Source organism: Colius striatus, unplaced genomic scaffold, assembly GCF_028858725.1.
Source record: "Colius striatus isolate bColStr4 unplaced genomic scaffold, bColStr4.1.hap1 scaffold_48, whole genome shotgun sequence".
In the NCBI taxonomy this organism is placed as follows: Eukaryota; Metazoa; Chordata; class Aves; order Coliiformes; family Coliidae; genus Colius; species Colius striatus.
The window spans coordinates 623073-694436 of NW_026908529.1; the positions used below are offsets into that span (position 1 = coordinate 623073).

At 47.0% G+C, this 71364-nt stretch overlaps 1 protein-coding gene across 1 annotated transcript; it reads left to right on the plus strand.

The window, feature by feature from the left end:
• Window positions 1-16289: 16289 nt before the first annotated feature.
• Window positions 16290-60418, plus strand: LOC133629502 (protein lin-28 homolog B-like). The gene is given in 5 exon segments (XM_062020159.1): window positions 16290-16316; window positions 16318-16339; window positions 16559-16863; window positions 37791-37975; window positions 60061-60418. Coding segments are annotated over 5 exon segments (897 nt in total).
• The last annotated feature ends 10946 nt before the right edge of the window (window positions 60419-71364 follow it).

Sequence of the window (71364 nt, forward strand, 5' to 3'; positions counted from 1 at the left end):
AGAGGTGTTTCACTGAAACATGGGATGTGTCCTTCCTAACAGAATACAGCTTATGCTTTGATAATAGAAGTGGCTGCAGACCAGCATTTCTGTCAGCTTTTGGGATGCAGCTGTTTAGAGAACTGTTAAATACGGTTACAAATCAGATGTTCTCCCAACTAATAATTTAAAGTTGCTGCTAAGTTCAAGTCACTTTTTGAATCAACACCATCTCCATCTACTGCTGTGTGTTTCTAAAGAATAATTTCTTGTGAGGTCACCCACTGGTTCCCTGTTATGCCTGAACCATGTGAGACACGTTAGTAGTGCCTCTGCTCTCTGGTGCTGTGACTGCCATATATGTAGGTGATCTGCCACTCCCGTCCCTCCAAAAACAGTGATAAAGGTTTGAAATAGAAAATGTTAGACTCATAGAGTTGTTTTAGTTGGAAAATACTTTTGAGATCGTGGAGTCCAAGCCTTGCCTTCACCCTGCCACAGCCACCACTAACCCCTGGCCCTCAGCCCCACGGCTTTGGGATCCCTCCAGGGCTGGGCACTGCCCCAGCTCCCTGGGCAGCCTGGCACAGGGGCTGACAGCCCTCTCAGGGAAACAGTTCTGCCTCAGCTCCAACCTCAACATTCCATGGGGCAACTTGAAGCCATGTCATGTCATTGATTACTTGTTCAGGTAGTTGCAGAGAATGATCATGTCTCCCCTCAGCCTCCTCTTCTCCAGGCTGAACATCCCCAGCTCCCTCAGCCCCTCCCCATCAGACTCGTGCTGGAGACCCATAACCAGCTTTGTTGCCCATCTCTGGATCCTCTCCAGCATCTCAATGTCCTTCTTGCAGTGAGGAGCCCAGAACTGGACACAATATTCGAGGTGAGACCTCACCAGCACCGAGTACAGGGCAACAATCACCTCCTTGGTCCTGCTGGTCACACTTGGGCACGCTGCTGGCTGTCAACCAAAATAACGTTGTGTTCATTCTTCCTCTAAGACAAAACTGTTCTTTTATTCATAGGTCTAAATATCTAAGCCACCTTTCTAATTCTGGTAGAATTGTATGTAATTAAGGTGCAGATGACGACGTAAGTCGGCAGAACTGATGGGATATTAGGTTAGCTAGTTTAATAATCAGATTTAAATAATCAGAACCTTAGTAAATGTACCATCTGCTGTGCAAGAGTAGCTAAGAGGATTAACCATGATAAAAACCCATGGAAAGACTAGAAAACTTGAATTGTTAGTCAGGGATTGTTAGTACAGGATAAGTCTTGCTGTTTAACGTTTTTATGGTAAGGTATAGCAGACACCTTTATGGTGTTTTGGTCTTACAATGTGGGCAATGTTGTGAAAATAGCTACAACTCAAAAAAACCCCTCATCCTAAATGAAACTGTCAGCCTCTTTAACTCTTCTTTATGAGCAATGACACTGGAATCCCATCGGTTTTGTCAGATACCCTTGTCTTGCTGTTTGTGTGCACGGCGACTTTGGTTTTGGTAAACAAATATTTTAACCACATTTCCGTGTTTCACTTGTGTATTGGCATTTTAAATCAATTGAATTACAAAATAAACACTAAATGTAAGCTCTGACTTCCCAACAATCTGTCGGCGTTGGCGTGCTGCCTGTTGATAAACCATACCTTGGTGTGTCCTTTGTGCCTAGTCTCTTTTTAACTGTGTGTAGTCTCTTAGGATGGTAGGAGGTGGTGAGAGAGGTGGATGGGAAACCTTTATACAGCTAAAACATCTCCTGGCCTAGGGAATTGTCATTCCTGTGCTTGGGGGATGTGTAGAGGGGCACAGAGACCGAGCTTATCGGCGTTGTAGAGTACATGTGGGAAACGGAGGTGCTGCAGTTGCTACTGAAAATGTGGTTAGCGACGCCAGAGAGGTGTAGTAAATCTGGAGGAAGCTGTGGTTTAGTTGTAGTAACTCTGCCATTGAGTCTGTGCTTTACACCAGAGGACATTTCAGTACTTGAAAAACACAGGAAACTGTGTGGGTTGTACATTGTGCTTTTGCACTTCCACCTGTGTGCATGGGACAATCTACACTGGATCAGTTCCATGCTAGATCCCGTGTGCTCACTGTGCTTTTTAGAACGAGTCAGTCGTAGCCTTGTGTTCTGTCTTCACCATTAAACTCACAGAGAGACTCCAGCAGGAGACAGCTCAGCCATCTCTGAAACCATGCAGGTTTCAGCATGTTTGTCTCTCTTGTGGGAGTAACCAGAGACCTTGACTTGGTGGCACTGATGGATTTTATGGTGGGCCACCCTTCCTATCTTCCACCCCGAAAACTGCCTTACAGCAGCTGAGTATTTGGAACAGAACAGGAGGTGGTTTCAGTTGCATGAAGCGATGGGCTTGCCCAAGAGAGGAGTGGCTCAGTGGGAAGGGAAGGGAAGGGAAGGGAAGGGAAGGGAAGGGAAGGGAAGGGAAGGGAAGGGAAGGGAAGGGAAGGGAAGGGAAGGGAAGGGAAGGGAAGGGAAGGGAAGGGAAGGGAAGGGCCTTTGTCCTGGGGAGATCTGCAGGGCTCCAAATGCAGTGTGGGCAGCTGATAGCCAGGGAACACTTGTGAGGAGGGAGCTTGGTGTTTGGCAAGAGAAGATGCTTTTAAATGCATCAACTTCAGAGAGCATCATCATCTGGCTGGGATTCACAGTGGGGTTTCAGGTCACCGAGGCAATGTAAGTGGTAAATTGGCCCAGGACAGCTTTACCTGTCATGACTACAGACTTGTGTGACTTCTTTTGGGGTGTGTTGGTGGGTTTTTTGACTCTGCATAGGACTGATTCAGGGAGCAGCAGTGTAGCAGAAAACATGACACTACCAAGTGAGGTAAACAGTTTTCTTCCCGAGTCAATGTGAGAGTGAGGTAGAGCAGGAGGAACCATGCCTTTGAATTCACTGGACCGAATCCTGAAACTCTTTCTTGTGCCTACCATGACATGAGGAAATACTTAAAATAAGAAATGGGAGAAGAGGCCAGCTTGATTTTCATGCCTGGCATTAAAGCACAGGAGAAGGAAAACTGAGTAGAGAAAATTCCATATATGCAGAGAATGGAATAATAATGTTATGAGAGAGGAGTACTAGTAGGAATAGTAACGTTATAGGTAGTCTCTGCAGCAGGCTGGATCTATATTTAAGCACAAATTATATGATTAATAACATGATATTTTGGTGGCTTCTACAGAGGGATTGGTCTAGATGATCTCTAAAGATCCCTCCCAACCCCTACCATTCTATGATTCTACGACAGCACAAGTCCTTGCAGCATCTCTTGTGTGGTGTAACTGGTACCATTTTGTAGTGCTTGCCCCTGTGTGTGCAGCGTACAACACATTCTGGTTTTGACCTAATGCAGGAAAAGGCACTAGATATAGATCCAGTTCAAGGGATTTTGCTCTGTGTCCTCTTGCTCTCTGCTCTTGATGTATTCAAAGGTTGATGACTCTTGACAGAGCTGTACAAGGGTGTTTTGGAGACAGTTTATTAGGATTGTTGGTGTGCTTGGGCTTCAGGATATGCTTTCCTTCATGTCTGGATTTAATTGTAGGTAATTCTGGAGGAAAAAACTGTTTTCTTACCTTGGGAAATGCAGCATTCTTGTGGCATCTGGCCATTGTACCCAGCAATCAATCAGTCACTAGAGAAAGAAGGGGCAGAAATGAGAGATGCAGAAAATAAGTGATCTAAGCAAAATGCCACTGAATAGCTTCTTTCCTCCTCTAAAGGACTGGATGGCTGTGACAGCAGTTGTTCACAGCCCTGACTGGAAATAGCAAGACTATTGTGAGGAGGCACTTATGGGCAGCCTGTTGTCTGCTCCCCACATGTTAGTGATAGCAGTGTACTCTCATCAGGAGCTGTAATAAGCCTGAACTCCAAACTTCCATTCTTTCCTAGCGCTTGGTGGGAGTTGTGAGCGCTCTTACAAGGTGCCTTTCTTTGGGGCCACCTTGTCCACTCAGTTTCTATTTGTTGTGGTTTGATTTCTGTTTTCTCTTAGCAAACGCTTTCCAAGAACTTGGGATGGTGGGGTTTTTTTTCCCCACTTAGGTTGTGTTACTGGTGATACTCTCACAAAACAGCGTTGAACCAAGGTGTTGCTCACACCAGAGGTGCCTGAGGCTTTACCTTACGGGCTTCAAATAGCGAGAAGTAATGGGATACTGGAAGTGGCCCTGTCAAGTGAAAAAGGGAAAAAGCTCAAGCCTGAAATCACTGTATTGACTGCTGGTAAAAATAACAGCAAAGCCTCTGACAGCTGAAAGAGAGCGAAAGGAGGAAAAGCACGTTGCCTTCAGGTTTTTCCCTTTGTTCATTGGCGCCGTGCCCACACACCCCATTCAGGGCTCTAGAAATGGTTCACTGACTTGAAACTCTGTCTGCTTTTAATTGTCTGGGGTTTATTTGTTTAAGTAATGTGAGGAAAATACCGAGCTAGGTCTCTCAACATTGAATTGTCAACTCTACAGACATTTTTTGTCGTGGCGCTGCAGACAAGTTAAGGAGGATTCGGGTTTTACATTTGTTTTGCTGGATTCCAAATGCTGCTTTTCCACTGTGGCTTTGAATTGTTGTTGCAACCTCAGAGAATCTATTGAGCTGGCTAACAGCATTTACACAAGAAGTCAGCACCAAATCCGTCTGTAACGCTGGAAAGCTGTTGGTGTGTATTCAAGGAGGGTGCTGTGCGAGTCATTTGGAATGGGGTATTTGCAGCATTTTGTGGTGTTAGAAGTGCTGGGGGAAAAAACATACAAAAAAAGTACCCTGGCATAACAGAATTTGTGAAAGCAAAACTGTTCCATTCCTTTGGCTTTTAAAAATACTAAAAATCACCCGTGTAAAGATAATGTTTTGTTTGTAAACAAAGCTCCTGTTGTCAGAGGTAAAATGGGAAGAAGAAAAACATTTTTGAGCACTAATAATGCCCTGTACAACTCCCTGCACCAGCACAGGCTGGGGGTGACCTGCTGGAGAGCAGCTCTGCAGAGAGAGACCTGGGAGCCCGGATTGATAATAAACTGACCATGAGCCAGCAACGTGCCCTCGTGGGGGAGAAGCCAATGGCAGCCTGGGATGCATCAAGAAGAGTGTGGGCAGCAGGTCGAGGGAGGTTCTTATCCCCCTCTGCTCTGCCCTGCTGAGGCCTCATCTGGAGTCCTGTGTCCAGTTCTGGGCTCCTCAGCTCCAGAGGGACAGGGAAGTGCTGGAGAGAGGCCAGCACAGGGCCACCAAGATGATCAGGGGACTGGAGCATCTTTCATATGAGGAGAGGCTGCAGGACCTGGGGCTGTTTAGTCTGGAGAAGAGGAGACTGAGGGGGGATCTCATTAACATTTATAAATATCTAAAGGGTGGGTGTCAGGAGGTTGGGACATCCCTTTTTTCTATAGTATCTAGCAACAGGACAAGGGGTGATGGGATGAAGCTGGAACACAAAAAGTTCCACTTAAACATAAGAACAAACTGTGTCAGTGTTTCCGTGAGGGAGCCCTGGCCCAGGCTGCCCAGGGAGGGTGTGGAGGCTCCTTCCTTGGAGGGCTTCAAGACCTACCTGGACACGTTCTTGTGTGACCTGATCTAGGTGACCCTGCTTCTGCAGGGGGGTTGGACTGGATGATGTCTAAATGTCCCTTCCAACCTCTACCATTCTGTGATTCTATGGTTGAGATTGCATTTTAAACACTTTCCTTTGAAGCAAAGTAGAAGACATCATGTTTTGTGCCTGTCAAGTGTCAGAGAGACTGCAAAGTCTTGCTGAGGCTTAACTGTGTCTTTATTAAGGTGTAATTACGCAAAAAGACAAAAGCACATATGCCATGACTGGTGTTACTGAGAAAGAAAGGTTTGTCTGCTTGAGGTTCCCCTTGTGATTAGCACCCATCTGACTTGTCACCATTGTGGAACATTTAATGTACCTTTGAGTTTGGGACAAAGTACTTGTTCAGTAATTTCGTTTTAACAAGGTTTTCTCTGCTGAAGGACTGAAGAGGTATGGGTGGACCTAGAGATGGACCCACAGGACAGGCAGGATCTGCATTTTCAGTGGAGGAGTGGGGATGTGTTCTTTGGGCGTATTCCCAGCTGGGATGACAAAGATCCTCTTATTGCCACACAGACATTGCAAAGTGGAGGGCTTGCTTGAAGTAATCCTGCTTGCCTGGGTACTTGGTCTCATTGCTCTGTGAAGAATTACCATCCTTCAGTTGTATTAGGGACAAATTTTGCACATTTCCTTTTTCATACGTGATATTTTCACGTAGAAAACCAGCCAGGCTCATGATTGATGGAATAGACACCACACACTTCTGCTTTCATGGTTGTGTCCTCCCACGGACTCTCCCTTGCCTTTTAAATACCACTCAAAGAGAAGTCAGCTGTTTGTCTCATGCTTCACACTGTTGTGTTTGTTAGAAGAGCCACGTCCTAACCAGTGGACAAAACAGCCCTGGTCCTAACCAACAGAGCTGTGTTCTTGCTTGCTTTTTGGCTCAGTCAGAGCAGCATTGGTGGTGGTTGATGTGTTATGAATAGTGGCTGCTGGAGCAGTGAGAAGTCACCTGGTCTGGTACTCGGGGCTTTTGGAAGCAAAGGTGAACATGGTTTCATTAGAATGAATATTCCTGGTGGTTTTATCATTTTGAAGTCAGTCTTTGTGCTGTGGGAAGTGGACTTGGCAGTGTTGTCCATCTTCAGAAAGCCACGGGGGAGTTAAATGGCAGAGGTCCGCGGAGGTAACTCTGCTGTGGAAGTGGGGTCTGGAATCCTGCTTTCCCATTCCAGTTGAGAAACCTGACTCACAGAAAGTCTGGGTTGGAAGGGGCTTTTTGAGATTGCCTGCTCCAGCCTTTTACTGAAAGCAAGGAAGGGCCTTTAGGTTATTCAGTGCCCTGCCAAGCTGAATCTGAGCTATTTCCAGCAAAGGGAGCCACGCTCCTTCTCTGGGTTTAATTCCTCTCATAGTGAGCAACGTCTCCTCGTGTCTGGATAGAGTTTCCCCTGAATCAGCTCAAGCCTGTTGCCTCCTGGCCTGTTCTCTGTGCATCCTTGCGAAGAGACCAGCTCCCTCTTTGTGTGTGAGCTATGAATGCTGTAGCTGTTAGTTCTTGTGCTCCACTGAAACAACGTGAAACACTCACAACATGATTGCAGGGTGCGCATGTCAGGGATTGCCCTCTGGTTTGGATACAATCCCCGGTCGCATTTGTTGGGTGGTAGATGTTACTTAGAGCCAGGAGTGGGATGGCACATCCAGATAAGATTCCCTTGTTGAATGCTGGAAAATGGAGTGAGAGTTGGCCAGGACACATTTTTCTCTTTGCCACGGAGAGTTGTCGAGCAAAGAGAGAAAACATTTCACAGCTGTCCTGCACAAACTGCAAGTGTCTGGCAGTTGACACCCAAACCTAGCTCGTTTAACTCGGCGAGCCTTTTATGTGAGAGCTTGATTCGTCAGGTTTATGCTGGGATGCAGACTTGCTGCTGTATGTAATTTGTGAGGAACTGAGGCATCAGAATCAGTGGTGAGCTGCTGTGAACTTCAGCTTGCCCGAGGCTTTGCTGCTACGGTGTAATATCAGAAGAGTTACCAGTGTGTTTCACTTTCTCTGATGATAACAGTTTCCTTTTCTGTGGTTGAAAATGCAAATTCATAACTAAATCATGCTGACTTGGTAATTTTTGGAGGGTTCTGAACTAGCAGCTCACTAGGGATCTTTGACTTGCCCGTTCTGGTGGGCTTTGTTCTGAGTGCCTTCCTTCTGCTGCTCGTACTCACTGCATCCCTTATTCATTGGTAGAGCAGCACAGCCGTGTCCCAAATACAAGGAATACAAGCTGTGATCATTCTGATCATAAAGGAATGAGCTCTGACATGAACGTTTGCTCTCTTACCATACTGTTAGAAGCTCAGATCCTGGTGGCTGTCAGATGTGGGGGTTCCAGAACCTGGCATATTCTCTGCTCCTGACATCTACAGCCTTCACCACAGGACAGGAAAGTGGTGTTTCATTTTTGCTGAGACCGAAAATGGGTTCCTGCTACTTGTTTAGTGTTGAAGAGTGTTTTCAAGGCTGTAATTTGTAGTGTCACCCGCTCTAGTTCACACAGAGGAAGCTGTTACTCAGCCTGTGTGTGTTCTAGGAGCGCAGGCAGGGATAATTTGTCCTGTTGTTTATGAATGTAAATACTGTTTTAAGGCAATGGTAACCGAGAGTGTTTTTCCTATTCACAGAGCAAGCTTTACATGGAAGGATTTAGAAGCCTAAAAGAAGGAGAACCAGTGGAATTTACTTTTAAGAAATCTTCCAACGGCCTTGAATCAATACGGGTAACAGGCCCTGGAGGGAGCCCCTGCTTAGGAAGTGAAAGACGACCCAAAGGGAAGACAGTACAAAAAAGAAAACCATTGGGAGATAGGTAATTATGTTACTTTGCTATTCCTCCTTCCCCCCACCACCCCTTTTCCCTTTTTTTTTTCTTTGCAAGTGTTTATTGAAAGTCTGTTTTGATCATGTATCCATTTGTGAAGACAAACCCTCCTGTGTACGGGCTCTTACGTGGAACTCGGGCGTTCGGTTAAACCCCTGAAGCTGTTGTCTACGGGACTACATAAATCATCCCCTCCACTGGTTTTACTACAGAAGCTTTTATTGAATTAGAGGCAGCCTGCAAAGGAATGTAAAACTGATTTGCAAATATTGCTGTTAGAAGAGTGGTCAGGCTGAAAACAGGTGAAGTAACGTCCTGCTTAGGTGGGAGCTGTGCGTGCTAGAGGCTCGTGTGTGCAGGGGGCTTTTAAACTGTGCATCCGTGGTTTTAGACAGAGGAAAGGGTAAGTGGTGCACTCAGGGTTGAGATGTGTGTAATTGATTAATTATGTTTTGATGCCTGATGGGCTGAGGAATGGTAATAATCTTTTACACCTTTCAGGTTAGTCCTGAGAGCTGGGCTTTGTGTACCAATGCAGCAGTCCGGCTTGCACCGCCTGCTCTCTGCCTCTCATGGCTTGAAGAAGTTCTGTGATCCTCTGAAATAGTTTTTTCTTATGTTTAAATGGAACTTTTTGTGTTCCAGCCTCATCCCATCACCCCTTGTCCTATTGCTGCAGCAGCCCACGGACCATTCCCAGGGACGCAGACACCGCTTTGTTTCCTTCCTGCCCTTTGGCTGGTGTGGCTGGAGAAGGCCTGCTGGCCGTGAGGCTTGCCACGACGGCCATGACGGCTGCGGCCTGCATCTGCGGCGGCTCTGCCTCAACCCGCTGTGGCCCGTGGCCCCGGGACTGCCCCCGCTGTGGGGGAACGGGGAGTGTTCCGAGGGGCAGGGCTGGCCCTGAAGGCTGCTGTGTCTTGGAGAGTTGGTCCCCGCTTGAGTTGTGGCCATGAAGTGAGGCGGCTTCTGATCAGCCATTTTGTGATTCTCGCGTGTGGGCGCCCTCCGGGGTGAAAGAAATCGGTGGGGCCAGTTGACAGAAAGGCTTTGGCTTCCCCGCTTGTGGGAACAGTGAATCATTGTGGAGGAACACAGGGCTTGTTTATTAATGAAGGAAAAGAGTTAGGCAGCTACAACGATAGTGTGCCTGGCATGGCTTGAGATACCTCTCTTGTTTGCCTGAGCCCTTTCTCTGTGCCTTCCCTCTGCTCTATTTACACCGTAAACTCTTCAGTGCAGAATTAGGTTCCTTCTCAGTCCGTACAATACTCACAATCACTGCTGCTTGTAAGTGCAGTAGCGACTGTGATTCTCGGCTGTTGCAATTACTAGAGGGCAGTGATGCACACGTGCAGTTTTTAATCCGTAAGACCTGCTCCCCGGGATTTTTGTTGGATGTGTGTAGCCTCTTGTTTCGTGATGTTTGGTGATTCAAAATCCCTTCCACAAGGCTGTTTTTCTTAACTGTCTTTTTCCCACTCTTTAAAAGTAGCTTGTAAGATCTACAGGTAAAAAAACCACTCCAGTGGAGAGTAGGGTGCTGGAGGTTTTTCATCCCTTGGTCACTCTTGCACTAGTCCTAAATGCACAAAGAACTGCCTCCCCAAGTTTTGCATACAGTAGCTTGCAGGGCAGAGCCGACTGCTTGCTGAGTCTGTAGAAGGGCTAATTCAAAATTCAGAGCAGTTATAATACAAATTTTAAACACCTTAGAAATGACATTTGACTTTTTATGATGAAACCCTGTGTTTTTTGCTTGGTCGGTATGAGAAATAGGTAGAGAATATATCCTCACTTCCCTCACGTGTTCTTTTCACACCAAAAAATTGCTGCAAGGATAGACAGAACCTATAGGGTTACTGCAAATTATTATCTTGGTGCTTACGTGCTTGTGAAGGTTGAAATTTCTGGCGGTGCAGCTGCATCAGATTTCTGCCTGCAGCCCTTACTGCTCTCGGAATCAGTGTCTCCAAATGGGCTCTGCAGTTTTCCTTAGCTGAGTCACTCCCTCACCACGAACTGCCATAAAGGGATGATTTCTTCCGCTTTGCTTTCTAGGGTTTAGCCTGCACCGCCCCCCTTCTTTTCAGAACAAGAACTCCTCAGAAAATACCTCTTGTAGTAATGCAGTCGAGTTCAGAGGGTTTCAGAAATCTGGATTGTTGGTGGCCTTTTTTGTTGGAGGGACTCTTGGGGTTTGTGCTTCTCATCTGTTTCTAGTTGCTAATTTGAAAAAGAAGCCAGCAAAGCAGCATGTTGGTTTCCTTTGTAAGTGGTGATTGAAGTGGTTCCCAGCTGCCAGGTGAATGTGAATGTCTGTGAGACACTTCAGGTGATAAGTTACCCATAAAATCTTAAGTATATTGCAACATATCCAAGGTGTTTCATCTCATTTTTCTTAATGAACCACATTTCTTGCTTAATTCTTGCATAAAACACGGATGAGTCGAACTGGAAAGCTTTTGAATTTGGCAGAATAATAACAGTCTTTACACTGGTTAAGATGCATTTTGTAGAAGAGGGATTTTGATTATGAAGAGCTAAAAAAATGCATGAAATCTGTTGTATACATACATGTTTCTATGTGACCTACTCTAGGAGGTCCTGCTCTGGCAGGGGGTTGAACTGGATGAGCTTTCAAGGTCCCTTCCAGCCCCTGAGGTTCTGTGTTGTACACACATGTAGCATATGCAGAAATGTATACCCAGATTTATGAAAGTTTGCCTCAACTGTGTTGAAGAAAGTGGGTATCAAAAGGAAACTGACTTAGTGAGAGACCAATTCAGAATGAGGTGTGCACGTTGATTACCTCATTGGTGAAAAACAAAGGGATGGCAGCTGATTAGTGCTTCTTTCTTATGCTGGCAGTCATACTCCCTTTCTATTCCAGCCTTCCACCAGGCAAGCTCGGTACAGGTAGTCACATAACAAAGTGATGCTGTGCAATGTATTGAATCCTGGCTTTGTAACCCAATTCACTTCACTGCAGTCGCTGGTAGCTAAGGCACTACATGAGTGGCTTCTTCTGAAAGATGCTGCATGTACTGTGTTAGTAGGACAGCTTCCTCTACCCAGGCTGACCCACCACATGTCTGTGTAGTCAGCCTGGCCACAGCACACGCTCCTTTCTCCTGGTTCTCTCTGCTGATGCATCCCTGAGTGCCTTGTTTAACCTGATTTCCCTTTTGCAGCATGAGATGCTAGGCCAGATGAAGCTGTACCTGTAGAGCTGTGCTAGCCTGCTCTCAGCAGGCCAGGGAAGAACAGAAGTCGTGATGTTGCGACGTGCCCTTTTCACACGTGTGATCTTGCCCGTGTAACAGGGTCACGTGGGAGCTCTCACAGACCTGCAAGGTATTCTTGAATTACAGATGATGGCTGAGACTGTAAGTGGAAGAAGGGTACGAATTGAAGGTGGAGTTAGTACTGGAAATGAATTGTGAGGCTGTGTGCACACTAATGGCTGTGGTGGAAGCATCCGGCTGCTGCATTGGGAACAGAGTACCACCGTGTTCCCTTCTGTGGCAGCAGGTGGTGAGTTTGCTTAAGCTTGTGGATTTTCTTACACTGTCGAGGACTACAGTTTGTGTGAGGCATGTAAATCCATTTTCACTTAGCTTGGAATTGTTTTCCTAAAGTAGACTCTCATTGAGTTAAAGCAAAAACCGTTCCACAGGGACAGGTTTACACGTAAAGGCTTGAAACACACCTGGTTCAAGTTTATTGGTATAAAAATCCTTCTTTCCTTGAGTAGCCAGCTGTGACCTCTGAAGCAGTTCATGCATATCACCATGTGAAAGCTAAATGGGACTATCAGGAGCAAAATCAGGATGGAAGTGAAGGTTAAGGTGTGAAGAACTAAAGATGGGGAGGAAACGTGGTAAAAGGGGTCACTGGATATGAACTGGGGAGTTGGTGGGACTTGCACTGGCTGAATTAGAGGTGTGTGGGCAGTGCTTACCTCTCCACTGCAGAGACAGGGCTGCTGCTTCTGACCTGATGCTTTCTGCAGACTGATGACTTCCAGTGCCTGTAGACAGGTCTTTGGCATACTTCTGCCCCAACCTCAAGGGGGATTCTCCTTCCCCCCTCCTCTGCCCTGGTGAGGCCTCATTTAAGAGTCCTGTGTCCAGTTCTGGGCTCCTCAGCTCAAGAGGGACGGGGAACTACTGGAGAGAGGCCAGCATAGGGCCACCAAATGGTCAGGGGACTGGAGCATCTTCCTTCTGAGGAAAGGCTGTGGAACCTGGGGCTGTTCATCTTGGAGGAGACTCAGGGGGGATCTCATTAATACAAGTATTTGAAAGGTGGATGTCAAGGGGACGGGTGACACTTTTTTCTGTTGTATCCAGTGACAGGACAAGGGGAAATAGACAAAAGCTGGAACACAAAAACTTAAGGAAAAACTTCTTTACTGTAAGGATGAGGGAGCCCTGGCCCAGGCTGCCCAGGGAGGGTGTGGAGGCTCCTTCTCTGAAGGTTTCTCAACCCGCCTGGACACGTTCCTGTGTGACCTGATCTAGATGGGACCCGCTTTGGCAGAGGATTGGACAGGATAATCTCTAAAGGTCCCTTCCAGCCCCTACCATTCTGTGACCAGCACAGGTCACAGCTGTGTGCTTAGCACCCGTGGCCCAGCATGTGTGGCTGGCCAGGACTGGGCCCGGCTGGGACACAGCTCTGGGTGCCCAGGGTGCGGTGCCTGTGTGAGCCGGGCTGCAGGCAGAGCTGTGCCAGGCTGTGCTTGCGCTGGAGCCCACTGGGGAATGGCTGGGCACCAAGTGCCAGGCTCCCCAGAGGTGTGCTGTGTCTGCTCTGCAGCCCTGGGGAGCGGCAGGGCCGGGTTCCCTGACTCTATAAGGACTGTTTGAGGAAGGAGACCAAGTGTGTGGCTGCAAGGTTCTGCTGCTGCCACCGAGTGGGATGTGGGTGAGCTGTCTCAGGTGTCTCCCAGGGTGGCCCCTCCTGGGAGAAGACAGGCTGCACTGTGATGGCTGTCAAAAAAGCAGGTGCTTGTAAAATTCCCCTCTGGTATTTCAGACAGACAGCACTCCTGACACTGCCAAATGCAGCCGCAGGCTCATGCTGCTGAGAGATGGTCAGTGTAGCCAGGAGAGGTCTCCTGAGGATGCTGTAACAGATGCAGCCCCAAAGGCCCGTTTGGCAGAGCATGCCAGTTAATTCTGCCTGTGCTGCAGTCTCTTTCTACAAGAGGAAAAGAGCCTCTCTGGAAGAAGGCTGAAGTCTGCAGTCTGGTCAGGTCAGCATTCTCCTGCCAAATGCAATTGGATGTGTGTGTGTCCCCCAGCAGACTGAGAAGGTACAGAGATTCCCCCTGGGCCAGCTCCAGGGGGAATTCCTTCAGATTTGGAGGGTAAACTTAACATTTCCTCCATCAATAATGGTGTTTTCAAACGTGCAGTCAATGTGTACATTTAGGGTGTCCTTAATGTAGGCACTGAACATCCTGAGATGGTTTTTCCCCCTTTGTGTATGTTTGTCAGCCATATATGCTGAGATATCAAGAGCATAAACTCCCAGCTGATTCTGTATCTCGTGCTTGTGTCTGTTTATACATAGGCAGGTCTTTGGACTCTTCTTCACACCCCTGGGGACACACAGCTAGTGTTTAACTGCACCTAGCTGAAAGCAGCACGTCCATTAGAACACGGTTATATCTGGGGCCAGTATCTCCACTCTGCATGTCTCTTCTTTATGGCCTCGATACAGGTGAAGCCATCCAAGGGTGAATTGAAGCTGCCACAGGGTGAGGAGCAAGGCTGGCGCTGGCAATCGCCTCAGTGTGAGGAGGCTGGTGCTGGTGATTGCCTCAGGATGAGGAGGCTGGTGCTGGTGATCGCCTCAGGATGAGGAGGCTGGTACTGGGATCGCCTCAGGATGAGGAGGCTGGTACTGGAATTGCCTCAGGATGAGGAGGCTGGCGCTGGTGATCGCCTCAGGATGAGGAGGCTGGCGCTGGGATCGCCTCAGGATGAGGAGGCTGGTACTGGGATCGCCTCAGGATGAGGAGGCTGGTGACCTCCTCAGTGTGAGGAGGCTGGCGATCGCCTCAGGATGAGGAGGCTGGCGCTGGAATTGCCTCAGGATGAGGAGGCTGGCGCTGGGATCGCCTCAGTGTGAGGAGGCTGCTGATCACCTCAGTGTGAGGAGAGGCCGGCGCTGGCGATCGCCTCAGTGTGAGGAGAGGCCGGCGCTGGGAACCGCCTCAGTGTGAGGAGGCTGGCGCTGGCGATCGCCTCAGTGTGAGGAGAGGCCGGCGCTGGGATCACCTCGCCTGCTGCCGTGGCCCCGCGGCTGTGCGGCGCTGGGTGCCTCGCTGCGGCGGGATGGATGCCTGGCTGGCTGTCGCCCTCTGCCGGGGCGGCCCGTGCGGCTGTGAGGGGAGCTGGGATGGCGGCCCCGGGTACGGGCTCCCGGCCGCACGCACCGGGTGGGCTTTTGGCGCCGGGGCGGCAAGGGAGCACCTGCCGAGGGACTGGGAAAGAGATTCTCAAATGTAGCTCGGCCTTCATCAAGAAGGACGCAGGAGCCGCTGCTGTTTCACCAGCAGACACCGTGCCTGCTGGTTCTGAGCCTTCCTGACACAGAAAACCTGAGCTGTCAGCTCCCAGCTCCAGAGGGACAGGGAAGTGCTGGAGAGAGGCCGGCACAGGGCCACCAAGATGATCAGGGGACTGGAGCATCTTTCACACGAGGAAAGGCTGCGGGACCTGGGGCTGTTTAGTCTGGAGAAGAGGAGACTGAGGGGAGATCTCATTAATATTGACAAATATCTCAATGTCAGGAGGTTGGGGCAGCACTTTTTTCTGTTGTATCCACTGACAGGACAAGGGATGATGGGATGAAGCTGGAACACAAACAGTTCCATTGAAACATAAGCAAAAACTGTGTCAGTGCTGAGGTGAGGGAGCCCTGGCCCAGGCTGCCCAGGGAGGGTGTGGAGGCTCCTTCTCTGGAGGTTCCCAAACCCACCTGGACACATTCCTGTGTGACCTGATCTAGGTCTAGGGACCTGCTTTGTCAGGGGGTTGGACTGGATGGTCTCTAAAGGTCCCTTCCAGCACCTACCATGCTGTGATTCTGTGGTGCTGTATTTTATAACCAGTTGCCTGTCTGTCTTTGTTTTCAGTGAGATCCATGCAGAAGAGCACTTCGATCCGCAGGGAAAGTTTTCATCTCACGAGTTTGGAGCAGAGGGCCCGTGGGGCAACATGGCCGAAGGTTAATTTTCTTTTTTTCTATTGTTTTACTATGATTTTCACTCGCTCGTTCGTTCTCTCTAACCCCCCCCCCCCCTTTCCCCCCCTCCCCCTTTAACCCAACTATGCATTACCCTTTTTTAGCAGCTCGCACAAGGGGGCTTTCTCCTAACCCATTGTTACCCAGCTAAGAAACTGTTCCGTACCGCCCACACCGATTCACAACTTGAAAAGCTTTCAGGGGGCTATTGTTTGAATTGTTCCTGTTTGATTAAGCACAGTTGCCGTGGTGGGATGAGAGAAAACGGCCGTACACCTGTCCCAACTTTAATCGAAAGTTTATTCCAAGGAGAGATGGAGACACGGTGCAAAATAGTGGTTTCGGCACCGCATGTGCAGTAACTAGTTGTGCAATCTACCCAATTTGGCTTATTCTCTCTCCTGCACCCCTTCCCCGACCGGCCTCTCCCCCCTCCCTCGGGTCCTGCGCCTTGCGAGGAGAGACTAATTGGGCTGAGAGTTTTCTGTTGAGAAATGGGATCGGTCTTAAACCAGCAATATTCAAGTAAAGTATCGCGTTCCGGGCTGTAATGTGGCTGAAAGATGGAGTTAAATGGAAAAATGCACGTATGTACAGCAACGTGGGCTGCCCAGGCACAGAGGGCGGGGGAGAGGCTCCGTGCCGCGGTGCTTCCTCCCTCTAACCTCCGGGCATTTTCATTGCCCTTTTTTATTCACGCATTTTGGGGAGAAGTTGCTTGTTTTAGGGCTTAACGAAAAAAAAATATCTTTCGTCCGTTTGCGTTTGCATTCTTGTTCTGTTCGATTTTTTTTGTTGTCGTTTCCCCCTCGTTCCTTCTGTAGTGACCCCTTCATACAGTGCCAGTTCTGTTACCAGAATTTAACTCTATCCTTTGCATCTTGTCCCCCACCTTCCTTCTTTTTCCACCCCCCCTCTCCCCGCACCACTCCCAACCCCCCATCCCGCCCCCCCCCGCCTTTCCCTCTTCCTCAGCAGGGGCGAGCAAAGGTGGAGACGAGCCCGGGAAGTTGCCGGAGCAGGAGGAAGAGGAGGAATCCCAGGTTTTGCACGGAACCGGCCATTGCAAATGGTTTAATGGGAGAATGGGATTCGGGTATATCTCCATGAGCAACCGAGAGGGAAGCCCCTTGGAGTCTCCAGTTGATGTCTTTGTACACCGAGTAAGACTCATTTTTTTTCCCCTGCCTTCCATCTCAGGCAGCCACATTTGGCTGAGCTCAGTGGGGCTCCGGTTTCACGCGAAGAGAAGTAAGCTTGGGTTTTTTTTTCCTAGGTCTTTAGGTACATCTGTAATTAAAAGCGTTGCCTCGGATAGTGGTTTTGTTGGCGGTGTACGATTGGAGTAAATAAGGTCTTTAGATTGCGCTTAGTCTCTGTGGCTGGAGGTTTGAGCGAAGGACTGGTGGTGTTTCTTCACACGGTCCTGCTTGGTTAGGAATTGCTCCCGTGCTTTTTGTTTGTTTTCAAATGCCACGCTTTTGTTTTTAACAAGGTTTATCTTTTGTCACCAGACTGATTGTGAGCTGATGTGCCTTTCTTTTGGAAAAGGGGAGGGGAAAAAAAAGGTTTTCAATTAAACTGGATTAAGCTTGGAAAAGGATAAATAAATGTCGGGTTTCATCCAGATAACGTTTGAATACGACTCCAAACGTTTTTCTTGCTTTTTAAAAGCTCATCTGAGATTAGTTAGTGAAATGAAGACATAATTACAGAGTTATTCTGCAGTAATTGGGACCTGGGAGCATCCCTGTGGTGATACTCTGAAGCGTGTGTGTGGTTTGCTTGGTTGGTTTTAAAATACTCCTTCCTAGACAAAAAAAACAAACCCCAAACCTGGTAAAGGTGAAGGAACTGGGACCAATTCTGTTGTGCTGCTGGGGAGAGGAGGGCCGTGTGGCCCTCGGGTTTAGCTTTAAGCAGAGCAGCCTGGACGTGGGAGCTGGCATGAACGCCTTCACGCACGGGAGCCCCAGATGCCAGACACGGACAAAATGACAAAGCTGAGGGAGCTATTCCCAAGCTCTGTGGTGTGGTTTGTGAAGCAGGAGCCCTTCTGTTAGTCTGCAGTTGCAACGACGTCTTCTCTGGGATCAGAAGAGCGCTATCAGCTAGAGAGACCATTTTGGGTCTGGCTAGGGCCATGTTAGGAAGGCAGAAAGGCATCTTAACTTTTTACGTGGTTGGCCATTTTCTGTGACGTTGGCAGTGACGGGGCAGGGGGGTGTTCCACGATTATGCAGTGATTCCCTTTCACTGTTCCCTGTGATGGCTTGGCCATATCTGTGGTAATTCTCATCAGGCTTCTTTAAACAATACACCTTTCATTAGGTTAATTAGAAGGTGACCGAAACATGGGAGGAATGCTGCTGCTGTTGCCGTTGCTCCTTGCTGGGGTGCATTTCTGATCCTACTGTCTTACCCTGGCCCTCAGGGCCTGAATATCAGTCTTACCTGCTTGCATTTGGAATTATCCACAAAGCCTAGAATCCGACAGAGAATGTACCAAATTCTTACACTCACTGCTTTGTACTGGCACGGGAGGTGCTCTCTCCCCCTCCCCCATGCCCCTTGCTGCTGAATGAATGCAGTGCTTATCAAAGGAGGAGCACCCTTCCTCCTGGTTTCCCCTCTTTTCTTCCCTCCTTTCTACCTTTTCAGTTGGTGAAACTGCTCTTTACAGCTCTGTGAATTTACTTCAAGGATAAAATGCCTTTTTTTCCATCCGATTTTCTGTCATTCTGTGTCATTCTTTTTGCTTCCCAAATAATAGAAACTTATGAAGAATGGCAGCGTTGTTAATTAAAAAAACAAATGCATTTAGGAACAAAGATATCCTTAGAGCTGTGGAAATAAAATCCAAGTGCATCCAACTGCACAATAGTGCAATGCATTTAAATGTGAATAAGGTGTGCTGTTCCAAACATGGAAAGCAGTAATGGAGAATAATCAACAAGCATGTGGGAAGCATGAAGTTGTGAGCCCTAAAGGAGGGAACAAGAAGGAAATGTGAGACATCTTTGTTTATGCTTTAATCATCTACAGTTTATCAGTGTCTTTGGGTTTCTAAGACCTATCACAGTGTGAAATGCAGTGAAAAAGAGTGTGTGTCATCGCATGGGAACCCTGTGCCTGGGTCATTTGGAGTATTACTGAGAGATGTGTCTTTCTGAGTGAAGATATTACTTATATATGTATATATACGTGTGTGTGTGTGTGTATGCAATGCATGGCTCTTATGACAAAACACATTTGTCACCTTTTCCTTTCTGATGAAATCTAGGATATACATAAAGTAATGTGAAGCTTCTATCAGTCAAAAGCAGTTTGTCTCCGTTTCACGTGCAGCAGCAGCATCTGTTTTGTTTCAGAGTACATTTCAGGTCATTTCTATTGCTGTACACAGTGCTTCCATGTTAGCTGGCTAACTGACCCGTGGTAACAGTAGTAGCCAGCGCACAACAATGCCTTTAAATGAGTGATGTTGCTCAGCAGTGCTGCTTGTACAACAGAGCCCGTTGCCTGAAAGGTGGTTGAGCCCCTCTTCCTGTTAGTTTCATTAATCTGAGAAATTTAGTCACCAGAAAAGGCCTTTTCAAGGCAAAGGTGTTATCTTATGAATGTGTTGGAACAACATATTGCTGTTCAAAAATGCCTTGAACACGCTTCATCGTGGGTTTGTGTGTGCATAGTGTTGCATGAGTTCAGGCCTTCTGCAATCTGTGTAGCTACCAGTATCGTTTTGTACAGTCCAGGCAGAAGAAAGAAGCTTCTCTCTTACACAGTCCAGCTCCTGTCAATGCAAGCTTGAACCCTGCAACAACATCTTTCCTTCCTTTACCTTTTCATGGTGAGGTTGTGCTCAGTTGATGAGATCTGGCTGTGGGTAAAAAACTTACTGGATGTGGAGTCAAAATTCCTGTAATAGTTGAGGAAATTAACTGTTGAGTCTCATTACACCTAGAGTTCTGAGCTTGCAATAGATAATTTTACTCTCTTGTCAGAGTTCCCCCCTTGGTTGTGAGCAGATTACAGTCACAGATGGGTTTTTTCCTCCAGTCAGTCCTTTGCTAATTGTGCATATTGATGTACTTCTGATGGATGATGCTTTTGTTGGGACTTCTCTTCCCCTTCACCCAATGAAAGTTCCCTTCATGAAACAGCCACGCTATGGAGTTTTCAGCTCTGCCTTTCAAGTCCTTCCTTCAGCATTGATCATTTTGATTGATCTGCTCTGAACCACGCTCAGGTTGCTGTTACCCTTCTGGTGATAAGGTGCCTGGAGCTAGATGCATTATGTAAGGTCGGAGCACGTCAGCCACGTGTGTGTGTGTGTGCAGTGTAAATATGGTGCCCTTACAAACATCTACACTCTTGCTCTTTTTCAGCTTTGTCCTGATACACCTTCTAAGCTTGGGTCAAGTGTTTGAGTCAGTGTCGTATCAAAATGACAAGTCCTAAAGCCCGATTTTGCTTTCCAAAGACAAGCCATGCCCAGTGCAGCAACGTGCCTTGTCCACTGGGTTTCTTGTAGATGGGAAACAAAAAGAGGAAGAGTAGCAGTTGGTCCTTTGTAACACTGTTAAATCCAAGGAATGTTCACCTGGGTGAGTTTGTCTCAGTATGGTCATTTGGGCTTTCAGTAAGTCGGCATGGAATGAATAATAGAGTTTGCTTGTCTGTTAGGAGCTGAATTCTGCACATAGCTGCGTGTGAACAGCTCTCCCGAAGTTGTAGGAGGAGATCTGTTTGTCAAAGGGTAAAGCAGACTGGAGAGGTGAGGCGAGTGGAACCCTGTGTGGTGCACATGAGCTTTCCCCAGGTCAGAGAAAAGGATGAGGCTTGTGGATCTGTTTCTGTGCTGAAAAATGGTACTCGCAGCTTTTTTTGGATGCTGGCAGTGAGGCTGAATGCTGTGGCTTCTTTTTACTTGCATGTGCTGGAAACGTGTCTGTTCTCTTTTGCTTGGTGTAAGTCTCAGATGTTAAAGATGGTAACGGAGGGAAGGGTGCTGGAGGTAAACAGATGCAATGAAATAACGCAGTTGTGAGTATCAAGGGTTGTGATTTGCCAGTCTCTTCCTGAGCAGTGTGGTCTCTCAGGATGAGATGGGTTGTTCCATTTAGAAGATGTTTGTTAGGACCTGGCTCTCAAGTCCAGAGCTGTTGCCATGTTAAGGGACTGCGACAGGATTTCTGAACTGGGACCTTAAACCTGATCCTCCTTTGGGATCGTCTTTCATGAGGTGGTGAGAGGAAGGAAGGGAGGAGCAGCACGCAGGGGTTGGTGTGTTTTGTTTTCTCCTTGAAAGGAACATGGTTGGTTTGAAATTTTTCACTTTCATCTGAAAATTCTTAATGTTGCTGCAAGTTACTGCCAATATAAGGTTTGTAGAGATGGAAGAGAGCCTTTTTTCTTTCGTGGAGTCCTCCTGCACTGTGCTGTCCTATAGATGTTGTAATTTTTGCTCCTGTTGTTGTACCTGTAACAAAAGAAGGAGGGAAAATTACTGAGACTATTCAGGTATGATTGTGAACAGAGGAATGAATGGAAAACTAGACATGTAAGCAGCATCTGAAAAGAAACCTTTTCCCTTAATTTGACTGACCATCAAGTGTCTGTTCTTCAAATTCCTGGTATTTTAGCCACAGTTTAACTACTTTATCCTAAGATCGAGTTGGGCATGACATGACACGCTGAATGCTGACTGGCATATATTATTACACATGTGACCTCGTGCTTTTGCAAGGATGCATCCATTCATCTAGCACATCTTTGCCATTTCTGCATTGTTATGAGCCTGTAAAAAGCTTCTTAATTGCCTGGGGAAACTGGAAGTTCTGGGCAAGCAAGTGGGGTCAATATCACATTGCTTCTCATTGTTAAATAGTACATACCAGTGCTTGTTTGAAGTGCAGAAGTCTCCATGTAGAGCGTATTATTGCAGGCTTGTCGTCTTTGACTTCTACTGGGGACCAGGAAAGCTGAGTCCTAATCAAAACAGAAGTAGCTAGTGGCATTTGGAGAGGGAAGCTGAGGAAGGAAGCAAACGGGGAGTAAATGTGTGTCTGCAGTGAGCACGTGTATCAGGGATCTTGTAGAACCTGGGTGAGTGTTGGAAATCCAGAGCTGAGCTTTGGCACTCGCCGGCTGTGCTGGAGCATACAGAGAAAATTGGCTTGAGGTGATGAGGACAGTGGGTTTGTGGTGTGGGGCAGAACAGCCTGGTTTGGGATTGCTCCTTCCTTATTTGTTTATTTTTGCTACTAATTAGGCCCAGTCCTACATTTCAAATCCTAGGCAGATGGTGAAACACTTCACTGAGGGCTTGATGGTTTAAGGTGATTGTCTGAAGAAGCTTGAAATTCAGTACTAGAGTTAACAGAGCCACCACCATCTGTGGAAACACCCTCCAGATTTCATCTGTCTACATCAAAACCCTACGTTGCAGTGCATTTTGATGAATAGATGCATGTGGTATTGAAGTGCATGGAAAGTTCTGTTAAACCTGAATGCTGTTCAGTCAGATTTTGTTGAAGAGGTTGAAATGTTGACAAGCAAAAATCAGACAGAGGCCTGCAGTGGGGTTATTTTGTCTCGAGAGGTTTTCCTCTTTGGCAGAGTAGTAGGTATATACACTTTCCAGGGCATGCTATCCTCTCTTTCTCCAAGGCTGAGGAAGTTGTGCACAGGGGCTGGGATGCTGGAAGGAAGAGGATATTTTGTCTGAGGCACAAACATAAGATATCAAAGCAGATATATGAACCAAAGCTAAAAGGAAGTGAATTGGGGAAAAAATGTTATTGTTGCTCGTCCTGGTTTGCAACTACATTACTGAGGTAGTTAGTAAGTCTATCTGGAGCCATCCAGAGTTTTGATTTAGAGTCTTTACAAAGTATACTCTGGTGTAAATGTTGTTTAATCCATCTTCCTTATGTAACCTGGTAATTCCTGTCACTTTTCTCCACTAATTATCAACAGAAGCAAAATCAGGCCCATCAGTTTCTGCAAAAGTGTATAAAAGTGACCTTAAAGGTGTGATTTAAGAAAGTTCCTGTGAACCTATTAGTGTTTATAAATCCATCAAGGGTGGGTGTGAGGAGGCTGGAGCCAGGCTGTGCTCAGGGATGGCCAGTGATAGGACAAGGGGAAACAGGGACAAGCTGAAACAGAAGAGTTTCCAAAGAAACACAAGGAAGAATTTCTTCCCTGTTGAGGTGAGGGAGCCCTGGCAGGGGCTGCCCAGATGGGCTGTGGAGGCTCCTTCTCTGGAGACATTCCAACCCAGCTGGATGAGTTCCTGTGTGCCCTGCTCTAGGTGGTGCTGCTCTGGCAGGGGGGTTGCACTGGATGAGCTTTCCAGGTCCCTTCCAGCCCTTGAGATTCTGTGGTTCTGTGAACCTAGAAACAGAAGTTAAAGACCATTTATGATGTTTCTTAAACAAACACAGAGGAATACAGACATACCATATATACACTTTTCATTCCCTGTATTTAAGGGTGCTTTTCCCTCCCCTTTTGTTAAATCAGCTGCAAGTTATCGTAACTGGTAGAAAGGTTTTATGTGATACTTAGGGTTTTTTTAAGGGACAGTAACTCAGGACAGGTCTATGCTAGCTTTTGCTTGCTAGATACCACCAGTGAGAACTGCAAATCCTCGAATTGCTTTTACATCAGCAGAGTATCAGTGAACACCTCTGCATGCAAGGTGCAGAAGTGTCTCCTGAGACAGTTCTCGAGAGCGCATTTAGTTGGAGAAATGGATGTGCAGGCTATTCCTCAGCTTATTTGGGGAGTTGTAAAAGGGGAGGTGAGCTCCTTGGGAGATGGCTAGAGGGAATGCCAGACCCTCCCTCCAGAGATGGCTCAGCTGCTCACAGAGCAGCTGTGGAAGCTGCCACAGTCCGCTGCACTAGGGAGAATGGGCACTGACTAAGATGCAAAGCTGTAAGATGCAGCAGGTCAGCAGCTGCTCTGCAAGCAGCTGAGCTGGCTCTGCCGTAGCAGCGTGGTGAACAGGTGGAGGCTGGAACTCCTGCAGTCACCCTTCTCGGTGGGAGTCCTACAGCCGTCTTACTCTCACATTTGGCAGCGCTGCTGCTGCCTCAGTAAGCTTCAGGGGCTTTTATAGCACTCTCCTTGTTGGGCTAGCCTAAGTGCTTGTGAAGCTGCGTGGCAGACCCAGCTGGGGAAATTTGGTATCTGATTTTTGCCACTGTTCACATCAGAGAAGCTCCATGATCCCCACAAGTCAGAGTGGTCTGTGTCTGTGCCATAGAAGGGTGGCCAGGGATGCAAACAGCTGCCAGGGTGAGGTGGAGGTATAGGAGGAAAGTGAGCTGGAAGCTACTGTCACAGAAACATGAATGAAACTGCAGTCCCTTCTGTTGCAAAACAGCAGAATGTTGGTGTTGCCTTCAGCTGGGGATGGAGAGACAATGGAAATGTTAATAAATCAGTTAATAAACTGATTGCTAATAAGCTAAATATGAGCCAGCAATGTGCCCTCGTGGGCAAGAAGCCAATGGCAGCCTGGGAGGCATCAAGAAGAGTGTGGGCAGCAGGTCAAGGGAGGTTCTGCTCCCCCTCTGCTCTGCCCTGCTGAGGCCTCATCTGGAGTCCTGTGTCCAGTTCTGGGCTCCTCAGCTCCAGAGGGACAGGGAAGTGCTGGAGAGAGGCCAGCACAGGGCCACCAAGATGATCAGGGGACCGGAGCATCTTCCTTATGAGGAAAGGCTGCAGGACCTGGGGCTGTTTAGTCTGGAGAAGAGGAGACTGAGGGGAGATCTTATTAACATTTATAAATACCTGAAGGCTGGGTGTCAGGAGGTTGGGACATCCCTTTTTTCTATAGTAGCCAGCAACAGTACAAGGGGTGATGGGATGAAGCTGGAACACAAAAAGTTCCACTTAAACATAAGAACAAACTGTGTCAGTGTTTCCGTGAGGGAGCCCTGGCCCAGGCTGCCCAGGGAGGGTGTGGAGGCTCCTTCCTTGGAGGGCTTCAAGACCCACCTGGACACGTTTCTGTGTGACCTGATCTAGGTGACCCCGCTTCTGCAGGGGGGTTGGACTGGATGATCTCTAAAGGTCCCTTCCAGCCCTACCATTATATGATCTATGATCCGCTGAGGAGCTTATCAGGCATGAGCTGTATATAGATTTGGTATATATGTATATATATTGTCCTTAAATTGTGCTGGAATATCCATTTGGTGGTTTATGCTGCTTTGACTCTCTTCTAAACTAACAGCTGAATTGAAAATGCAAACATGTTACTGATGCAGACTAATCTTGCATCTCCACCTATTCCTAGTTTTAACTGTCTGAGGTCTTTAATCTGTGGAGAATGATGTATCTCTCAGCTCTGTGTCTGTTCTCTCTTTCCTGTGCATTGAAATGTCCCAACTCTGCCACCAACTATCCGCTCCCTTTCTTCAAGTTTCTCCTTCTCACTGTTAGCCTCGGGGGCTCAACTCTCTGGAAGCACAGAGGGTGATTAATCAGTCTAATCAGTGTTACCTTTAAAAACCCACACAACCTGACTGTAGTTTTGTGTAGTCTTGACTTCCTACTTCGTGTTAACACTTGTTTTGTAAGAATGATTCTTACCTCAAAAGTGTCTCACCTGTCTACATAAGAGACAGTTATGCACCTGGTTACTCTGAAGAACGTTCCCGTGTCCATAACAAAATCCCACGTGGTGTATGAGCTGCAGCAGCTTCACAGTGACTAGTGATGGCCACAAGAATGCAAGGAAAGGGTAAGGTTAAAGTGAATATTCACACGATGGGGCATAGCTGGGAGATGCAGCAGCAGTGTGAGCCTATAAAGAAAAAAGCTGTTTATGAATCTGTCCTTAAGATGCATTGAATCAAAGGGGTATGTCTTTTGGGAAAGAGAGATTATATAGGGTTGGCCTCAGAATCATTCACATGTGTTCAGCTGAACAAATGTGGTTAAAGTCTCCTGAGTTTTGTGTGGGTTTCTTGGTTTTGGTTTTTTTCCCATCTCAACCCATGATCACGTTTTGCTCATGAGCAGAATGTTTACCAAGCCTACATGGTCCTCTAGACAAATGTGTCCTGGTTTAGGGCCACCTAGGAACAAAGGACCACCATCAGCCATAAGTACAGAGGGCCTTTGGAATCTCCAAGGACAGGGAGAGCTCACTTGCCACTTACGGCCTCAAGTGAAAACAGACAGGACTGCTCAGCTTGGGGAAGAAAACAAACATTAATTTAATCCGGTGTCCAGTTCTGGGCTCCTCAGCTCAAGAGGGACAGGGAACTGTTGGAGAGAGGCCAGCACAGGGCCACCAAGATGATCAGGGGACTGGAGCATCTTCCTGATGAGGAAAGGCTGCGGGACCTGGGGCTGTTTAGTCTGGAGAAGAGGAGACTGAGGGGGGATCTTATTAACATTTATAAGTATATAAATGGTGGGTGTCAGCAGGTTGGGGCAGCCTTTTTTTCTGTTGTATCCAATGACAGGACAAGGAGTGATGGAAAGAAGCTGAAACACAAAAGGTTCCATTGAAACATGAGGAAAAACTCTTTCAGTGTTTCAGTGAGGGAGGCCTGGCCCAGGCTGCCCAGGGAGGGTGTGGAGGCTCCTTCCTTGGAGGGCTTCAAGACCCACCTGGACATGTTCCTGTGTGACCTGATCTAGGTGGGACCTGCCTTGGCAGGGATGTTACCTGTGTTGTCTACTTACCTGTGTCTTGAAAGAGGCAGTTGTTCACCTGTCCTAACTGTCCTGTGCGAGGTTTCCCCTGGGGGGTGTGTGTGTGTACTCAGAATATACTTCAGCTCACGGCATCCACTCTCCAGCTGTGATTGTGTGGCAGTGCCTGCTGGTTATGTTGCTGCTCAGCCTTCATGCAGTACTCTGTGCAGCCTCATAGCCACAAATCATAGTGTCCTCTGACACTGAAAAGGTGGTGCAGAAGCATTGCCATCCTCCCTGTGCTGTGTAAGGCAGTGGCCAGCTTCTGGAATTAGTGCATTATTTGGTGGATGCAGCCATTAGTAGTGTACTTTGTGAACTTGTCTAATATCAAACAAGCAGGTTGATGAGGTTAAATTTGGCAACATACTGAACAGAAATGCAAGAGCTCTACCACAGAACGTTTTCTTAGACTGTGCCTTTCTAATCAGAGAGGCATTGACTGCATTATCCAACATTGCTGGAACTCAGCCTTACTGAGGTATCAATACCTTGTTGTCCTTTGGTTGATGAAATCCTTACCTGCTCATGCATTTATGCCTTTCATCCTACATGTGTTTTGTAAGAGACAACGAGACTTTCCGTCGTTATCTGTAGCAGTTTTGAGTCCTCACCTGAAGGTGGAGATCATTTTTTTTGACTGAGTGAGCAAAATCTGACTCATCTAAAGGAGTAAGCGTGTTCTCCAGCTATCCAAGCCTGGTGGGAAGAGAGCACAGCATCTGCTCTGTGTTCACACCACTGGTATGTGTATCCTCTCTACTTCTACGTTGTAATGTTTTCAGGGATCTGACTAAGGTGGAACACAGGGAGCCCTGCAGGTGGGACTCCCACTCGTGTTGATGTCAGCCTGCTTGCTGCTCCTGTATTTTTGGGAAGTGGTGTGGTATTTTGGTGTTGCAGAAGACAGTAGTAACAAATCTGCCCTGAAGGGTTCACTGTGTTCCTACTCAAGGTTTTCAAGTTACTTCATGTGCCAATGTCATCTACCATCTTCCAAAACCACATTTACCAAAAGCTGAGCCATTCCCACGCATGGTTTCTCAGTTTTCCCTGGTAGCTTTACTTCCTTGCATCTCCAGCTTCGTTATCTCCACCCCTATATGTTCCATAGCTATAACTGAAAGTCAGAGACTACACAAATGAGTGGTTGACCCACACCCAAGGGAATCTACTGGTAATCACTAGAGCTCATTTGGCCAGAGCCTGAGCAATTGTTCAGGAGCCTTCATTCTCCTGTGCCCCTTTCCCTGATTTTGCTCCCTTCCTCTCCCAATGGGATACTCCTGTGGAAGCTGCTGGTGCAAGAACTGCTGGGCAAATACATCCAGTGTAGGCACTGCCTGTGTTTCCAAAAACCTTTGTGGTTAAATACTGCAACGTGCCTGTTCCCCCTGTAGCATATGTAAGAGGTGTCTAGAGAACTTAAGCTACTGGCAAGTAGTTTTGTCTCCCAGTAAGAGCTTTCTAGCTAACCTTTTATTATACTTGGTAATGGGCACCTTGTGTGGCCCCATGTTTAATTTGGCTTCTCTTTGTCTATTTGATCAAGCTAGGTTATGGAGTTGGCTTTAAATTACATTTGCCTTCACACATGTATATAAACAATGATAAGGGAAAACTGAGTTTGTACAGCCAAGGAGGGACAAACCTAGAAAAGAACTGAAGTTGCACATGCAGCTGCAAGCCTAACCCTTTTTTATTCCTCTCACTTTCATTTGTGCTTACTTGGCTTTATGCTCACCTGCTACCCCCCAACATACTGTGTTGTGTTCTCAGCTACTAATGGCTGCGTCTTACATGGTAGCCTGGGAATAAACGTTGGTGTGAATGTCACTGAAAGGAGTCTGTGAGTAGCATACACAGAATTTATTGTTCCCCAAAACTCAGCTGTATTTCTTGCACCATAGTTATTATGTGATGTACCTCTGATTTTAGCCTCTGGAACTTTCTCTTTGAACAGTCCAATAAAAATGGAGCCTGGAGTTTGTTTACTTCTGACATAAAAAGCAAACAGCTGAGGGAGCAGGCAACTTTTATTGGACCTGTAAAGGAGTAATATAGATGGCAGAGATTTCAGGCTGTATTTTGTCATGGGTTTCAGGGGTTCTGGGGGTACTGAGCTGTTGGTGCAGGGAGGGTTGGTGGTTTTCACTGATTGATTGATGTTGGGCAGTCTTTGAGACCACACTGTTGCATTTGTGCAGGAAAGAGACTGAGTGAAGACATGGTCTTGCAATACCTCGGTATGGAAAGGGTATTTAGAAGAGGAGATACTCAATTTTTGTGCTGCCTTTGTCAGTCTGGATCTGTACCCTGACAGGCAGTGGAAGCCTGTGTGTGCTACCAGTGTCCTGTGAAACAATGTGCTGAATGAAGGATGGTGGAGAGTCTACAGCTCAAATAGTTGTCTTGAAAGGATGCTACTAAGTGATGCAGCTTTTAAACCATGGAGCGTTTCGAAGCATTCCTCCTGTGGAATGTTTGCCTTGTAACTGCATCAGAACTAGTCACCTGCCTGCATTTCGTAATGAGATGTCTGGCATGTCTGAGGTGAAACCAAGCCACAAAAGCAAACACATTCAGAATTAACAGGCTGATACTTCTGCGTCTGCTCTACCCCAGGAGCGTTGGTGGGAGCTGTGTCAGCAGATGGTAAGGGGAAGGACTTGTCCCGAAGGAACCCCTCTGTGTCCTTCTGTGCAGCTGGCCTTGACCTTCTTTCATGAGGTTTTGGAAAACATTCTTTGGCAGAGCGTGCTAAAATTGGGGCATAAAAGTGACAGATTCAGTATCCGGGTCTTAAATAATACTTAAGTAGTCTTTTGTTGTGTGAGCTGAGCAAAAGCCAACATTGCTGTCCTTGGGTTAATGCAGCTGGATATGTGTCATTCCAGTTTCATAATTGCTTCCTCAATAAACAGAATCGGAACTATAGTAATAAGATGCTATTTTAAAAGTACACTTTTTCAAGCATTTCTGAGTACTTCCCCAATACCTGAGCCAATGGGTTTAATTCTTTGTGAAAATCCCTTGTCCTCCTCTGTAAAAATCCTTTTAATCAGCCTCTTGTTTACTTTAGAAGGCTTTTGCCCTGTTTTCTCATTTGTACTGCTGTAAATTCAGAGGTGTTTCACTGAAACATGGGATGTGTCCTTCCTAACAGAATACAGCTTATGCTTTGATAATAGAAGTGGCTGCAGACCAGCATTTCTGTCAGCTTTTGGGATGCAGCTGTTTAGAGAACTGTTAAATACGGTTACAAATCAGATGTTCTCCCAACTAATAATTTAAAGTTGCTGCTAAGTTCAAGTCACTTTTTGAATCAACACCATCTCCATCTACTGCTGTGTGTTTCTAAAGAATAATTTCTTGTGAGGTCACCCACTGGTTCCCTGTTATGCCTGAACCATGTGAGACACGTTAGTAGTGCCTCTGCTCTCTGGTGCTGTGACTGCCATATATGTAGGTGATCTGCCACTCCCGTCCCTCCAAAAACAGTGATAAAGGTTTGAAATAGAAAATCTTAGACTCATAGAGTTGTTTTAGTTGGAAAATACTTTTGAGATCGTGGAGTCCAAGCCTTGCCTTCACCCTGCCACAGCCACCACTAACCCCTGGCCCTCAGCCCCACGGCTTTGGGATCCCTCCAGGGCTGGGCACTGCCCCAGCTCCCTGGGCAGCCTGGCACAGGGGCTGACAGCCCTCTCAGGGAAACAGTTCTGCCTCAGCTCCAACCTCAACATTCCATGGGGCAACTTGAAGCCATGTCATGTCATTGATTACTTGTTCAGGTAGTTGCAGAGAATGATCATGTCTCCCCTCAGCCTCCTCTTCTCCAGGCTGAACATCCCCAGCTCCCTCAGCCCCTCCCCATCAGACTCGTGCTGGAGACCCATAACCAGCTTTGTTGCCCATCTCTGGATCCTCTCCAGCATCTCAATGTCCTTCTTGCAGTGAGGAGCCCAGAACTGGACACAATATTCGAGGTGAGACCTCACCAGCACCGAGTACAGGGCAACAATCACCTCCTTGGTCCTGCTGGTCACACTTGGGCACGCTGCTGGCTGTCAACCAAAATAACGTTGTGTTCATTCTTCCTCTAAGACAAAACTGTTCTTTTATTCATAGGTCTAAATATCTAAGCCACCTTTCTAATTCTGGTAGAATTGTATGTAATTAAGGTGCAGATGACGACGTAAGTCGGCAGAACTGATGGGATATTAGGTTAGCTAGTTTAATAATCAGATTTAAATAATCAGAACCTTAGTAAATGTACCATCTGCTGTGCAAGAGTAGCTAAGAGGATTAACCATGATAAAAACCCATGGAAAGACTAGAAAACTTGAATTGTTAGTCAGGGATTGTTAGTACAGGATAAGTCTTGCTGTTTAACGTTTTTATGGTAAGGTATAGCAGACACCTTTATGGTGTTTTGGTCTTACAATGTGGGCAATGTTGTGAAAATAGCTACAACTCAAAAAAACCCCTCATCCTAAATGAAACTGTCAGCCTCTTTAACTCTTCTTTATGAGCAATGACACTGGAATCCCATCGGTTTTGTCAGATACCCTTGTCTTGCTGTTTGTGTGCACGGCGACTTTGGTTTTGGTAAACAAATATTTTAACCACATTTCCGTGTTTCACTTGTGTATTGGCATTTTAAATCAATTGAATTACAAAATAAACACTAAATGTAAGCTCTGACTTCCCAACAATCTGTCGGCGTTGGCGTGCTGCCTGTTGATAAACCATACCTTGGTGTGTCCTTTGTGCCTAGTCTCTTTTTAACTGTGTGTAGTCTCTTAGGATGGTAGGAGGTGGTGAGAGAGGTGGATGGGAAACCTTTATACAGCTAAAACATCTCCTGGCCTAGGGAATTGTCATTCCTGTGCTTGGGGGATGTGTAGAGGGGCACAGAGACCGAGCTTATCGGCGTTGTAGAGTACATGTGGGAAACGGAGGTGCTGCAGTTGCTACTGAAAATGTGGTTAGCGACGCCAGAGAGGTGTAGTAAATCTGGAGGAAGCTGTGGTTTAGTTGTAGTAACTCTGCCATTGAGTCTGTGCTTTACACCAGAGGACATTTCAGTACTTGAAAAACACAGGAAACTGTGTGGGTTGTACATTGTGCTTTTGCACTTCCACCTGTGTGCATGGGACAATCTACACTGGATCAGTTCCATGCTAGATCCCGTGTGCTCACTGTGCTTTTTAGAACGAGTCAGTCGTAGCCTTGTGTTCTGTCTTCACCATTAAACTCACAGAGAGACTCCAGCAGGAGACAGCTCAGCCATCTCTGAAACCATGCAGGTTTCAGCATGTTTGTCTCTCTTGTGGGAGTAACCAGAGACCTTGACTTGGTGGCACTGATGGATTTTATGGTGGGCCACCCTTCCTATCTTCCACCCCGAAAACTGCCTTACAGCAGCTGAGTATTTGGAACAGAACAGGAGGTGGTTTCAGTTGCATGAAGCGATGGGCTTGCCCAAGAGAGGAGTGGCTCAGTGGGAAGGGAAGGGAAGGGAAGGGAAGGGAAGGGAAGGGAAGGGAAGGGAAGGGAAGGGAAGGGAAGGGAAGGGAAGGGAAGGGAAGGGCCTTTGTCCTGGGGAGATCTGCAGGGCTCCAAATGCAGTGTGGGCAGCTGATAGCCAGGGAACACTTGTGAGGAGGGAGCTTGGTGTTTGGCAAGAGAAGATGCTTTTAAATGCATCAACTTCAGAGAGCATCATCATCTGGCTGGGATTCACAGTGGGGTTTCAGGTCACCGAGGCAATGTAAGTGGTAAATTGGCCCAGGACAGCTTTACCTGTCATGACTACAGACTTGTGTGACTTCTTTTGGGGTGTGTTGGTGGGTTTTTTGACTCTGCATAGGACTGATTCAGGGAGCAGCAGTGTAGCAGAAAACATGACACTACCAAGTGAGGTAAACAGTTTTCTTCCCGAGTCAATGTGAGAGTGAGGTAGAGCAGGAGGAACCATGCCTTTGAATTCACTGGACCGAATCCTGAAACTCTTTCTTGTGCCTACCATGACATGAGGAAATACTTAAAATAAGAAATGGGAGAAGAGGCCAGCTTGATTTTCATGCCTGGCATTAAAGCACAGGAGAAGGAAAACTGAGTAGAGAAAATTCCATATATGCAGAGAATGGAATAATAATGTTATGAGAGAGGAGTACTAGTAGGAATAGTAACGTTATAGGTAGTCTCTGCAGCAGGCTGGATCTATATTTAAGCACAAATTATATGATTAATAACATGATATTTTGGTGGCTTCTACAGAGGGATTGGTCTAGATGATCTCTAAAGATCCCTCCCAACCCCTACCATTCTATGATTCTACGACAGCACAAGTCCTTGCAGCATCTCTTGTGTGGTGTAACTGGTACCATTTTGTAGTGCTTGCCCCTGTGTGTGCAGCGTACAACACATTCTGGTTTTGACCTAATGCAGGAAAAGGCACTAGATATAGATCCAGTTCAAGGGATTTTGCTCTGTGTCCTCTTGCTCTCTGCTCTTGATGTATTCAAAGGTTGATGACTCTTGACAGAGCTGTACAAGGGTGTTTTGGAGACAGTTTATTAGGATTGTTGGTGTGCTTGGGCTTCAGGATATGCTTTCCTTCATGTCTGGATTTAATTGTAGGTAATTCTGGAGGAAAAAACTGTTTTCTTACCTTGGGAAATGCAGCATTCTTGTGGCATCTGGCCATTGTACCCAGCAATCAATCAGTCACTAGAGAAAGAAGGGGCAGAAATGAGAGATGCAGAAAATAAGTGATCTAAGCAAAATGCCACTGAATAGCTTCTTTCCTCCTCTAAAGGACTGGATGGCTGTGACAGCAGTTGTTCACAGCCCTGACTGGAAATAGCAAGACTGTTGTGAGGAGGCACTTATGGGCAGCCTGTTGTCTGCTCCCCACACGTTAGTGATAGCAGTGTACTCTCATCAGGAGCTGTAATAAGCCTGAACTCCAAACTTCCATTCTTTCCTAGCGCTTGGTGGGAGTTGTGAGCGCTCTTACAAGGTGCCTTTCTTTGGGGCCACCTTGTCCACTCAGTTTCTATTTGTTGTGGTTTGATTTCTGTTTTCTCTTAGCAAACGCTTTCCAAGAACTTGGGATGGTGGGGTTTTTTTTCCCCACTTAGGTTGTGTTACTGGTGATACTCTCACAAAACAGCGTTGAACCAAGGTGTTGCTCACACCAGAGGTGCCTGAGGCTTTACCTTACGGGCTTCAAATAGCGAGAAGTAATGGGATACTGGAAGTGGCCCTGTCAAGTGAAAAAGGGAAAAAGCTCAAGCCTGAAATCACTGTATTGACTGCTGGTAAAAATAACAGCAAAGCCTCTGACAGCTGAAAGAGAGCGAAAGGAGGAAAAGCACGTTGCCTTCAGGTTTTTCCCTTTGTTCATTGGCGCCGTGCCCACACACCCCATTCAGGGCTCTAGAAATGGTTCACTGACTTGAAACTCTGGCTGCTTTTAATTGTCTGGGGTTTATTTGTTTAAGTAATGTGAGGAAAATACCGAGCTAGGTCTCTCAACATTGAATTGTCAACTCTACAGACATTTTTTGTCGCGGCGCTGCAGACAAGTTAAGGAGGATTCGGGTTTTACATTTGTTTTGCTGGATTCCAAATGCTGCTTTTCCACTGTGGCTTTGAATTGTTGTTGCAACCTCAGAGAATCTATTGAGCTGGCTAACAGCATTTACACAAGAAGTCAGCACCAAATCCGTCTGTAACGCTGGAAAGCTGTTGGTGTGTATTCAAGGAGGGTGCTGTGCGAGTCATTTGGAATGGGGTATTTGCAGCATTTTGTGGTGTTAGAAGTGCTGGGGGAAAAAACATACAAAAAAAGTACCCTGGCATAACAGAATTTGTGAAAGCAAAACTGTTCCATTCCTTTGGCTTTTAAAAATACTAAAAATCACCCGTGTAAAGATAATGTTTTGTTTGTAAACAAAGCTCCTGTTGTCAGAGGTAAAATGGGAAGAAGAAAAACATTTTTGAGCACTAATAATGCCCTGTACAACTCCCTGCACCAGCACAGGCTGGGGGTGACCTGCTGGAGAGCAGCTCTGCAGAGAGAGACCTGGGAGCCCAGATTGATAATAAACTGACCGTGAGCCAGCAACGTGCCCTCGTGGGGGAGAAGCCAATGGCAGCCTGGGATGCATCAAGAAGAGTGTGGGCAGCAGGTCGAGGGAGGTTCTTATCCCCCTCTGCTCTGCCCTGCTGAGGCCTCATCTGGAGTCCTGTGTCCAGTTCTGGGCTCCTCAGCTCCAGAGGGACAGGGAAGTGCTGGAGAGAGGCCAGCACAGGGCCACCAAGATGATCAGGGGACTGGAGCATCTTTCATATGAGGAGAGGCTGCAGGACCTGGGGCTGTTTAGTCTGGAGAAGAGGAGACTGAGGGGGGATCTCATTAACATTTATAAATATCTAAAGGGTGGGTGTCAGGAGGTTGGGACATCCCTTTTTTCTATAGTATCTAGCAACAGGACAAGGGGTGATGGGATGAAGCTGGAACACAAAAAGTTCCACTTAAACATAAGAACAAACTGTGTCAGTGTTTCAGTGAGGGAGCCCTGGCCCAGGCTGCCCAGGGAGGGTGTGGAGGCTCCTTCCTTGGAGGGCTTCAAGACCCACCTGGACACGTTCTTGTGTGACCTGATCTAGGTGACCCTGCTTCTGCAGGGGAGTTGGACTGGATGATGTCTAAAGGTCCCTTCCAACCTCTACCATTCTGTGATTCTATGGTTGAGATTGCATTTTAAACACTTTCCCTTGAAGCAAAGTAGAAGACATCATGTTTTGTGCCTGTCAAGTGTCAGCCTTTTGTTTTATAAGAGTGAAACTCAGAGAGACTGCAAAGTCTTGCTGAGGCTTAACTGTGTCTTTATTAAGGTGTAATTACGCAAAAAGACAAAAGCACATATGCCATGACTGGTGTTACTGAGAAAGAAAGGTTTGTCTGCTTGAGGTTCCCCTTGTGATTAGCACCCATCTGACTTGTCACCATTGTGGAACATTTAATGTACCTTTGAGTTTGGGACAAAGTACTTGTTCAGTAATTTCGTTTTAACAAGGTTTTCTCTGCTGAAGGACTGAAGAGGTATGGGTGGACCTAGAGATGGACCCACAGGACAGGCAGGATCTGCATTTTCAGTGGAGGAGTGGGGATGTGTTCTTTGGGCGTATTCCCAGCTGGGATGACAAAGATCCTCTTATTGCCACACAGACATTGCAAAGTGGAGGGCTTGCTTGAAGTAATCCTGCTTGCCTGGGTACTTGGTCTCATTGCTCTGTGAAGAATTACCATCCTTCAGTTGTATTAGGGACAAATTTTGCACATTTCCTTTTTCATACGTGATATTTTCACGTAGAAAACCAGCCAGGCTCATGATTGATGGAATAGACACCACACACTTCTGCTTTCATGGTTGTGTCCTCCCACGGACTCTCCCTTGCCTTTTAAATACCACTCAAAGAGAAGTCAGCTGTTTGTCTCATGCTTCACACTGTTGTGTTTGTTAGAAGAGCCACGTCCTAACCAGTGGACAAAACAGCCCTGGTCCTAACCAACAGAGCTGTGTTCTTGCTTGCTTTTTGGCTCAGTCAGAGCAGCATTGGTGGTGGTTGATGTGTTATGAATAGTGGCTGCTGGAGCAGTGAGAAGTCACCTGGTCTGGTACTCGGGGCTTTTGGAAGCAAAGGTGAACATGGTTTCATTAGAATGAATATTCCTGGTGGTTTTATCATTTTGAAGTCAGTCTTTGTGCTGTGGGAAGTGGACTTGGCAGTGTTGTCCATCTTCAGAAAGCCACGGGGGAGTTAAATGGCAGAGGTCCGCGGAGGTAACTCTGCTGTGGAAGTGGGGTCTGGAATCCTGCTTTCCCATTCCAGTTGAGAAACCTGACTCACAGAAAGTCTGGGTTGGAAGGGGCTTTTTGAGATTGCCTGCTCCAGCCTTTTACTGAAAGCAAGGAAGGGCCTTTAGGTTATTCAGTGCCCTGCCAAGCTGAATCTGAGCTATTTCCAGCAAAGGGAGCCACGCTCCTTCTCTGGGTTTAATTCCTCTCATAGTGAGCAACGTCTCCTCGTGTCTGGATAGAGTTTCCCCTGAATCAGCTCAAGCCTGTTGCCTCCTGGCCTGTTCTCTGTGCATCCTTGCGAAGAGACCAGCTCCCTCTTTGTGTGTGAGCTATGAATGCTGTAGCTGTTAGTTCTTGTGCTCCACTGAAACAACGTGAAACACTCACAACATGATTGCAGGGTGCGCATGTCAGGGATTGCCCTCTGGTTTGGATACAATCCCCGGTCGCATTTGTTGGGTGGTAGATGTTACTTAGAGCCAGGAGTGGGATGGCACATCCAGATAAGATTCCCTTGTTGAATGCTGGAAAATGGAGTGAGAGTTGGCCAGGACACATTTTTCTCTTTGCCACGGAGAGTTGTCGAGCAAAGAGAGAAAACATTTCACAGCTGTCCTGCACAAACTGCAAGTGTCTGGCAGTTGACACCCAAACCTAGCTCGTTTAACTCGGCGAGCCTTTTATGTGAGAGCTTGATTCGTCAGGTTTATGCTGGGATGCAGACTTGCTGCTGTATGTAATTTGTGAGGAACTGAGGCATCAGAATCAGTGGTGAGCTGCTGTGAACTTCAGCTTGCCCGAGGCTTTGCTGCTACGGTGTAATATCAGAAGAGTTACCAGTGTGTTTCACTTTCTCTGATGATAACAGTTTCCTTTTCTGTGGTTGAAAATGCAAATTCATAACTAAATCATGCTGACTTGGTAATTTTTGGAGGGTTCTGAACTAGCAGCTCACTAGGGATCTTTGACTTGCCCGTTCTGGTGGGCTTTGTTCTGAGTGCCTTCCTTCTGCTGCTCGTACTCACTGCATCCCTTATTCATTGGTAGAGCAGCACAGCCGTGTCCCAAATACAAGGAATACAAGCTGTGATCATTCTGATCATAAAGGAATGAGCTCTGACATGAACGTTTGCTCTCTTACCATACTGTTAGAAGCTCAGATCCTGGTGGCTGTCAGATGTGGGGGTTTCAGAACCTGGCATATTCTCTGCTCCTGACATCTACAGCCTTCACCACAGGACAGGAAAGTGGTGTTTCATTTTTGCTGAGACCGAAAATGGGTTCCTGCTACTTGTTTAGTGTTGAAGAGTGTTTTCAAGGCTGTAATTTGTAGTGTCACCCGCTCTAGTTCACACAGAGGAAGCTGTTACTCAGCCTGTGTGTGTTCTAGGAGCGCAGGCAGGGATAATTTGTCCTGTTGTTTATGAATGTAAATACTGTTTTAAGGCAATGGTAACCGAGAGTGTTTTTCCTATTCACAGAGCAAGCTTTACATGGAAGGATTTAGAAGCCTAAAAAAAGGAGAACCAGTGGAATTTACTTTTAAGAAATCTTCCAACGGCCTTGAATCAATACGGGTAACAGGCCCTGGAGGGAGCCCCTGCTTAGGATGTGAAAGACAACCCAAAGGGAAGACAGTACAAAAAAGAAAACCAAAGGGAGATAGGTAATTATGTTACTTTGCTATTCCTCCTTCCCCCCACCACCCCTTTTCCCTTTTTTTTTCTTTGCAAGTGTTTATTGAAAGTCTGTTTTGATCATGTATCCATTTGTGAAGACAAACCCTCCTGCGTACGGGCTCTTACGTGGAACTCGGGCGTTCGGTTAAACCCCTGAAGCTGTTGTCTACGGGACTACATAAATCATCCCCTCCACTGGTTTTACTACAGAAGCTTTTATTGAATTAGAGGCAGCCTGCAAAGGAATGTAAAACTGATTTGCAAATATTGCTGTTAGAAGAGTGGTCAGGCTGAAAACAGGTGAAGTAACGTCCTGCTTAGGTGGGAGCTGTGCGTGCTAGAGGCTCGTGTGTGCAGGGGGCTTTTAAACTGTGCATCCGTGGTTTTAGACAGAGGAAAGGGTAAGTGGTGCACTCAGGGTTGAGATGTGTGTAATTGATTAATTATGTTTTGATGCCTGATGGGCTGAGGAATGGTAATAATCTTTTACACCTTTCAGGTTAGTCCTGAGAGCTGGGCTTTGTGTACCAATGCAGCAGTCCGGCTTGCACCGCCTGCTCTCTGCCTCTCATGGCTTGAAGAAGTTCTGTGATCCTCTGAAATAGTTTTTTCTTATGTTTAAATGGAACTTTTTGTGTTCCAGCCTCATCCCATCACCCCTTGTCCTATTGCTAGCTACTGTAGAAAAAAGGGATGTCCCAACCTCCTGACACCCACCCTTTAGATATTTATAAATGTTAATGAGATCCCCCCTCAGTCTTCTCTTCTCCAGACTGAACAGCCTCAGGTCCCGCAGCCTTTCCTCATATGAAAGATGTTCTGTACCCTTGATCATCTTGGTGGCCCTGTGCTGGCCTCTCTCCAGCACTTCCCTGTCCCTCTGGAGCTGAGGAGCCCAGAACTGGACACAGGACTCCAGATGAGGCCTCAGTAGATATGGCAGAGTAGAGGAGGAGCAGAACCTCCCTTGACCTGCTGCCCACACTCTTCTTGATGCATCCCAGGCTGCCATTGGCTTCTTGCCCACGAGGGCACGTTGCTGGTTCATGCTTAAGAGCCTCCTACAGCTCCAGCTGAGCCGATGTGGGTAAGGAGATGTGAATAAGGGGAGTGGAATGAGCTGGAAAGGAGAGCCCTGAACTGTTACCAGAATGAGAGAAGCTCATAGAAACCGTTCTTAACAGATGGATGGGACCAAGGCAGATGGGGAAAGTCCTGCCACCCAAGAGCTGGGAAGCAAGGCTGGGCTGGTGGTAACACGTAACTGCAACACAGCGGACACGTCCACTCCTGCACTTGGCCAGCCCCAGGGACCTACTTCAGACAGGTCCTGAACAGCACCAGGGCAAAACAGGGGACAGACCAAGGGAGAGTGCCCAGCTGAGCAGAGGAACAAAGCACAAGTTTGGGCACTCACAGCCTTTGGCACAGAACGGGGTCAGTATGTCACTGTCAAAGGGCCGAACTTTCCAGCTGCTCTCCAAGACAGGTTGTGTTCCCAGCTCTGCTGTTTTCTAAAGAGGAAGCTGGCACAGAAGTACTGCAGAAGTTGCATGGCTTCTACAGTGATTTCCTCAAAGGAACTTACTCAGGGCTGGGATTTCAGAAGGTAAAGCATGAATACCTCCTCCTCCCTCCTGACTCATTTCACCTGGTTTGAGATGCTAAGAATTCTTCTACTTCTGGATTTCATTCCTGCTTTTCCCATTTTCCAAGCACAGGGCATTTTTGTGGCTGTTTGCTTTTTCCTTGCTTCACAGTGATTCTGGTGGATGTTTCATTCCTCCTTCCAGGGGCTTATGGACTGCAGAGACCGCTGTAGCTGTGTTCCCTTCCATGCAAACTGCCATGTGAAATGAGGTCCCTCTGGCCTACTAACCCCTTTCCAGCAGCACTGTGCATTTAAGGAGAGACTGTAAGAAATAGGGAGGTATAGCTCAGGCATTACTTCAGTATCAACACTTGAGCCACAAAAGACAATTCAGGGATGTGTTAAGTATCTGAGCTGCAGGATGCAGCTTCCTCTCGGATCCTCAACCGACACTGGAGATGATTTGTGCAGAACTGATGCTGTGAGTAATCTGCACACTTAGACAATAGGCTAGAAAGGGGGAGAAATACAAGTCTGAGATGTGCTTTCTTGCATGATGTTATTGGCCACAATAAGCCACAAACCTAGTGGGAACTGCTTGTAATAGGAGCAGCAAAATGTTGCTAGATTTAAGGGCAAAGGGGGAAAAAAGGCAAAAGCCAAGAAGCCTGAGAGCTTTGTGCTGCTCCAGTACTCGTGATATCTTTGCTGGAATACAGTCAGTTAGGGACACATATTTGCTCTGTTTTTCAGGCTGACAACTTTTTGGGAAGTTTATCAACAGCTCAGTTTTTTCCAAGAGTGGGACAAAACCAGAGGGCTCAAAAGAGGGGTTAAAAATAGGTAGCTCTTAAAAATAGCTGCTGCTAGATGCTGTGGATTGGAGGCTTGAAAGCTGGCTTGAAGGTGAATCTCTAGGGCAAGGGGTTAATCTTTCCTTTTCTTTGTGCAAACCCATCCAAGTCTAAGTTAGAAGCCTCTGAAAAGTGTTACTGCATGTATTCATTAGACAGCCCTTGTTAAAATCTGCATCATCCACCTGTGTTTAAGAGCTCAGCAGCCTCAGCCCTTCCTGCATACCAAACATACAGTGTGCTTGCAGGACTTGGTCCATCCAGCCTGATGAGAATAGAATCAGATCTCCAAGACCAAGCATTTATTCCACTAAAAGATGAAAGGAAGAGGGCATAAGGGAGGAAAGACAAAACAACTACCACTGAGTCATAGAGTGGTAGGGTTGGAAGGGACCTTTAGAGATCATCCAGTCCAGCCCCCCTGCAGAAGCAGGTTCACCTAGATCAGGTCACACAGGAACGTGTTCAGGTGGGTTTGGAAACCTCCAGAGAGGAGCCTCCACACTGTCCCTGGGCAGCCTGGGCCAGGGCTCCCTCATCTCAGCACTGAAACAGTTTTTCCTGTGTGTATAGCACCCAGTCTGTATGGACCATACAGTGTTTGGCATGATGTCATCTCCAGCCTAGGGTGGAGATAACCTTCAGTCTTCTGGAAGTGACAGGTGAAGAGCTGCGCTAGAATAGTGCCCCAGAGTGAGAGCACAAGTGGGGAAGCCTCGCCTGTCTGCAGCAGACTCTCTCCCCAGGTCCAGCACACAGCATTAGGAGTTACTTTCCTCAAGAGAGAATAGATTTGTCTTCCTGCCTGTTTCCATAGCTCCAACAGTCAGGAGCCAGACTGCAGGGCCCAGAGATCAGCACTTGAATGCTGGAGCAAGGGACTATCTTTCAGAAGACCCGGAGGAAATCCCATGCCAAAGCTTCAATGCAGAGAACACTGTTTAGTTTTCAAATCTACCAAATCCACCACATGGTCACTTGAAATAAAGACTCCTCCTTCCCATCAGAGGTGCCTTCCAAAGGAGCTCTTCACATGCTTTGGGTGAAGGCAGGTTTCTGTGCTGAAACAAGACCAAGCAACAGCCAAGCCTAATTTTCTTTGCTGCGAGCTTGTGTTAAGAACAGAGTAGAGCCTGAATAAAGTTGTCCTTGTTTTCTGTCTGCATGCCTGTACACATTTTTCACAGTGTTTATAATAAGGAATCCAAATTCAGTGCTAGAGTGAGTAGATGCCATTCTGAAAACGTGCAAGGAACAGATGAAGGGAGTAGGAAGGTGTCGTTTGTGCGCAGCCTCATGTAGAGTAAAACAGTCCCTGCGCAGCAGATGGGTTTCTTAAGCACATACACTGGGTTTGGAGTGCGGAATGTTTCCTTTAATCAGATGTCTCCTCAGGCCTCGTGTTTTTGGAGTATTTCACCCTCTGTCGTCGAGAGAGGAGCCTTCTCTCACTTACAATGAAGCACCGGCATATATATTGAGGCCCTTGCTGTGGTGAGGTGTGGTGTAGTGGTACACGAAGCGATGGCACTGGAGCCTTGTCTCCAGTAACGATTCACCATATCTGAAGGGATTTAGAAGCACGAAGGAACTGAGAACTTTGGTCAGTTTGACAGAGGTGATAAAAAACTTCAGTGGCATGTATGTTAAAAGCATTTCTGTCTCTGCAGGACTACCTGATCCGACTGGCATCTGCCACCTTAGTGAACGTTTCCCTTGCTGGTTAGTTTCTTGCCACTATGCTAATACACTGCTTTCAAGTGGGCAAGAATAAACAGAAAAGTACATACATTTTCAGGGCCCAGCTCAGTGAAGCCTGTGCTTTGAAAGGGGTAGGGAGAGGGCATTATTTCAAAAGGTTTCTTAGATTGGTGCTGACCCTGACTGCAGGCTGTGCTGCTTTATGCTTACCTGACTCGCTCCAGCTCTCAGTGAACTGGAAACAAAACTACTTGCAGGATGAACTGTTAAAAAGATGCAGTCTGGGCTGTGTTTTACTACAAACAATACCCAGTGTAAATAACTAAACCCCAGACCTCTCTTATTTTAGGAAAACAGTTGCATGTCGTTACTTTCCCTTGATATGTTGCTCTCCAGCCTCACCTAACAAATATCCTCAAAGCACATGCTAAATATGTAACACCAAGGAAAGATTATAGTGGCGATGCCAGGGGGTGGAACAATTGTTACACGTCTTGGCCTGTTGAGAAAGACCCCAACAACTTGAAAGTGGGAGAAAACTGAATTACAACATAGCTGCTAAATCAGGTATTCCCACAGCGTTGCCTCTCTGATTTATCGCTGTTGATGCATGTGAAGCTCTTCAGAAGGAATAAAAGTTCTGGAGCCCTTTAACTTCAAATGAGTAAAGTCTGTACAGTAATATCATTCCAGCTGTTTCTTTTATTAGCTGCGGCTTCATGTTTCTGTCCTTGACACTTGAAGATCAAACCTACTGAAATATGAATCATTGGAAAATGTGAGTTTACTTCAGCGTCTCATTTTGTCAAGAAGCTCATTATGTAAGAGGAATGTGTCATGGAGGTAGTCATCCCCGTGGTGGGGGTGCAGGCATGCTACTGCTCTTCCCACCGTGCACACCCCCCTGAATACACCTACGGGCTGCTGTTGATGCAGGTAATAAGACATAGGCTATGTCTTGAAAGAAATCGTGGGTTTAAGAGCTTATTTGCCTCAGGAAAGGTAGGTTTATTTGGGGGGGGGGAGGGAAGCACCAGTTTAAGTCAGCCCTGCACAGCAGTGGCACAGCCTCCATCCAGACGTAGCAGGGCTGAGTGGGACTTTGCAGTCGTTTCCTCTGGTTCTGGGAAGCTGTTCAGAGAAGAGACGGTGAAGCTGAAATAGAAATGCTCCTGTGATGTCCCTGATCCCACTGGCAGAGTCACAGGAAGGACAACGGATAGAGAGAAGATTAGGATGGAGCAGGAATACAGAAAAACACAAACAGAGGGGAAATTAAGGAGAGGGAAGGGAGGGACTTGGGGAGGGGAGAACAGAGCACTGAAAATGGTGTCAATAGGAGAACCACCTGGTTTTCCCCAGGCTCCAAAGGATCACCTCAGAAGCTGTTAGTTAAGGCAGTCTTCAAGGAGGGAAGAAAAGCCTGAATCCCCCCAGGGCACAAACAGGGGTCGAAACACAGTTTCCTCTGCTTTGGCTGCAGGGCAAGAGCTAATGCAGGAGGAGCTGAAGAGGTGGGATGTCAGCTCCTGCCTGACAGCCCTGGGAAGGCTGGGGATCAGCCAGTGGATCTGGGGTGGTTGGTCTGAAATGGGGCTTTCTGCAGGAGTGAGCTTACTGTGTGTTCCTTGTTTACTGGGAGACACACGTGATACATCTGGAGTTTGTTTTGCAGAACAGCCACATGCTCCCAAATGTAACAGTTGCTCAGTTTGAGCTTTGCCCTAAACGTATCAGATCCTATAAAACACTACAGTGCTCTGTGGACTTTACTGTTTCAAACTGGGCACCTAGAATAAGGCTCCTCTGGAAGATTATTTTGACTTTTGGTTTATTTTCCTGCTTCTCTAGAGTCTTGTGCATTTCATTGGGGCCAGTGAAACCACACCATTTCATAGAGCCCGTGCAAAGTAATGAACGTGGGCCATGCATGACAAGATTGTAGTGAGAGCCTCAAAGTCAGTACTGCTGTGTTGTGCTCGGGGTTTAGCTGGGGGCCCGAGCACTGAATTGAGTAAGTTGAAGAAATATACAATAACTGTCTTCTATTCTGTGCAGCAAGAGATAAAATGCCATAGAGGAGAACTCATGTGTTGGTTCACAGGCTGTTACTACAGTGCAGACTATTTCCTTGTCTTTTGAGTGCTGAGTTTGTAAGTAATGAGTAGAAATTAGCCTGAAACCTCCTCCTACAAGCAGCTGGGCTTGGGGATTTGGACATGTTTGTCCTTTAAGCTGTGCTGGGACACTGTAAGATGAGGATGAAGAGACTGATTTCACAGGAGAAGTTGCACATACGTGTGCAAGAGAGAACAAAGGTGGTCACGGCCAAGCTGGAGAAACAGGGAGCCGAGGCCAGCGTCACTGATGGAGCAGAGGGACCTGGGTTTGCTCAGTAACAGACCAGGGGAACAGGTGAAGAGGAAGGAGTTGTGAAGGGTCACTATGAAATATGGGAGTGAGCCAAACAATTTCTTTCCTTTGATCTCCATTCATTTATAACCATGTTGGTGTTGAGTCTCCTGGCACTAGTGTTTTTACAATGAATAGCTGAAAGGACAAAACCAGGTCTAAATTGTGCTGGTCTTGTGCTGAATAGCTTTCTGTAGCCTAGAAGTTACTTGGAGTTTTTACTCTTTTAGCTGTTGGACATTTTAAATGCGAAGCATGCAATTTACTTCAGACAGCTCTGAAAACAATAGCAAACTACAGACTGCTCTTATTCCATTGTCTGCAGGGAAGGTTACAACAGCCTTTGCATCAGCCAGAATGCTTTTATTTCTTTAGTGAGAAATGCCTTATCTTTTGACAGACAAGAAAAGCTGAGATGGTTCAGTGTTTCAGATTCAGTTCCAGATTTGCTGATGTTTAAAATTAGCACCTCTGCATTTTTGCTGTGCTGAACTGATGATGTGAAACAACACAATAGAGTGTTTCAGTCTGTGCATCCTGAGATGAGTTGTTCTGTAGTTACCCAGTGTTACTTCTTCCATTAACAGGAGGGAATCCTCCCTAGTTGGCAACAGGATTAGAAACTGTGTGTAGCTCAGATGTAAGCCTGGCTCTTTACCTTTTTAAAGGTTTCGTTTTCTTTATACCCCTTTTCCCAAGTTGTTTGTTGTGAAACGTTCCAGTGAGTGTATGAGAAACGTTTAATTTCCTGCTGATGGGGCGTATCTTTCCATGCAGTTGTGCTTTGACTTATTTTTGGGGAACCCTGGTTTGCTGCTCACATCGTAACATGCCTACATCTCCTTTTAATAATCACTTCAAGTGTGCTGAGCACTTCAGTTTCCTAAGTCAAAAAAAGAGACTCCACAGAGCGTTCTAACTTGCTTTGTTAAACAGTTCAACGCGACTTTATGTTGTTAACTGTGGGGGTATTGTTACTCCACTTTTAGGATGTTTGTACTTACATACATTGTGCACATTTTACCTGGAGCTCAGAAGTTATTCTCTCTAACATTTTGTTCTTGTTGTTTCTCTGTATTTCTAACTCACTTTTACAATCTATACATTTCATTTATGCTTTAGAAAAGAAACATCTGGTAGGTTTTTTTAACGAGAGCTTAGTGTTCATTGATCAGACAAGCAGCAAGGAATCTGCTGTATGGCTGATGATGGCAGGAAAACGAGGTGGTAGTCTCACTAACAATCAGTAAAGTCTGTATAAACTGGTGCTGCCTCATTTTCCAGGTTAGCTGAGCTCAGACTTGCACGCTTACAGGAAAACAAAAATGGTGTTTAAAAATGCCTGACTTGGGAAAAATACTCTTTTGAGACATAGAGATTAGAAACATTTAAAACACTCACACGTCTGCGGTTAAAGATGCTCACTCTTCATCCTCTCATGTCTAGAGCTTTCCTGTTTTAGCTTTGAGGTTCGGTCATCGTGTCGATGCCACTGGTTTTAGTCAGTTTTGTGTCCTGCAGAAATCAATTCATATTGTTCAGATACAACCTTCTAAGAATATTTCTGAAAGTAACACATCAACAAGTTTCTATTTTACACAGCCTGTGGAGCTGGATTTTGGAATTTGCTTTTTTAGTCGTTCTTTTGTGGAAGAGAAATCTTTCAGGCATGAATTGATAGTCCAGATCTTTTCAGGTCTGTGCTAACCTATGACCTCTGTTCTTAGGAGGTCAACATCTGAGGGCAGGAGATTAAGGCAGTTAAAAGATTGGAATGGGAACTGGAATGGAAAAATTAGCCAGCACATTTTGGGTGGAAAACATCAAAGTCATCAAACAATTTGCTTATTTTAAACTCGGTTTAAGGGTAACAAGCTAATTGTTCTGTGTTTGTTGACGCAAGCAATTTATATTACTTGAGGACATTAACACAGACGAATTTTCTTGGTGTTGGAGGATCACGATGCCTGTTCAGCATAAATACACTCTGTGCTTTGTATACTAGATGCATTTGTGCAACCGTTTTCAGCGCAGTAATGTAGGATCTGATAGTACAGTCTGTATGCGCTTAATTCACTCTGTTTCTCCCACAACACTTTCTGTTGCTTTTTGTAACCCGAATCTTGCTTGTGATCTTCTGGGGACCCTTTGCTCTCACTGGAGAATACAGGTGCTCTCAGGACGTGAGGAGAAAAACGTTGTCGGATCAAAATCTCTTGACTGCGATGCTTAAAAACTTCTGCAAGCACTTCTTTTCGTTACAGCTGTAAGTGTGAATTCCTTCCCAATGCAAACTTGTCACCGAGGAATGTGCTTTCCTAGGTTATAAATTGATTTACAAGAAAACATGGCGCTGCCTGTTTGTTCTTGCCTTAGCTCAAAATTCGTTAGTATATGCTTTTAGAAGAATGAGGACTTAACCTTTCATCTGCACAACTGGTTTCAAAGACGGTGTTATCTCGGAAGAGACACCTTTCCACGTGTGAAAACTATACATGTGACAATTATTAAGGATCTGTGTAGGCAATCACTTTTTTGTCATTTCCTCCATCAATAATGGTGTTTTCAAACGTGCAGTCAATGTGTACATTTAGGGTGTCCTTAATGTAGGCACTGAACATCCTGAGATGGTTTTTCCCCCTTTGTGTATGTTTGTCAGCCATATATGCTGAGATATCAAGAGCATAAACTCCCAGCTGATTCTGTATCTCGTGCTTGTGTCTGTTTATACATAGGCAGGTCTTTGGACTCTTCTTCACACCCCTGGGGACACACAGCTAGTGTTTAACTGCACCTAGCCAAGGCTTGCCAAAACTCTTCAGCCAAAGCCTCGGACAGTTGTGCTTCACAGTCCAACTGGTTGTCATTTTATTTGTGTCTGACAAGTGATGCCTTTTTTTCTCCTTGGTAGAGAGTCACTGTGGAGTTGAAAAGACCATGAGTTTCACAAAGTGATTCTGCACTGGTTTTAAGTACAAAGCAAACCAGGTTTTGGTTGCCTTTTCTGCACTGTGCTGTACAAGCAGCAGAAACATGGATCTCCCGGGTTACTGGACAAGCAGTAGCAGGTTGGATCCGTCCTTGTTACTTTTCCCATAGGGGAACCATGACTCTGGCAGAAATGGGTGCTGTGCCCTCTCTGCACCCACAGCCAGCATTGTGGTCCTCTCCCTGCAGGGCTGCTGGTGCTGATCTCATGGCGCAGAGAGAGTTCAGGGAGTGTAACTAAGAGGAACTAATCCTGCCCAAACCCCAAGGTGTTGGAGCAAAGGGCTGGGGGGGGAGTGGGGGAAGAGGGCTGTGTCTATATGGAGTACAGAACCCTAGGGGCAGCTCGGCGTGAGGGATGTTGTGGTGTCTGCTTGGTGTGGCAGAGCTGTTCCCCACAGCCCAAGCCAGGCCAGCACAGCTCTGCAGCACGGCGTGGTGGGAGCCATGCGAGCCTGTGCTATGCTGTGGCAGCTGGTGTGGGCTGAGCTGAGCTGACTGGGGTGTGCTGCAGGAGCACAAAACCCAGCAGGGAGCTGGATTTCCCCTTCAAGAGGCCAGAGGTGTAAGTAGGCATAGGCAAGACCTTGCAGAGGGTTTGGGGGCTGTCCCGGGCAAGGCCTTTTCTATTCAGCCTTCGTCTGTCAGATCCCACTGGTGGGATCTACCAGATCCCACTGCACACCGGTGCCCCTCAAGAACGATGGTCTGTGCTTCTAGCAGGGCTGCAGCTTGGGATTTTCCTGGTCAGGGAAAGAAAACGGGATGAGAAAAGCAAATCCTACCTATTTGAAATGCTTTGGTGCCGCCATACCATTAATCTGTCAAACTGTACGGTGTGCTGACTGCACAGCCTGAGGGTTGTGCCACCTCTGTGCACCCCTCGGGAGTAGCTCAGGTTTCCCTGTGGAAGATCTATGGCTGGGATAATTAACTGCTTGATAAATAGTAAGATTTGTCTTCATAACCACGTAGAAGTGTGGCCAATAATCACTCCAACGGGAAGAAACTGGGTTTCAGTCGAGGTTAGTGAAATCCTATGGATTTGACAGGGAGGAACTGTGTAAAATGGTCTGTAGTGACAGGACTGACACTGGGGAGATTTAGGTTGGATGCAAGAAAGAAGTTCTCTCCTGTGAGGGTGGTGAGGCCCTGGCACAGGCTGCCCAGAGACGCTGTGGTTGCCCCATCCCTGGCAGTGTTCAAGGCCAGGTTGGACAAGGCTTGGAGCAACCTGGGCTGGTGGGAAGTGCCCCTGCCCATGGCAGGGGGTTGGAACTAGATGATCTTCTAAGGTCCCTTCCAACCCAAACCATCCTGTGATTTTATGTTCCGTTCCTAGCCACTATAGCCTATCCCAGTCACTTCTCCTTGTCTTTTAACCTTCCCTCAGAGCAAGGGATTGGAGGAGAGCAGACTGGCTACCAGCATGACTGAATAATCCTTTATTTTGCCAGGAGTCAGGATTTTCCCCCCACCCCCTTCCCAAATGGAGGAACTCCTAACCCTTACCCCTGCAGGAATTCGTTTGACTTGTGCATGCTGTGTGCAAGTGACTGCAGAGACATTTGTGACTTCTTCCACCCCAGGCCGAGGTCGGATTCATCACTAGCAACTTCAAAGCTCGCATTAAAGATGTGCTGCCTCTTCTGCCTCTGTGCAGCTCCAGCCTTAAGGTGCAGTTTCCCTGCCTTGCACAGTGCGTGCTGCTGGGTCCCTGGAAGGTGGTTTGGCTTCAGGTACAGATGAGTTGCTAAGGCACAGACACGTCGCTGGCATTAATCACTTTTACAGCTTGTGAATGCTGTCAAAACAGTAAATTTAGGGCTTCCATGATTGAAGTTGTGGCTTGGGTATGAACTTGTGATCAAAAGTACAGATAGCTGGCTGTGCTGTGTTGCTGGGCAGAGCCAGTGTGTTTTACCTTGGCCAGTGCCTTGTAATCTGCCGTTGCCTTACACTGGGGTGCCCTTATCTGAGTTGTTCTTGTCTTTCACACATTTTGTTTGTCTGGAGTCTGGAGACGTGAGTTAGGACCCGACTGCTTCCATCAGAGGGATACAGGGCTCCCTTAGCAGTAAGATGTGCCTGTTTAAGTGGCATCATTGTTCTTGCAGGTATTGAAGGTGTGAGCTTATAGGTGCTGTTTCAGGGGAAACCAGCCACTGCGTTTGGTGAACAAACACAGTTCATGGAAGGAAAGGAAAGGAAGCCCTGCCTGTGTTTTATGTGACACGACTTAATGTATCAGCCAGTGAGCTCTGGAAGGAGCCCCTATGGAGAGAGCTGGTGTGGGCTCCTCATGGGGAGTGCGTCAGGCAGGAACCCTCCCTTGGTTTCTGGTGAATGAAACAGGGGTGAGCTGCTGGTCGAGGTCTGCAATGCTCAGCACTCCGGAAGCCTGGATTCACGCCAGTCACTTGTCTCTGCAGTGTAACAGCAGAGTCCATTCCTAGGCTAAGGTCTGAGTCAGTCCATGCTCCTGGCACTGGATGGGTGGTAATGATCTGTAAGGGATACCTCAAGTCCTGTGACGCTAAACTGGAATTTGGGGAAGGCGAAGAGGTTATCAGCTTCCAGAGCAGCTTTCCTCTTCCTCCTCCTCTACCGCTACTTGCTTCAGTGCTGCAGCCTCCTGCCAGGGTGCCATTTGCTGCTTCCTGCCGTTGTGAGGAGTTGCTGCGACTTGTAGCAGCCGCTCACGTTAGTGATAAAATAAGGAACAAAAGGGAAATGTCGATTTTGAACTGCTGATTCCCAGTTACCCCCTATCCTGGTGTCTCATCTGCGGATTAGCTGATGTGGAAACCCTGGAACCCACTCTGCTGAGGCAGATAAGGCGAGGCACGGCTCTTAGCTCATGCACAGCACTTCGCTGACCCAGAAACAGTTGAGCCCATTTTATGCAGTGTGCATCCTTATCCAGCGTGGCCAGGAGTCTCGAGCTGCCTGTGTGAAGGCTTTTGGTGTTACTGTTTGTGTAAACAGTGGCAGGGAGGAGCGCTTTCAAGGGGAGCCAGCCCAGGTGCCCTTGGCTGTGCCCCCAGCTGCCTCGGGCAGGGGGCTGCCAATGTGGGTGCACACTGCAGCCATGCCCGGAGCATGTCTTCACAGCAGCCTTTCCGCCAACGTGAGCCATGGAAAACACTTACTGGCTTCAGAAAGCACCTCATGCAGAACTGTTTGGGTTTTAAATCCATTTGCTTGTGTTATTCTCACAGAAGCTGAGCCTTAGACGGGAAGTGTGTGGGTGAGAATATTTGCTGGTGTGGTTTCACCATGCTAAAAGGTGAACAGCGGTCATCTGCTTTGAAGCCACGGTCCAACGTTTTGTGTTTGAAATGCCTGCTCTGTGACTGTTTAAAGCATAACTTAGTTAAACCCACACTAATCTTCCATCTACTCTATCTAGGCAGGTTAGAGCTGTTGAAATGCACACATCCTTTCCGTGCTGCATTGATACTGTTGGAGCAAAAATGTCTTTCGTGTTACTCAGAGGAAAGACACGGGCTCTGTGAATTGCTGTTTCGGGAGCTGGTGACTCTCAATGTAAAGAAAACCCTTTTGTTGTAAGAAATGAGAGTCCATCCAAAGCATTCCTACAGCGGGACGCGTTCCATGAGGGTCTCTGTGTGAGCACCTGAGAAACGATTTTGCCTGTAAAGGGGGCTGGGTGGGCAGCCGAGATAAGGTGTGATGGAAAGGGGGGAAGAATGGGAGCGGCATTGTTGGGGTGGTTTTCGAAGGAAGTGCTGCCGGTGTAGCCCTTTCCATTGCCATGGAGAAGAAGACTGTGTGTGGTGTATGCTGAACCACCTTTCTGTTCCACTGTTGTTCCAGGCTCTCAGAAAACCACCCCAAACAACTCCACTTTGCAGTAAAGTTGTGTTAGTGGATTTTAAACGAGCCTGTTTTCTCACAAACTTCAGATGAGTCGTATCCCAACGGGCCTGGTGTGTCAGGCAAATGCCCCACGCTGCTGTCAGCTGCTTTGTTGGGGGGCAGGGGAAACCTAAGCAACAAAAGACCGTAACCCATTGATACGACTCCTGTGATACAGCAGGGAAAAGAGATTGATTTAGAGCCCACCACAGAGAAGCAGTCGATCCGATGAGTTTACAGGGGAACATTTCTGTGTATTTATTTGTAACAAGAGCAGACATCATCAATTTGCCGACCCTGTGTTATTGGAAGCTTTGCAGCGGGTGGGCTGGGGTCAGTGTGCTGGGGCTATCTGCAACGTGCTTAAAACAAATGGAGGGACCTTGTTGTTCTCACTGAGCTGAAAGTCTCCGAGCTGTGGCACATTGTCACGTGTTGGAAGAGCAATGGATCAATGAGTATTCTTCTTTTGTCTTATCTTTCTTTATTTGGGAGGTGATTTTTTCCTTGGTTAATCTCAAAAAGCTAGTAAAGCCCAGGAAATCCTCAAACTGCTGAGGAACAACAGCCTGCAATTAACTTTCCCAGCATGTCGCCTCTGCACGGGGATTTGCTACAATCTATCACTCTCTCCTCATCCTTCCAAACTTTCGGGGCCTGCTCCTTCCCAGCTGGGGAAGGGGCACAGCCGTATTTTTGCAGCAGTTTGCCCATGGCAGTCCCGTCCGTGACGCAAGTTACTGTTGCATGAAAAGGGCACAGAGTGGTCTGGCAGAAGATAACCCCCCTTGCATTCTAAGTCTCTTTACTGAGGTGCAAGGCTTGGTGCGGCTGGGCAGTGCAGTTTGATTCATGCAGCAGATACACAGTTCTCATGGATTGCCGGGGACAGGGACTGTCTGCAGGGCGGGAAAAGGGAAAGGCACCTGCAAGAAAGTATGTATATAAGTGGTAGAGCACGTGACGTTACAAAATACAGCCTTGCTACCAAAAGTTCAAGAGTAACTCTCTCTGGAGGTTCCGAAGTTTCCCGCAGAAGCGCGTAGTGTGAGTCTCACCCAAAGGCGTCCCGAGGCGGGAGGAGGAGAGGCTTGTTCCCTCGGCTGATCCTGGCACTCGCAGGCAGTGTGCGAGGGAGCTGCCCTGACTTGTTCACAAAGGTGTCTTCCCTCAACACCCTCCTTTCTCCAGCCATTGCCATACCTCTCTTTACCTTCAGGGTGGAGTTTGAGTGACTTTAGTCATCAATGTGTTTATTCAGATTGGTGCAAAATTCTCTGGCCTCGCATTTAAAGGTGGAGCTTCCAAACAAGTCAGGGCGCAGGCTCAGGAGTGGTGACACCTTGGAGATGGACAGACTTTGGGCTGGAGGTGTGTTTTGGTATTAAAATGATGTTATAAAAAGCAAGGGACAGCACTTTGTCAAGGTTTGACAGACCATTGGCTCAGGGTACCAAAAGCGCTGCTGATCAGCTCTAGAGAACCGTCTCGTTGCTGTGTATCGTCACAGAGTGTGACCACAGAGCCTTCACTCTCACTCTGCTCCACACTCCGAGGTGTTTGCAGGGAATTGCTGTTTTGTGGATTTCTCACATACCAGCAGCAGCTGTATCGACCCTGTAAGCCTTCTTGATTTCTCATCTTTCCTTAACTGGTGAACAATGCTGATTTTTAATAGAGGTTTTAATTTCCAGGCCACTTAAATAATTACACCACTGGCCCCACACCATTTCCCAACACACTCAGCAAGAAATAGTCACAGCTGTAAAATGTGTCTGTTTGGTGGTGGTTTTTTGTCATGGATTGGTAGCTGAGGTGTTCTGACTCGCTGTGACTCTGCATGCTGGACACACCACAGATACTCTGATGAAGCTGCTAAATGCTCCAGCCTCTGATTTATTATAACAAGGAGATTTCACTTGACCTCAAATGAATTTTCTGTCAGTGTTATTTCAGGATTCAGCACCTTGGGTGCTAATACCTCATCAGAGTGTTTTCAAAGTTCCCTGTGTTCTCTCCTGCATTCAGCTACAGCTGAAGTGTTAAAGGCTGGTGAACAAAATAGCACAAAGCCCAGCAGTAGCCACGTGAACACAAACGTTCCAGCCATCTCCCTCTCAGAAGGCTCAGGCCGGGTGGAGAGTGGATCTTCAGGAAGGTGGATGTTGAGGAGGATGGATCTTCAGCACATCTTGCATGTGAGTCTGTGACTCACCAGTGAGTTTTTCATCCTTTAAAAACAGAAAGCTGTGCCCCCCAGCCCAGCTGGGTGCAGGGAGTGGGGCTGCACTCCATGGTGAGGCTCCCTTGGGTGTCCTCGGGCCTCTAAAGAAAAACAGGCCAGCTCTATTTCTGCAGGGACTGTCAGAGGAAGGAGGGAAATGCCAGAGGAGCTGGTGCCCAGCACAGGGCTGCTGGCAGGCACTGGCCACTCCTCGGGGTGTGTGCGGGTCCCGGCTGCCTCCTGCCCTGCTGCTGCTGCTTGTCACCCTGTCAGCCAGCCAAGCCAGTTTATTTTCCAGCCACTGGCTGTTTTTTAAATTGCAGCAATTGCAACCTTATAGTTAGTTTCAGCATTTCTTGCTCTTAAAGGCTGAAGCCAGCACGTGCTGTTTCAGAAGGTAAAGGTAAGGCCCTGTGTCAGAAACCACTCCAGCTGATTTTTCATGTGTAGGCTTTCTCGGCAAGGAGTGTTGTATTATACCTGTGTGAAGTGGTTGGTCGTTGTTTCATGCAGTAACATAGTCGTGGTGCCCATTTAGCAGCAATCTGCTGTGAGAGTGCTGCTGGGACTGATTTGGTATGCAGGGTTTGGTGACTGGAGTATTGAAGTGATCCATTAAAATGTATTTGACTGGAGGACAATTAGAAATCAGCAGGTCCATGGCAGCCCAGGAGACTCTTTTGGTCCTGCAGCTGGTGTTGAAGGTACGTCTCACTCGTCCCAGCTGCTGCCTGAGCAGGCACATGCCTCTCTGAGCTCCCCTAAGTGTTCATGCCCACCCGTGTCCTCTTGCACTGTCTCACAGCACCATTTTCAAGACGAGTCACTGAAGCCTTCGAAGAGCAAAACAGCTTTGTCTAAGATGCCTATTTCTGCTAGGCCATGGACAGTTTACCTGCCCTTTACAGCAAGACAGGGTAGTTCAGGCAATCTGTTGTGTGTTAATTCTGCAAGAACTGGCCTTTCCTTAGATGTGTTATGAATGTTATTACTGAAAAGGACAGCACATTTATGTCCAGCTTTAAACATCTCCTCTCTGCTTCAACTGCTCAGTTGGCATTTAGTGTATTGTAAAAACACCCCTGTGCCACGTGCCAATACCATGGCGTCTTCCAAAGCATTGAGGTAGCTCAATGGAGCTGTTTGTTTGTCTGATAGCATTCAAAAGGGAAAAACAAAAAAAGGAGTTGGTATGGGGAATGTCCTGAAGAATTATCTCAGTCTCCTGAGATAATTTTTCTCTTTTCTTCCTTTTGCTGTCCCTGTTCGATGTTAACCCTTCCCCAAGAAAAAGTCAGTCATCAGGGTGATCTTAAAGCTTTTTCTCTCAACAGATAATAGCGCAGAGCCACATAAGCCATGAAATCACAGACTGGTAGGATTGGAAGGGACCTTTAGACTTCATCCAGTCCAACCTCCCTGCCCAAGCAAGTCCCTCCTAGATCAGGTCGCACAGGAACGTGTCCAGGCGGGTTTTGAAGACCTCCAGAGAAGGAGCCTCCACACCCTCCCTGGGCAGCTTGGGCCAGGGCTCCCTCACTTATACAGTGACTTACTTTTTCCTTATGTTTCAATGGAACTTTTTGTGTTCCAGCTTCATCCCATCACCCCTTGTCCTGTCACTGGATACAACAGAAAAAAAGAGACGATTCTCTACTTGTCATATATATTGGATTGTCATAAAGCAGCATGAAGAGGCCAGCAGTTGTGCTCACCCTCCTTACTGCTTAGCTCAGTGGAGCTGCTGCTGTGGTGAACGTCTTCAAGGCAGGAGTATTGCCCTTTGAGGAGGGCTAGGGCTAGGATGTGTACCCTAAGGGGGCTTGGACTGGATGTTCTTTCGAGGTCTCTTCGAGCCCTTAAGGTTCTGTGATTCTGTGACTACTGGGGCAAGGAAAACAACCTGACAACTAGAAGAGTGGGTCTGCGTTTGGCTGTGAAATTGAGTACTTGTAGTGCACTGCAGTCATGAGTTTATTGCAATCAATACAGCATGGGTTCTGTTGGAACCTGTGCACTTTTTGCTTGTTCACCTTCCCTGTGTAGTTCTGTGCAAGCACAGATCCGTGTCAAAGGAGGATTTACAAGTGTTTTTTAACCTTGCTGCACGCTCTCTTCTTTCTTCTTTAATGGGTGTTAACATTGCTGTTTTCCTGGAAAGACTGAAGTACAGTGCCCGACAATTCCTCGAGCTGTTCCTTGATTCAAACGTTCATCTTTTTTCTATCATAAAACCGCCCTGGTTCTCCTTCCTGTCAGTGCTCTACTGAAGAAAGGATTCCCCATTAGGATAATTGCCATCTCTGTGTTTGTTGCATTGTTTTGTGGGCCTGAAGCAACCTTGTAAACTGTGGGAGCCTACTGTGAGAAAGACAGTCCTGTGTTAACAAATCTTTCTTGCTTTTCGTTGCTGTGGTTGTTGTTAGGGCTGCTTCTACTGTAACTTCACTTTTAAGGGCTTTTTGTGGTTTCATCATCTCACCAGGTGATTAACATCTGGACTCTTCTGTCGTGTTTAAGTGAATTTCCACCGTGCTCCTGAGGTGAAGAAATACTTGTTATGGTTGCACTAATTTAGGCATTCGAAGAACATGCCAAAATGAGAGTGTTGTTAGCAAGAGCCAGCTCATACATTGTGTATATTTTATGTGCCTGGAGATATGGATGTGTGAGCTTGTGTACACATATCAGGTGCTGTCGGGTTTTGTGGCTGTTGTAACAGGAGCACGTGTAGCAGGGGGGACCCAAGAGCTGCAGCACTGTGGATCAAAGGGCTAATAGCATCCCTGAAGGAGAGTGGGGTGAGGAGTATGCCATATGGTATGGTTCCTTGGGAAAGAATGCATTTAAGATCCAGGGGTGTGCCTGTTTTCTTGGTAGGAGTCATTGATGAGTAATGAATATAGAGATGGTAAACAACACTGGCTCTAGGCACACCCTTGACTGGCATGTGGACCTGCCAGGAAACACTTCAGACACACCCTGGATTTGGTTGGTAACAAATAAACATCCACAGAATCAGAATCTCAAGGGCTGGAAGGGACCTGGAGAACTAATCCATTGCAACCCCCCTGCCAGAGCAGCACCACCTAGAGCAGGGCACAATGGAACCTAGACTATAATAAATACCACATTTGGGATTTCTCAGACATGGGTGTTGGAGGGGGAGAAAGTAAATCACATAAGGGCTTTTGCTGTTGTTGTGTATCTGACTGCAAGCTTTACTTTCTTACTGTTTTATCCAGAAGGTGGATGGGGAAGCTGAAGGGTAGTTGAGAGGACTGAATGCCACTGGGAGGCGGGGGATCGCTGCTCTGAAAATATCAGAAAGAACTCAGACACTGTTCAATAACTTCCCACTTTTGGGTTCTGTTATAGGGGAAAGAGCTTGATGTTTTGGTCTTAGATCAGGCCGACTGCAGTTTACAACCGATTTAGTATGTCCTTTTACTTCCCATGCTAGGGAAATCAATACTAAAGGACAATGGGGCTTGTACATGTTGTTTTCTTCTTGATTCAAGGGAAGCTTTATGTTCTGTGTCTCGTCGTGGGTTATTCTGTAGTATATGGAGACAGACTAAGGGAAGCAGAGTCCTCAGATTCCACTGGAAAAACCACACAAAGCTCCAAAGTGCAACGTGACATAGAAATGGAAGCAGGTCACTTGAAGTACATTATCACAGTTATCAGGGAATGGCAAGGTTTGTTTTTCTGCTGCTTACTAATTTATGGGGAATGTGTGCTACATTTAATTAATGCTTTCCATAAGGATTATAAAGGTCTGACAGGAAATGACTGTGTGCAAGTTTTGCAATACTGGCAGATGCCATTGGGCTATTGTTATTCGTCGTTGGCCTACTTAAAGTCAAGATGACTAGTGTCTTGCTAATATTGAAGATGCTGATGGTTAGATTTGAAGAGGGAGATGCTGAAGCATCATTTGCTATAGTGGATTTGCAAATGTCAATGTCCATTTTGCAGTCTGTTTGAGAACAATGCATGTTTTATCAATAGCATCGCTTTGGAAGGTAGATTCTGTGGGTAGATTCTGGACTAGACATCTTGATTTTCTACAGACTGGCAGCAACCACTGAACAATGGGTGAAACAGTGCCCTGTTCCTTTCCAGGAATCTTGAGCATTTGAAGTGTTTTGCCATTGGGCTTGAGACAGAAGATGGTGCACTGTTTTGTACATGCAGTTAGTTACAGCTACGGTCTGTTTTAATCCTTAGTTGATTCCACCGGGGCTAAATATTTGTGCAACCACTTTTAAGTGCATTGATGGTGAAGAGAAAGCTAGAAAAGAGAAATCATTGTTTCAGTTCTCTCCAGTACCATGTCTATGCTTTCAGTGTGACTTTAATAAAACAAAGAAACAGAAGCCATAGAGAGCTTAGTGCTGAACATCACTGGCATAGAATCACCATGCCAAAGGCATGTAGTTAGTTGTTGGTATCATGGGTTAGAACTAATGTAATCCAAGGACTGGCATTCCTGGTGCGTGTTACATAGCAAGAGGGTTCAATAAGGGATTGCTGGAGGTTTCTTCCAGACTCTAACTGGAAGACTGTTAGACTGGCTAACAAGGCTAAGAGAAGAGTGTTTGTGGACTTCAGCCATGTCTGAGCGCTAGGGAGGAGGCCTGCCTTGCCCGTGTGGGCTGGAGTGGCTCCTGGGCAGCTGTGTCCCATTGAAGACAGCACCCCGAGTAACCACCACTTGCACATTTTCAAGAGAAAACCAACCAACCCTGTGTTATGACTCTTTGCCAGCTCTTGATGTATTTTCTTCTGAATTGAAACCTAAGTGCCGTTAGGAACCGTCTGCAGCACAAGCACTGCAAAAGCTTGTGTCAGACCCTTGCCTTGGCTGAGGCAGAGGCCGGGGCAGGGGACCTGGCCCTGGGTGAGAGCCTGGCTCGTGACAGGGCACTGCATCCCTCCACCACCATGCTCGGGTTTCCCTGGCTGAAAGCAGCACGTCCATTAGAACACGGTTATATCTGGGGCCAGTATCTCCACTCTGCATGTCTCTTCTTTATGGCCTCGATACAGGTGAAGCCATCCAAGGGTGAATTGAAGCTGCCACAGGGTGAGGAGCAAGGCTGGCGCTGGCAATCGCCTCAGTGTGAGGAGGCTGGTGCTGGTGATTGCCTCAGGATGAGGAGGCTGGTGCTGGTGATCGCCTCAGGATGAGGAGGCTGGTACTGGGATCGCCTCAGGATGAGGAGGCTGGTACTGGAATTGCCTCAGGATGAGGAGGCTGGCGCTGGTGATCGCCTCAGGATGAGGAGGCTGGCGCTGGGATCGCCTCAGGATGAGGAGGCTGGTACTGGGATCGCCTCAGGATGAGGAGGCTGGCGCTGGAATTGCCTCAGGATGAGGAGGCTGGCGCTGGGATCGCCTCAGTGTGAGGAGGCTGCTGATCGCCTCAGTGTGAGGAGAGGCTGGCGCTGGTGATCGCCTCAGTGTGAGGAGAGGCCGGCGCTGGGAACCGCCTCAGTGTGAGGAGGCTGGCGCTGGCGATCGCCTCAGTGTGAGGAGAGGCCGGCGCTGGGATCGCCTCGCCTGCTGCCGTGGCCCCGCGGCCGTGCGGCGCTGGGTGCCTCGCTGCGGCGGGATGGATGCCTGGCTGGCTGTCGCCCTCTGCCGGGGCGGCCCGTGCGGCTGTGAGGGGAGCTGGGATGGCGGCCCCGGGTACGGGCTCCCGGCCGCACGCACCGGGTGGGCTTTTGGCGCCGGGGCGGCAAGGGAGCACCTGCCGAGGGACTGGGAAAGAGATTCTCAAATGTAGCTCGGCCTTCATCAAGAAGGACGCAGGAGCCGCTGCTGTTTCACCAGCAGACACCGTGCCTGCTGGTTCTGAGCCTTCCTGACACAGAAAACCTGAGCTGTCAGCTCCCAGCTCCAGAGGGACAGGGAAGTGCTGGAGAGAGGCCGGCACAGGGCCACCAAGATGATCAGGGGACTGGAGCATCTTTCATATGAGGAAAGGCTGCGGGACCTGGGGCTGTTTAGTCTGGAGAAGAGGAGACTGAGGGGAGATCTCATTAATATTGACAAATATCTCAATGTCAGGAGGTTGGGGCAGCACTTTTTTCTGTTGTATCCACTGACAGGACAAGGGATGATGGGATGAAGCTGGAACACAAACAGTTCCATTGAAACATAAGCAAAAACTGTGTCAGTGCTGAGGTGAGGGAGCCCTGGCCCAGGCTGCCCAGGGAGGGTGTGGAGGCTCCTTCTCTGGAGGTTCCCAAACCCACCTGGACACATTCTTGTGTGACCTGATCTAGGTGGGACCTGCTTTGTCAGGGGGTTGGACTGGATGGTCTCTAAAGGTCCCTTCCAGCACCTACCATGCTGTGATTCTGTGGTGCTGTATTTTATAACCAGTTGCCTGTCTGTCTTTGTTTTCAGATGCTACAAAGGCAGTGGCCTCAACCACCACGCTAAAGAATGTAGTCTACCTCCGCAGCCAAGGAAGTGCCATTACTGTCACATGGTGGCTAACTGCCCCCACAAAACTGTCTCGCAGCAGCCCGCCAGCTCTCAGGGAAGACACGAAGCTGAGCCGCAGCCTTCCACGTCCGCGTTCCCAAGAGAAGGGGGAGGAGCGCACGGCTACTTGTCTCCACCGCACTCTCAGAAAGGCAGGCTGGAGGTCTCGGAGCGCTCGGGCCGGTCACTGCAGGAGGCTTCGTCGAGCAAGCTGTCGGCATCGCCCAAGGAACCCAGCAGAAAGGGGCCTTCTGTGCAGAAAAAGAGAAAAATTTAGAAGTATTTGTCGTAACTTTTCGTTTCCTTTATCCTCTCGGGATGTCTACCTCATGCAAGTACAGGGGAAATATTTTTCATTATCAGTAGCTGACCTGGAATTTTAACTACTGTTGAGGAACTGTGAATATATATTTTTTTTCTTTAATAGACAAATCACTCCAAGCAGAGTTTCACGTGAGCAGGGTGCGCTGCGTTCTGCCTCCTCTGTGTGTGTGTGTGTGTGTGTGAGTGTGCACGCGTGTGTGTGTGGGTGTGTTACGTATCTAGGAGCGTAATTGTTCTTTCCCCATCAGATCGACTCCCCCAAGACATTACTGTGAAGCAATAGGCACAGTATCCACAAACATTCCCAAACTCCTCCCCAGAACCCTTTTTTTCCAAACGTGTTTGAAAAACGACCAAGAGATCTCACTGGGAAACAAACCCGATAAACCCCACGTGGAAGTGAGATCGAGACTGTTACTCCTCTTGTGAACCAAAGGATACTTTCACATTTTAAAGCTGCCATATGGTACTAACGATACTAAGACATCCCCCTTACAGTCAGTTCATTTTCCTTCTCACCTCCACAAAGTACCAAAGCTCGTCCCCTCCCCGTGCTGGGCAGAGCCATGACCCAGCACGGCTCCCACTGCCACTGTCCTTTCCTGGTGAAAGGGGTTCAGAGCTCTGGAAAGGACAATGAATGTGCAGTTTCTGTGCTGGTTTCTCAAAAACCTCTGCTAAGATTGAAGTGGATGTACCTGTAATTGAGATGGCTGTTGTGTAGGGGAGAATGTGTGTTACCGAGTGGGATCAGGAGACCATCCTGTTTAACCCCTTGTGTTCTGTGAATGTTTAGGGGACCTTGGTGGCAGTAGCAGCAGCAGCAGCAGCAACTTCTCATGGTCCCAAGTAGTGCCCCTCGATTTGAAGGGACTTGACCCTTGTTTTCTGTTGAGATGCCATGGAGAGAACTCCCTAGGGATTTTTTGTTGTTGTCTTGTTGTTGTCAGTTCTGACTTTAAAGAAAAGGAAATGCAAAGCTAATGAGGTCCTGGGATAAATAGCTTTTTAAGAATAAAGGTAGATGGGTGCTTGTGGTTGCTCAGCCAGCCTCCCTTGCTGATGACATGACTTTTGTCCAGCCAAGAACAGGTGTCTGCTGCAGACAAGCTCAAATGAGGGGACCTGCAAAACTTGCCAGAAGCCCTGGGCATTGTCTGCTTCTTGTGAGCTGGAGGCTGTCGCTGACCAGCCTCAGTCCGGAGTGTGCTGGGACCACACACCTCTGCATGAAAGAGGAGACAGGTTGGTGGCCTCAGAGCGAGACTCCCTGGGCTGCAGCCCTTGCTCGGGGTTAATAGAGTTGGAGCCTATCAAAACTCCAAGTCGCTTCCCATTTGCAGTTCCGGAGTTACCAAGTCACACGTAAGATAACGTACTCTGACAAATCCCCTTGCGGGTGGAAGTTAATTAGAGAAACCTGTATAATCCTTAACATTGGCAATAAACACAAGCTGTGAAAGCTGGAAGGAGTCGGGTAGGTTTAAGCTCGGATAATCAAACTAAAGAAAGGGCTGCAGCCAGCCTCCGTCCTGCCCGTGGCAAGCGCTTGGCAGCCCACGGTTACAGCAGGGATGCGGCTGGCTCCTGCCCCGTGGCCTGCCCCATCCCGCTTGTCCTGCCAGATGAGACTGTTACTGTTGCTGTGCTGCTGCTGCTGCTGCTTCAGTGAGCAGGCGGCCGTGCTCAGGCGCCTGGGTGAAGGGCAGAGTTTCAAGACAAGTCGTTTGTGTTGAATCCCTTGCCAGCGTCTGCGAGAATCTCAGCGGTTTGTGGTGAAGTTCTCGGTGTGCTAATGCAAAGCTTACCTTTGACGATATTGAATGTGATGTATCTATAGAGAAGAGCTTCCTTGCCTTATGGGAAGGAGAGAGTAAACTTATTTAAGTTATGTAGACAAATCAAAGTGGCGTTGCTTGACCTTCTAGGCGGTGTAAAAACCGGGTTAAACAGCAAAGATGCAAAACTTAGGTCACTTTGAGAATTTAAACCAAAGTTCTTTATAGAAATAGGCAGTTGTGGGTCTGAAAGCTGGTCATTCCCTGTTTATATGCAAGAAGTTCAGAGCTGAGAGATAGAGGAAACGTTTCCAACTTGAGGATTTGTGTGGGTGCTGTTTGAAATCGCCGTGTGCACCGGAGTCAGACTGAACTGCTAAGAGCACATCCCAAACCCTGTCTTCTTGTTGAAAGCTTAAGGTTTTATTTTTATATATTAGAATGTTATCACTATTACATAACATACTAAGGACAAAGAACTTTGCTCAGGGAATATACCATGTCATGTTGTGGGTGTTGTTTTCTTTACGGAATAGTCTACAGACCTGCTTACTCTGAACAAACCAAATAGTCTTAGACCTTTCTATCTCTGTATAAGTGTGATGTACTGATGTTAGTAACTACCTCTGAGTTGACCCGGACCTACGTTTGTGATAATCAGATCTCAGCGTGGCGTGTTGTTAAGTTCCAGTGAAGTGGTGCAGTGGAACCCCGTTGTGAGCGTTTGTGTCTTTACATTCACAGGGTCTGAGCTTCGAGAGAAGCCGGGCAACCACGGCTCCTGCTGGCCTCCGGTGGGAGTTACTGGTGCTCAGCTTCCCTGGGAGCAGGGGGGGGAAACGGGGAGGGGGCTGAAGGGGGTCCCCATGCAGTCTAGCAGCTGCTTTCCTGTGGGAGCTATCTTCAATACCACACTTTTTCTATTCAGCTCCCATTCAAAAAAATACATTTTATCTGTTAAGTTATACCACTGAGTATGGGAGCTACAAGAAAGCAGGAAGGCAGACCACAGCTACAGTAATAAGTAGGTCCCCATACAGTCTATCAGCCAGCACGGTGTCACATTTGCAGCTCCTTTCCTGTGGGAGCTATCTTCAATGCCACACTTTTTCTGTTCAGCTCCCATTAAAAAAATACATTTGTGTCTTAAAGTATACAACTGATTATGGGAGCTACAAGAAAGCATTAAGGCAGACCCCAGCTACAGTAGTAAGTAGGTCCCCATGCAATCTATCAGCAAGCACGGTGTCACATTTGCAGCTGCTTTCCTATCGGAGCTATCTTCAATACCACACTTTTTCTCCTCAGCTCCCATTGAAAGAATACATTTGTCAGTTACGGTATACCACAGAGTATGTGAGCTACAAGAAAGCAGGAAGGCATACCTCAGCTACAGTAGTAAGTAGGTCCCCATGCAGTCTAGCAGCCAGCACGGTGTCACATTTGCAGCTCCTTTCCTGTGGGAGCTATCTTCAATACCACACTTTTTCTGTTCAGCTCCATTTGAAAGAATACATTTGTCAGTTAAGGTATACCACTGAGTATGGGAGCTACAAGAAAGCAGGAAGATAGATCCCAGCTACAGTAGTAAGTAGGTCCCCATGCAGTCTAGCACCCAGCACGGTGTCACATTTGCAGCTGGTTTCGTGTGGGAGCTATCTTCAATACCACACTTTTTCTGTTCAGCTCCCATTGAAAAAAATACATTTTGTCTGTTAAATTATACCACTGAGTATGGGAGCTACAAGAAAGCAGGAAAGCAGACGCCAGCTACAATAGTAATTATGTCCCCATAGAGTCTATCAGCCAGCACAGTGTCACATTTGCAGCTCCTTTCCTGTGTGACCGATCTTCAATACCACACTTTTTCTCCTCAGCTCCCATTGAAAGAATACATTTGTCTCTTAAGGTATACAACTGAGTATGGGAGCTACAAGAAAGCAGGAAGATAGATCCCAGCTACAGTAGTAAGTATGTCCCCATACAGTCTATCAGCCAGCACGGTGTCACATTTGCAGCTCCTTTTTTGTGTGACCTATCTTCAATACCACACTTTTTCTGTTCAGCTCCAATTGAAAAAATACATTTGTCTCTTAAGGTATACAACCGAGTATGTGAGCCACAAGAAAGCAGGAAGGCAGACCCAAGCTATAGTAGTAAGTAGGTCCCCATGCAGTCTATCAGCCAGCACGGTGTCACATTTGTAGCTGCTTTCCTGTGGGAGCTATCTTCAATACCACTCTTTTTCTGATCAGCTCCCATTGAAAAAATACATTTGTCTCTGAAGGTATACAACTGAGTATGGGAGCTACAAGAAAGCATTAAGGCAGACCCCAGCTACAGTAGCAAGTAGGTCCCCATGCAGTCTATCAGCCAGCACGGTGTCACATTTGCAGCTGCTTTCCTATGGGAGCTATCTTCAATACCACACTTTTTCTCCTCAGCTCCCATTGAAAGAATACATTTGTCAGTTAAGGTATACAACTGAGTATGGGAGCTACAAGAAAGCATTAAGGCAGACCCCAGCTACAGTAGTAAGTAGGTCCCCATGCAGTCTATCAGCCAGAACGGTGTCATATTTGCAGCTCCTTTCCTCTAGGACCTATCTTCAATACGACACTTTTTATCCTCAGCTCCCATTGAAAAAATACATTTGTCTCTTAAGGTATACCACTGAGTATGAGAGCTACAAGAAAGCAGGAAGATAGATCCCAGCTACTGTGGTAAGTAGGTCCTCATGCAATCTATCAGCAAGCACGGTGTCACATTTGCAGCTGCTTTCCTATCGGAGCTATCTTCAATACCACACTTTTTCTCCTCAGCTCCCATTGAAAGAATACATTTGTCAGTTACGGTATACCACAGAGTATGTGAGCTACAAGAAAGCAGGAAGGCATACCTCAGCTACAGTAGTAAGTAGGTCCCCATGCAGTCTAGCAGCCAGCACGGTGTCACATTTGCAGCTCCTTTCCTGTGGGAGCTATCTTCAATACCACACTTTTTCTGTTCAGCTCCATTTGAAAGAATACATTTGTCAGTTAAGGTATACCACTGAGTATGGGAGCTACAAGAAAGCAGGAAGATAGATCCCAGCTACAGTAGTAAGTAGGTCCCCATGCAGTCTAGCACCCAGCACGGTGTCACATTTGCAGCTGGTTTCGTGTGGGAGCTATCTTCAATACCACACTTTTTCTGTTCAGCTCCCATTGAAAAAAATACATTTTGTCTGTTAAATTATACCACTGAGTATGGGAGCTACAAGAAAGCAGGAAAGCAGACGCCAGCTACAATAGTAATTATGTCCCCATAGAGTCTATCAGCCAGCACAGTGTCACATTTGCAGCTCCTTTCCTGTGTGACCGATCTTCAATACCACACTTTTTCTCCTCAGCTCCCATTGAAAGAATACATTTGTCTCTTAAGGTATACAACCGAGTATGTGAGCCACAAGAAAGCAGGAAGGCAGACCCAAGCTATAGTAGTAAGTAGGTCCCCATGCAGTCTATCAGCCAGCACGGTGTCACATTTGTAGCTGCTTTCCTGTGGGAGCTATCTTCAATACCACTCTTTTTCTGATCAGCTCCCATTGAAAAAATACATTTGTCTCTTAAGGTATACAACTGAGTATGGGAGCTACAAGAAAGCATTAAGGCAGACCCCAGCTACAGTAGTAAGTAGGTCCCCATGCAGTCTAGCAGCCAGCATGATGTCAACATTTGCAGCTCCTTTCGTGTGGGAGCTATCTTCAAAACCACACTTTTTCTCCTCAGCTCCCATTGAAAAAATACATTTTTCAGTTAAGGTATACCACTGATTATGGGAGCTACAAGAAAGCAGTAAGGTAGATCCCAGCTACAGTAGCAAGTAGGTCCCCATGCAGTCTATCAGCCAGCACGGTGTCACATTTGCAGCTGCTTTCCTATGGGAGCTATCTTCAATACCACACTTTTTCTGTTCAGCTCCCATTGAAAAAATACATTTGTCTCTTAAGGTATACAACTGAGTATGGGAGCTACAAGAAAGCAGGAAGATAGATCCCAGCTACAGTAGTAAGTATGTCCCCATACAGTCTATAAGCCAGCACAGTGTCACATTTGCAGCTGCTTTCCTGAGGGAGCTGTCTTCAATACCACACTTTTTCTCCTCAGCTCCCATTGAAAGAATACATTTGTCAGTTAAGGTATACCACTGAGTATGGGAGTATGTGCTCCTGTCCATCTTTCACGTATTAAACAATCTGGACAGCCTAAACACCAAGCTCACTCCAAAACCAAGGTCTTTTCCTTCATGCTTCCTGCCCTCTGCAGTACTAATTCTCTGTGTGATATTCTTATTGGCACTATCCAAAATCAGCCACTCCTTTCTAAACTAGGTCAGAAGTACCCCCACGTCTGTATTTTTATGCTTAATCGGTTTTGTTCAGCTTGGTACCTCAATTTCAATGCCATTACATACTCTGCTCTGTAACTGACACAACTGAAAGCATTTTTCTTTTGATTCTCCTGAATTGGCTTCAAGTTACAGTTGTGACCACGAAAAAATCCCAAAGAATCATTTCTGGGGGGAGGGGGTTCAGTCATGTACAAGGTATGACTGCTTAGTTTGCACAATTTAAGCATAGTGACAACTCACTAGTTCTTAGGTTACCTATTGCCATTAAATATTGATAAAGGAAACAAACACCTTCCAATATCCTGCAAATCTGTGTCTTTTCCCTCCTCATCAACTGTATGTAGCTTTCACAAGAGACCAATGAAAGGGGCAATGCCTTGGGGATGCCTGGGGGAGGGGGAAAAGGCCTTGTCTCATGCCTTGGTTATCTCATCGTGGTTCTGATGAGCTAGGTAAGTCTCAATAAGGTTACAGGTCACTTCACAGAGTCAGTGCCCTGGCATTTTACGGCGTTCTAATGAGCCGTTAAAGTGGAGAAGAGGTAATTAAATATCGTACTCCGGTATAATGTACACAGTACCTTGATTCACAGAACTACACAGGGAAGGTGAACAAGCAAAAAGTGCACAGGTTCCAACAGAACCCATGCTGTATTGATTGCAATAAACTCATGACTGCAGTGCACTACAAGTACTCAATTTCACAGCCAAACGCAGACCCAATATAAAACACTCTTCTAGTTGTCAGGTTGTTTTCCTTGCCCCAGTAGTCACAGAATCACAGAACCTTAAGGGCTCGAAGAGACCTCGAAAGAACATCCAGTCCAAGCCCCCTTAGGGTACACATCCTAGCCCTAGCCCTCCTCAAAGGGCAATACTCCTGCCTTGAAGACGTTCACCACAGCAGCAGCTCCACTGAGCTAAGCAGTAAGGAGGGTGAGCACAACTGCTGGCCTCTTCATGCTGCTTTATGACAATCCAATATATATGACAAGTAGAGAATCATCTCTTTTTTTCTGTTGTATCCAGTGACAGGACAAGTGCTAACATTAAGCTCACATTTTCTTATGGCTGTTTTTCTTAAAGTCCATACATATTGATTTAAAAAGCATTAAAATGTTAATGGTCAACCAAGCACACGCCACTGAATTCCTAAGAAAGTATTTGAACATGACTCTGGTCCTTGTGAAATAATCGTTTAAGCCTGAAGATCTTGTGCACTAATTCAGCTTTACCTGAAACCCCTCATCCTGCACCAGACTTGTTGCTGTTGCTTTTGCTGAGCATATGATGAAAAGCTACCTATTATTCCTCCTTTTTCAAAAGTGCCATCATCCCCACTGATAATTACTCTGTAGAGGTGCATTCTCAGACTTTTTGGTTTGAACTGGACCAAACAGGAGTCAGAATCCTGACATCAGAAGTAGAACAAGCATTTCAAAACGTGGCTACAGACTACCCCTTTGGGTAGTCAGCTGGACACAAGGAGACCTGAGCTTTCATTCCCACACTCCCATCTTTTTTGTCTTTGGTGTCAGTGTAATGTAAAACATAGAGGCAATTCAGACTGGGAACCACTCAAATATTAGTCTCTTTTTAGGGCTGGCTCTTACAGAAGAGGTCCTCATCATAGAGACCCACCCCCTTCCCCACCTCTCATCAACCTGATTGTGGGGTCAAGATCCACAGGCCACATCAGTCCTGGGAAATAAAACAGCTCAGGGCGCATTTGCTGACCCTGTGACTAACTAGCCTGATGTGTTCTCACAGCCACACAAGAGTTTAAATAGGTTATCCCTGCAACCAGGACAAAAGCAATCTGCCTATTAGGGCTTAGTCCTTGGTAGTTCTCCATCCACAGCCTGGCAATAGTTGTTTTGCCAGGGCTTAGTTGGCATAAAAGCACTTCATGGACTGCTGGCAACCAGTGCTCAGGCATTTCCCCTGGCCCTGGTAATTTTGCTAATTCAGATGGAGCCAAAGAGTCTTCACATCCCTGAACAGGCAGATCAGCAGTGAGGACCTGGGCACAGGATTCTCCATCCATGAAACACACATGATGGGGGGAACAGACAGATTGAGAGCAGTAATCACAGACTGACAGCATGGTAGGGGTTGGAAGGGACTTTTAGAGATCATCCAGTCCAATCCCTGGAGTTATATATGCTGCCTCAGTCTAGAAAGCTGATAGAAAGAGTTTACAGCTTCCTCTTTGGTTTGCTCTTCCTGATCAACCCATCACCAGTGGATGCCATGGTAAGTTTCTGGATGCACACCACTCAGTTTCTGCACCATCTTAAATAATGAGCATAACCCCAACTTTCAAATTAGTGTATCTGAGTCACAGAGCAAGGACAGAAATGATCAAGCATGGAAGAAGAAATAGTTATTGCTTTGGAATTAAATGTAGTCTTGTAAAGGTGGTGACTACTGGTTTAGAAAAGGTGTGGAAAAGTCAACAGCTGAGGCTCAGCAGAGTGCTTTCAGCATGCTTGTAACAAAGGCTGCACTGAAATGCAATTAACTTGGCTGCAACAACAAAAAAATGTCTAAAAAGGCATTTGTGATAAAATATTTGTCTCTGATGACCATATTGAATGTTCATGTGCTTAGTTATCTGCTTACACTCACAAATGGGACGCTCTTGAGAATCTTAGACTAAACTCTAAAGCTTCACAAGATGCTGCACAGCTTTCACTCAGCCGCAAAATAAAGAACAACAGTATATTTTGGCACAGCTTCTCCAAACTAACTGTAAAAAGAACCTCAACTTTCTTTCTTTGGCCCCACTGGCAAAAGTAAACGAAATAGAATGAAGACACGAGAAAACTGGGAAATGTCTCTGTTACTAACATTTTCATGGAGCCTTCAAAGAATTGTAACAATTGCAGAGGGTAAAGAAGGAGACTAGTGGCTAAAAGGAGAAAAGCCAAAGTTCTGTAACTGCACACAGCCATTGCCAGCTAAGAAACAGAAGAGAGTTTAGACTTTCATGAGGCACAAGCGGGTCTGGGGAAAAGAAAACAAGAAACAGAGAACATGAGCCTCACCAGGTCCTATCTCACACTTGATCTCGGTTTTGCTGCCAGCATGCTGGGAACACTTAGCTTTGGAACTGCAGCAATTTTCCTTTGATTGAGTTTGACAGTACACCTGAAGTGCTGTGGTTTGATTGGGTTTTTTTTTAAAGAGGTGTGAAATGGAGTATATGGGAGTCATATGATTTGCCAGCAGGCTTCAGCCCCATAGGGTGTAGAGCTGATAGACACTTTCCAAAGCTGAAGGAGCAATCTTATTGCCATCTTTCTGCATTAGTGCCCCTGAGACCACTGGTGAATCATGAAACTGTATGAAGAGGTCCACAGCAAGTCTGCAGTGCCACGGGCAGTGAGAGAAGGCTGCTCCTCTGGGGAAGGGGGAACAGGAAAGCCTGAGGGGCAGGGGCCTTGAGAACACAGGCACAGAGCAGGCCTGTTGGTGGCAACTAAGGCCAGACAAGCCCATGAGGATGAGGTGGATCCAGGGACAAGCCTGTCACCCATCAGTGTCCAGATAAACAGGCATGGCCATGGCTGCAGCACAGCTGCAATGGAGCTTAAGCTGGGAAGAAGGGTGAGAGCCTCAGCCTAAAAGCAGCTCCCTGGCAAAGGAGCATCAAGCCTCCACTGAGGTTTCATCTAGCAAGCTACCACCTATACTGTCTCCTAAGTTAGCCCTGAGCCCAGCCAGCCACATGCCCAGAAGGGGGGATGCAGACAAGATCGCCCCACACCAGCCATATATCCACTCTAAGTTTTCCCCACATTTCTGTTTTGCTTTTGTCTACAACAGCTCCTTATGGTATCTGTTTCAACACTCTTGTAATCTCCATTCTGCAGACAAGCATCTAAATTACTTTTTTCCTCTCTGCTGCATGTCCAGGCCTTTTTTCTCTTCATTCTTTTAGTGTATCCTATTCGCCCACTAACTTCCCACGCTTCCCTCATGGTTTCACAGTCAGTCTCCCCCACGCATAGTCCCAGTCCCTGCTCCTCACAACGAATAGGAGAGATGCTGCTGCCTCCCACAGATCCCTATGACAGCCCTTCCAGCCAACAGGAACCCTGCTCTTCATTATCTCGTACTTCACATATTGTGGATTACACTGTGATGGCAAATAAATACCAAATAAAGTCTGCCTCCGCTCTTCAGTTCCTAGACTTAGGTTTTTGCCCCTTGAACAGTCCTGATCTCAGGAGACTCTTCCTCCTAATCTATTTTCCCCCTCATCCTGCTCTGGCATTTGTCTTTTTTTTCTCCATTTGACTCAGACAGCTTCTTCCTTCATGCTTTCAGAGTGTTAGCAGTAAGGTCATTAAAAGGACATGAGAGGGTAATTTCTGGTTCTTATTTCCCAAGCAAGAACCTGTCTGGGAAAAGGAGCAGCTAAAAGCCTCCACAGAAAGTTTTCCTTGAGATTCTGCAGCCTGGACAAGGAGGAGGAGCCTGTACATGAACTACCCATCTGCTGTAGAGGACCCAGTGCACATAGGGCTGCTCGGTGTTCACGGTTGGAAGTGACCTGGGGTTTTGTTTTGGATGCAAGGCTTAGTAGATTTTCATAGAATCACAGAATGGTAGGGGTTGGAAGGGACCTTTAGATATCATCTAGTCCAACCCCACTGCCAAAGCAGATCCACCTAGATTTTAGCTGTTAAGATAGTGTGTCAGTGTGTGCAAGCTGGGGTTTG